This window comes from Lepeophtheirus salmonis, chromosome 5 (assembly GCF_016086655.4).
Source record: "Lepeophtheirus salmonis chromosome 5, UVic_Lsal_1.4, whole genome shotgun sequence".
In the NCBI taxonomy this organism is placed as follows: domain Eukaryota; kingdom Metazoa; phylum Arthropoda; class Copepoda; order Siphonostomatoida; family Caligidae; genus Lepeophtheirus; species Lepeophtheirus salmonis.
The window spans coordinates 70,134,278-70,206,366 of record NC_052135.2 but is presented as its reverse complement, the minus strand read 5'-3'; the positions used below and the strand labels follow the sequence as shown (position 1 = coordinate 70,206,366).

Genomic DNA, 72,089 nt, shown 5'->3' with positions numbered 1-72,089 from the left:
TCAAAACAAGATAATGAGTCAATAAAAATACTATATAATCATAAAAACACTTTTATATAAGTTTTATTAACCCTACTTTTAATTTGGGGATTGTTTTAATGGTAAAAAATGAGTTTGAACGATGATAGTGGCGAATTACTATAATTCCAGATATTTCAGAATTCAAACGACAAAAAGAAAAACTGAGATCAGTTTTAAATTCTGCGCTCATAGATAAATTAAATTAGTATCTTCAATTCATTTTTACAGAGTCCAGCCCCCCCCCCCATTGTACCCCTGTGTAATTATTCACTCTGAATATGTGATTGAAAAAATTATCCAACATAAACATTTATCACGCCTTCAAATTCAAGTTCCTAGAGGTGTGATATTTTGTATTTAATTACATCTACAAATCAACAATTAAGATTAGATTAGATTATTTGTCGAGCTCTCCTTTATTACAACATTTATGCTGATTTCATGATTATTATTCAATAGAAATTTTATTACATGTATATAATATTGTTATTTATAGATAGGCCTACTATGATCAATTCATTCACATTGAATCAGTCAATCGATTTGAAATTATAATAATAATAATTGAAACGTAATTGATTGCAAAGAGTAATTCAAGATATATATACATATGTTACATGTTTTGGTGAAACATGATTTGTACATACATCTATTTTTGATCATTTTGTAACTCATAGGAACTCAATATATGTATATTGTACTATTGTTAGAATCAAACAGAGGTGGGACAAAGCAGGGAATACTCAATTTATGGAACAAGCTTTTTTCCGTTTCTTTTTTTGAAGAGCTTAAGGCTATTTTTTTCTATTAGGATAATATTAAGGATTGAATTGAATTAAAACAATTTGTGTTATAATTGTCATAAGTAATTAACATTATATTTCTTTATTCGGCCCTGACAGGAGTACCAAGTATTGTCCATAAACAGACAAAAAGATAAACAATTTTTACTTTAATAGAATATAAATACATTTAATACATCTAAAGGAAATGCATTTAATAAAATAGAATACATTGATGCTAATCGTGTGTCGAATGGGCATGTAAAAAATAAGAAACCGAAAATCAACCTGGCAACCCTGATAATTTGAAGAATATTTTGTAGGAGAGCTGCTTAGCTGTCATGACATTTCATTAGATCACCTACAAGCAGCTGTGACAAAGGAGGAAGGAGAGAAGGAAATAAGTAAGGACAAAGGGAAAAATTACTCGGATCTGGATCTTCTATTCTACTCTGAATCCAACATGAACCTTTTGATTTTTTAATATCATTTGCTGAGCTTTAGTTACACACGCTCGATGCACGATTATTATTTTTTAGATCAATTAATCAGACAGTTCTTTGATAATAAACCGTTTCAGGAGGATTCGCCATGAACATTTATGCCTTGAACATGTCCATCTTGTAACGGGTGGCCCATTTAGCAGTTGCATTTTGAACTACCCTTTTTTGACGTTAAAACAGCTATTTTAACATTCTCATTGTGTCTAATATTTTGTAAAAGGTCTCCGGCTTACGAAATAGTTAAGTTTACGCTCAAAGACAATTGGGAAATACTGAAGACTTACTTCCAAAATAGAGCGTCTTCAAACGAAACTGCAAGAAAATTACATCGGTCGAAATAAAGCGCCTTCCAGGCAGTTTGTGGATAAATTTGTGAAGCGTTTGCGCGAAACTGGTTCGTTAATGGATAAAACAACGCGTTCCCGTGTTCGTCCAGTGCGCTCAATCGAAAACATTGCTGCTGTTGCCGAAAGCGAAAAAACGAGCAAGGAGCTGCTGTTACGGTCGATGGTGAGCGCTATCGGGCCATGTTGGAAGATTTTTTGTTTCTCCAAACAGAAAAGGAAGACATCGACGACATTTGGTTCCAACAGGATGGCGCTACGTGCCACATAACCAACGTTACAGTGGATCTTTTGCGCACTGTCTTCGACAATCGCATCATAAGCCGAAACGGCAACGTCAACTGGCCACCTCGTAGTTGTAATATGACTCCGTTGGACTATTTTTTGTGGAAACCATAAAGGATAAATGTTACGCCAACCATCCAAAGACGGTTTGAAACACGAAATTGGAGTCGCCATTGCAGCTTTTGAAGCTCACACAATCGAAAATGTATTTAAAAATTGGGTCGACAGAATGGGCTACTGTAAGACCAGTTACGGCGGCCATATGAATAAAATGGTGTTCCGTTATTAACCGGAATGTTGAGCCTTTCAAATAAAATAAAAAAATATTGAAAAATATCCATCCGTCTTTTTTTTATAGCGATATCAAAAAAAAAAAAAAAAGTTTCGTGGGCCACTCTTTACATATTTTCCTTGCGATGTTTTTGCTTTTATCCTAATTTTCATTGGGGCTTTTTCACCTAAGATAATAAAAAAGGGATATGTGTAAAGAAAAAAGTAAGGTTAGTGATTAAAAAAGGAAACACGGTTAATGGGCGTGCTCTTTCTTCTATTTTGTACATTATTTAATAAGTCACGGTGCGTTAACATATCCCTCTAAAGGAAGAATTATCGTCTATTTTTGGTCTCAACTGATTTAAAAATGAATAATACAATATATATCAATCAATTTAAATATAATTATAACATTTTCCCCGAACTAAAGATATTTAAATGTGGAAAAATCGACAGTTGACAGCAAAATATAGTATATACTTTCAGGGCCGGTTTCAATGTTAGTGTATAAATATTTTCACTTTTGTACAAAAATTTAAAAAAAAAAGGCCTTTTTTAATAAAATTTTAAGTCACGTTTATCGAATTCAATTTTTTTTTTTTGTCCTTTGAAAAGGCTAAAAAAGAAGAAGATTTTCCTTTTTATATTATATGGTCTTTTTTGTAAAAACAAAACTCTTGTATACATTTTATTTCTTTCAAAATAATAGGTCACGCGTGGCCGCCAGTTAAGTGTCATATAAAACAGGTCATGTATACTTTATACTTTTATGTTGGTGAGGTAAAGGGACATTCATACACATTGAGAGGGAGGGGTAAGGCCTAAATCCACGTCCCAGATGGTATAAACAACATTATAGGGAACAGGAGACACAAGTTTGAAAAGAAAGAAAGAAACTTTTTCTTTGTTTTATATAAAAAGTCATTTTTGATATATACATAAATATTTGTGTTGTCATTTCAGGAATGTCTTTCAAAAAGGCCATATTAAAAAAGTTCTTTTTCAAAATAAAAAAAATATTTTTTTTATTAAGTCGTTTTTTAAAAATAAATAATAAAATATTTTGTTTACCTTCCAAAAAAAAAAAGTACTCATTGTACAATTGTGCACTGTGCCATAATTTAAAATCTGTTTTAATTGCATAATTAAATCAATTTAATACAGAAAGGAAATCAATACTTTACCAAGGTATGAATATCATTAATTACATAGAAATGTGTATTTTAACTTTTAAAACAACAGAACATATTTCATTACCACTAAAAATAAAACCTTGGCGTCCATTCATTCAAACATTACGGAATGTTTTGCGTATTGTTCCACTCTCTTTTTGCTCTTTTCATGGTTATGTTAATAATTTGTACAATGCGGGGTTTCCATCACATCCCCGGAAATTAGTAGTTGATTGAGATACAGGGCAATAATGGGATCTCGTGAGTATTTAACAAATAAATAAATTTAATTGTTTATTTTTTTCGATGAAATAATAAGTTTTAAGTTAGTTTTACGCATCTATTCTTCATTATCTTTAAGGGTTTGTAGATTCAGTTTTTTAGAGCCCACTGATACTACTATTTGGAATTTCTTGACCTGATTCCACCAGCCACAAACAAACACCCTTAAACAGTAATATACGAGGGTTATTATAAAAGTCCGCGCAAAGTTCAAGAGATGGCAGTACTGGCGTGGTTCAAGGTTATATTTAATTATTATTTTTGGAAGTACACACGCCAAATTTCAGCCAGATCGGTCTATTTCTTCCTGTTTTGCATTTGTTTGAATCGGGGAAGTGGAGTGATTTTGAAAAAAAATGGAGGAAAAAGAATTTCGTGTGTTGATACAACATTAATTTATGAAAGGTATAACCCATCAAGACACTAAAAAGATGCTTGATAAACATTATGGGGACTCTGCAACTTCTATTAGAACAGTTTATAAGTGGTTTTAAAATTTTCGGACAGGTCATATGGGCACAAGTGATGCTGAACGTTCTGGACCCCCTGTTGAGTTTACTACTCCAGAAATCATTGATAAAATGCAATATATGGTCTGGATGACAGAAGAGTGAAGGTGTGTGAGATTGCTAGGGCTGTGATCATCTCGAGTTGCAACCTTTTTCTGTTAATTTTGCAACCCCAACTACTGAGGTCTGAGGTGGTGAATTGTTTTGATGGAAAATAACTTTTTTGTGGACCAATCGTGGGCGTTTGTCTTGCAGCTCGGTTTTCCAACTGTCCAATAACGATAGTTGTACTCTTTTCCAGATAGTCGATACGGATTAATCCTTGTGAATACAAAAGACAGTCGTCATAATCTTTTTGTCCCATTCCTCGATTCAAACAAATGCCAAAGAGAAAGAAAGATACTGCTCTGGCTGAAAGTTGATGTGGGTTCTTCCAAGAGATGCTAATTACTAAATAACATAATCTCGATGTCCGCCATTAGTACCAGCTCTTGGACTTTAAATGTACTTTTCAAACAAATAATATTTTTCCCTTCATTTAATAAGTATTCAAATATTTAATTTACTTTTTTATGCCTAATTACGTGAAGTTTGTGTTTTAAAATAACTAAAACAGAATATACTAAGAATTTCTGTGAGAAATCATGGGAAAGAAACTCTCGTATATGTAACACAAATGGACTATTAAAAATAACTTTACTTGAATCCCTATACATATCACTATTTTCATTGTACCCCTCAAACTTTCCTCCAAAGAAGAGAGGAAAGAAAGCTCAAAATTAAACTTTAAGAAGTATTTCTAGTAATTAATTCGTCCGGATCAAAGCTTTAAATCAAGTTGCAAAACAGACACCATTTGTTCATATTTGTCTTTATATTGTTTGCAATGCGATAACGTTTTTGTCTGCTAGGGGCGTCAAGTAAACATGAACATTACTCTATATCTAAATTCGCAACCTCCATGCAAATTCCCCTTTTAACGAGGCATGAACGTTGATTACTTAGCAGTAGTGTTGAGATTAGGTCCAAGACCGAATATTAAAAAAAATTATAAGATACCAGAGAGAGGAGAATGTGTGGTGGACAGTAGCAATCAGACTGTCCTAAGTGTTGTGCTGGGTCATGTTGTTGTTATTCTTGACGTAGGGCCACCACACCCGGTAGTCAAGGGTGGTCAATATGAGAACTGTACGAAGACAAACGCATTCTCTTTCAACCACTCCTGGGCGGCATTGGCCTTATAGGCTGAGCAGAGTCCTACTGCCATATCTGCAGCCTCTTGCTGGTCACCTGCTGTATCCACAGGAACACTACCTCCTTCAGAGCCTTCACCATCTACACCATCACTGTTAACTCTGAGGCCAACTTTGTCTTGATGACCTGAGACGACGCCTAACACCATCACTGTTACCGGGAACTTTGTCTTCATGACCCGGTTGATCGTGGCTATCCATCTGTTGTTCTGGCTGTTGTGGATCTGGTATTGATAAAAGTTCTTTTCTTCTGAAAAAACCCCAACATTTTGGCATTTTTTAAAATACTTGATCGTGTTGAGATATCTAACAGATTTCACTAACCTGAGGCCCTTGGTCTTCTCAGTGAGCAGCTGGGCAGTCTGACGCCTATAGGACCGGGAATTCAAGTCGTTCTTGACACGCTGGATGTGTGATGTCCCAAATCCGCGGCAATTTACAGCATAGGGGTCGTGCGATCTGCATCAATGACCTCCTGGACCTTGCTCAGGAACTCCTTTATCCTGACCTTCCTGCTGCCCTCCGGGTTGTTCACCTTCCTCTCCCCAACATCTAGGGTGTTGTCACAATCCTTAAGGTTCGCTCTGATGTTTCTAACCGTTCTTTCTGGCATTTTGAGGGAGAAAGAAATCTCCTTGTAGTTAAAAGTTGTATCTTCGATCTCTCTCATTGAAAATATTGTCCTTTTTTCCCATGTTAAAGAGATCTTGTTGTCACTGTGCTTTGTTTGTAAGTAACCAGATACTACGAGAATCCTTTGCAACAGTAAAATCATTGGCAGTACAAAAAATATGGCTTTGTTGGTGCAACAAAGTTGGGGCAGATTTAATCGTTCCACCCGGTATACATAGAACGATTTTTTCAATTTTAATCTACCTTGATTTTCTTCCCTATCCTGAAAAAATTGTACAAATATGTTTTTGCAACACTTTTTAACACTCATGTATAATAGAATCGTTTAGATCGAATTTTAAATACACCTATTCTTTTCTAAGACAAATTCTAACCGAATTTTTCTTTGAGACCGGTCCATACTGAATTAGTTCGGTGCACTAAAAGTAATAACGGTCTCAGACTAGTTTATAATTTTTAGACTGTAACCTGATACTCCTATTTTTCGATCCGATATACTATTTTACAAATGATTAGTTGTTCTCATTAAAGCATTTGCTTTGTTTTGTCACAATTGTAAAAAAAAGTCAAAACTTAATATTTATTAGTAGCATTTCAGTGACAGGACTTTTATTGGGCAATTTCATCTGACAGAATATTTTGTAGCTGAATTAATTTAAGACCATGATGCTTAATCATCTTGTTTTAATCCTTGTTGGTTAATGCTTTACTTGATCGAAAAGCTGAATCGCAAGATACATTTGATTATTATGTATTATTATTCATCACAATGTTTCAGCCATTTTTATAAAAAATATTTAAATATAACAAAAGAAAAAAACCAAATGATTAATGATTAATAGGCCATAAAATAGCTTTAAACTATAAAAGAGGAGTTCACACTTCCTCGTGTGGATGATTCTATGATTCTTCTGTAGTTCTTTGAACCAAATTATTGGTTTTTTAAGAAGCTTTGTAAAAATGGTTTGTCAAGTAGGAACCATATTTCTTCATTAAAATATCCAATTGATATTAGGTATAAAGCCAAACGACATTTCAGCGGCTCCAAAGGCCTCGTGCATGACAAATTTATTTGTATAAAAAATTATTTGAGTCAATATTTTCTCTGCACTAAAGCTCTTTAAAGGTAGAGGTTCTTCTCTTTATAGTAGGCATTCTTTTTCTCCCTCCAAAATCATATAACAGACAGCTTATATTTAAAGGGGTATACATTCAGAAGTACCATATGCCTCACTCCCGCCTTCTCATCGCGCTACAAAGACAACAAGTCTAGGCATTCTTTTTCTCCCTCCAAAATCATATAACAGGCAGCTTATATTTAAAGGGGTATACATTCAGAAGTACCATATGCCTCACTCCCGCCTTCTCATCGCGCTACAAAGACAACAAGTCTAGGCATTCTTTTTCTCCCTCCAAAATCATATAACAGGCAGCTTACATTTAAAGAATTATCATATGCCTCGCTCCCGCCTTCTCATACAATGACATTTAGGCATTCTTTTTCTCCCTCCAAAATCATATAACAGGGTATACATTCAGAAGTACCATATGCCTCGCTCCCGCCTTCTCATCGCGCTACAAAGACATCAAGTCTAGGCATTCTTTTTCTCCCTCCAAAATCATATAACAGGCAGCTTATATTAAAACGAGTATAGATTCAGAAGTATCATATGCCTCGCTCCCGCCTTCTCATCGCGCTACAAAGACATCAAGTCTAGACTCAGAAGAAAAGAAGGGATATGTGTAAAGAAAAAACTAAGTATACCGATTAGAAAACAAACAAAACCTGTTGTTGCTTATGTTCTTTCTTTTTTTTTGCTCAGCATTTAATTATTCTTGGGGGTCTTAACATCTCCCTTTGAAAGTAGTTTTTTGTGTAATTGATTAAATATGAATTAAAATACAATTACATATAATTTTTTCCCTGTACTGATGCTATTTTAAATATGGAAGCAACAATTCATTTTCTCTCTCCAAAATCGTAAAACGTTCAGTGGATATAAACAATGGACTTAATTCGGTAATACCATATGGCTTGCTTTAGCCTTCTCCTCCTGTTCTTACACAAAACCTCTCTTACTGATAAGTTATAGTTACATCAATTTGATGAATGTGTAGTAATTTTAGCAAGATGACTTTACAAAATTAATATCAATTTTAATGCAAGACAAATTTGACAAGTATGAATTGGTACTGAATAAATCTTATCTTGGATTTTTTACGTAACCAGTGTGACTTTTTTTTTTCGTCACACCCTTTTTAAGAAGTACACAAGTCATAGCAGATGCATTCATTTATTTTTCTAAGTGTGAGTATTGCATTGCTTCAAAAATTGATCAACATTTTTTCCCCATTCCCTTCTCTTATTTGATTGCATATATAAAATCAGGGGTTGCGTAGGGTGCGACCTGTAGGGGCTGTAGCTCCCCACCCCCAGAGGAATATTTGCTTTTTACATGAAAATTTAATTTGTCGAATTTTCTTTTCTAAGAATATTATTTTCTTCCAATACACTCTTAAAAGGATACGAAATAAAAGATGAACTTAGCCATGTAAAAAAATCTAAAAATTATCATAATTCAACTGAAAATTTGTTCCCTCTTGATACGTTGGGCGGCTCTTAGAGTTTCTTTGGACCTTCCCTGTTTCAGCACATATTATCTGGTCATTTAATAGTTGGTTATAATTAAAATTGAAATTGTACTATTCTCAAGAAATCAATAACAATTTTTTACTTGGTCTCAATTCCTTGAGGCTTAAAGTCTTGATGTCGTGTTGATTTTCGATACTTCCAATGAGGAAACTAAAAAAACATAAAGATCCACAAGATGGAGCACACAAATCACTAATAAACAATAATGCACACAAGATGATCTTTGCGTATGTAAATAAACTACTAATAAGTTGAGTTATGTATTTTGTAATGAAAAAAAGAAAAAGAAAAAAAAAGCGCGAGGAAAAGGGAGGAGCAATACATATGGTATTAATGAATTTGGACCCTTGTTAAACATTAGCTGCTTGTTATATGACTTTTGGATAAGGAAATGAATTACTCCTATAAAGAGAAGAACTTCTACATTTAAAATAGCAAAAGTGGCGGGAAAATAAGATAATTATATTTAAATTCAGATATATTTATTTTATTGTCCATTTTTAAATCAATTTACCCCAAAGGTATGCGAGAATACCGTTTTTCCTTTTCTAATTTTTAAATGTAGTTTTTTCATTAACAAATACTCAACTTTACTAAAAAGTAAACAACACTCATGCCTTATTAAAATGGATTGTGATTATAATTACATATGACGTCATGAGACATAAACATAGCAATATGACCAATCAGCTTTCAGTACAAATTACAACTGTACACAACTTTAATCTTCCTACATAATTCTATCATATATGAAGAGTATTTTTTTAATCTCTATCTAATTCTTTTATTTGGAAACGATTCATGAAACAACACCTGGTGAAATTATTCGCCCATCCGAGTATGAGATGTAATTATGTATATAAGTATACTATCTACATGACGTATTGTCTATACCAATAAAAGAGTATGTGAAAACATATACATGTTCATTATACTTCCTTTCAATGTTCAATTTGTATTCGTGACATATACTTAACTTTGGATTGTGTAATGTATAAGGTACAGCAAATATCATTTCACATCTATAAAATTTGTAAAACAAAAACAGATTCGACATTTGAAGGTTGTAATATTCAACATAAGCCTATAATAGCTGTTAACTCATAAAGTACCTTAAGCGTAATAACCTAATCTGCATAAAATACTCTTTTAAAATAGAAAATATTTCCCTCTTACCCTCATATATTTACACTATCCAACAAAATCACACTTTTTTTTATACAAAAGAACATCAACTTCGTACAGTTTTATTCCTTAATTCCAAATATGGTCTTATTTTTTCTCTCAGAGCCTCGGGGTCTTCAAAAAAAGGCCATACATTTCTAAGTTATATTTGGATACTTTTAAGATTTAAAGCTGTTTTAAGCCCTCGGTGTTGAAAATATTGATAAATTATATTAATACATTTTAAAGACAAATGTTCACAAATTCTAAAAGCATTTTTTAAATGTATGAATCATACTTATAACTCGAGTTATCTTTGTTTAAAGTGGAAAATAGGTGCTTTTATACAGAGGGTCATAGCTTGAAGACGAATTGATTCAAAAAGTTTAAGATTATCTCACTGGATAGCTGAAAATATGAACTTAAATTTTTAAAAAAGGAGCCTCCCCCAAAACGTTGTATATTGTTGTCATAATGAAAGTCCACATATATTGGTATGCCAGAACTAGAAGAGATAGAAACAAAGAGAGAGAAGAAGAAAAGAGAGAGAAAAAAAAGTAGAGGGATAAATTTAAAAAATGTGAAATGCAATCCATCCTGAGAGTATAATCCCGAATTCGGTATCGGTTTTCATCAATGGAGAAGAGTGCATGTGCAGAATCCCTAGCAACGAAATATCTGCTGAACTGCTTCTGGCCAGTAGGATAATTGCTCCGAGGACTCCCTTGAATGTCTGTTATTATTAGTCCAAATTGTACCTAATAGCAGATATCGTTTTGATTGAAGAAACTTATACAATTATAAAGATCCCTGAGGAAAATCTTTGTGAACAAAATGAAAAATATGATATTATATATAATGGATAATTATGATCTATTAATTATCTATCTATTAACCAATGGGTGCGCTAATCCTTTTTGGGGGCTTGAGCACTCTAAAAACTTATGAAGCTCCCCTCTCCCCACATGTTTAGCATATCTTCACAATATTTATAAGTCTGAAACCCAAGGAACAGTCGCCAGAATGTATGAGAAGTTCGGAAACGAACAGTAAGAACAAAGGCCATGATTTTGCGTGTCAAAAATCGCCTTGCTAGAAATCCAATGAGGACGATTCGCAGTATGGCCAAGAAAATGGATTTGAGCGAGGTTACGCTCCAAAGGGTTATTAAAGATGACTTGAGAGCAAAATCAAGATCAAGGAGGAAGAAACATCTCATTACAACGGCCACCAAGGAGAAGAGGTTGTTTAGAGCCTAGCTTCTTTTGAATGTGTCTAAGAATATGTACCGTCCCATCTCCACCGATCTTAATCCTTTGGACTATTCCATCTAGGTAAAGGTCGACAAGCGAGCTGCCTTCAACAGGCCTCACGGTTCTGTGAGATCTTCGGAGTCCACGATCAAGGCTACATAGTGTGGCATCTCAGCTCTTTATGGCAGTAATTTATTTTCTCTCTCCCCCCCCCCAAAAAAAACAACAACCCAAAAGAACTTCAGTAATATCTCGCTCCCTGGTAACCTCTATCTATAACCTCTTCAACCAGCTAGGTTTCCTACTTTGTATCCATACTAAATTTGAAAACTGAATATAGCTGCTGAATGTAGTGAGGTGATTAAAACAGGAGGTCGTTAGACGAGGTTGGACTGTATATTACCAAGGATGTAGAATAATGTAGACTTGAAGAAGGTTTAATCATTTGAAAAGGTCATGTTTTAAAGTTTGAACATGATATAATGTACTCTTAAATACGGGTTATTTTACTCTGTGAGCATCAAAGTCTTGACTATCTTCCATTCTGCATTATAAATGCATGATTAGATGCATACATTAATAGCTTACGACTAAATGTTAGCTCATCTGCACATATTTACATCTATGGAATGTTAAATGGAAATAATAATTTTTGAGTCATAAACTAGTGATGTAGTTTCACAAATCGGTTTTGATCTTAAGATCCATTTAAAAAAAAAAGATATTTAGTTAGATCCCCGGAAGTATTGATCTCGTTTTCAATTAATAATATATAGAATCGTCAAATATTGGTCACTATTCCTTAAATATTCTATAAATAAAGAAGAATTTATTTTAGAAGTTCATCATGAACAAGCAGAGTTTCTTTTAACGTAATTTCAATTAAATTAAGTGCTGTTCGGGGAGTAAACATGTGCAGATACAGTGTTTAATCGGAATGATCAATGATGGATCTCTAAGACGAACATATAACGGAAGGATATGGTTCACCTATTTTACTATAGGTGAACGGCAAAGTAAAACTAAGCCTCATTTCTCTGGTAGTATGTCAAAACGTCGACAACGACAAAATGTCGAATGGACAAAACGTGGAATGAACAAAACGTCCACCGATAGAAAGTCGACCGTACAAAACGTCGGCCAACAGAGCGTTGACCAGAAAATATTACATTTCAAAATATGAAAAACTGTTTTTACGACATTTCACTCCAGACATTTCCAGCCAGAGATATTTACCCCACCACTCTTAAATAATCTAAGAGTAAGGAACCCTCACAAATCCCATTTATACCTCGAAATTTTGGGACTATTTGGGGTACTGCCGGGCCTCAAAATGAGATGAAACACGAAACAATCAAATTGCAGGGGCCCTTTCGGGGTGTAAACGGAGGTGGGTAAATTTAAATAGTGGCGGTGGGTTTCATCCCATTTTGGACTAGGCCGTACCCGAAAATAGTTCAAACGTTTGGGGGGGGGTACATATGGGTTGTGAGGGGCTCTTAGTAGTTGCTTAAATAGTGGTGGTAGGTTTCATCCCATTTTGGGACACGGTGGTGACGGAAAACAGCCCCAACATGTAAAAGGGGTATTGGGAGGGCCACTTACTGATAGTTAATATAGGAATTGTGCTGTTGGGTTATGTTTCAGGCAGGAAATGTCTGAATGGGATATATTGCAACACCATTTGGAGTAGCCCTTTATTTTATATTCTATGGTCGACTTTCTGTCAGTCGACGTTTTGTCTGGTCGTCGTTTTGTCTGTTCGACGTTTAGTCTATTCGACGTTTTGTCCATTCGACGTTCAGTCGGTTGACTTTTTGACGGTCGACGTTTTGTCCACGCACCCATTTCCTTATGGAAGCTTCCCAATTATTGGTATCGTTTGTCGTTGAGTCTTTAGGTCGTTTTTTGGTAGAGTATAGGGGAAAGAGGCAAAGTAGAACTGTGAAAATAAAACTCCACAAAATCCACGAACAACAACATAAACTATAAGGCAATAAAGCATAGTTCTACTTTATCCGCTGCTCCCTGAAAAATCGACCTATTAATGATAACCAGGGCCAGTGGCGCCAAACCCACTAAAATTTTATAGCTTCCAAAAAAAATTTAACTATAACATTTTTCAAAAAAAGTTTATTGTCCGACTAGGTATTTATAAAAATAGAAAAAAAAATCTTTCAAAAGCCCAACACCCCTTTTCCCTAATCACGGCCCTGCCCCCTTCACCGCCATAACAATACTACAGGCACATCTATCTAATGACATCCCCATTACATAATTAGACGATTTCATTCGGAAAAATGTGTTGCATATAGTTGTAAATCCAAAGCAACTTTTAGCCTGCGAGTGTTTTCGATATTGGCAACCTGAAGAGTGTTTTTTTATTTTTTGAAGCTGTTATTAATATGTTTCAATATAAGGTGTAACCAAGAGTGTGTGTAATCATGAATGGTGATGAGTAATACTGATGATTTGTTGGGAAATTATGAGTCCTTGTTGTCCTCAGAGTAGAATTGAGGATCGACGATTTTTGATTTCTTTTTTTTTTATATTATAACTGCAAATCATTTTATTTTGAACTATTTTCATAATTATCAAAATATTATTTTCTTTTGAGAAAAATAATATCATGAAATTGTGAAATTATCCATCTCATGGTTGCATCAGTGATTTCAATATGTTATTAGAATTATTATTTTTCTATTTCTTCGTCTTTTTTTCAAGTACCCAAGAATATTATTTGATAAATATTTATAATATCTTTACCTTGATACATAAGGGATAAGTTAACAAAAAAAACAATCAAAAACTTAAACATTGAAAACAGCATACGTTTTATAGAGTTTTTTACATCATGTATACATGGGCTGGGATGGTACGGACCGCAGTACAACCTTCACGGTACGGGGTTTGTACGGTATAATAGTAAAGGTATTTTTAATAGAATTGATATAGTTCTTCAAGTTTTTACGTTGTTTTATTCTCTATTAACTTATTTTATGTACAAATAAACTATTCCTAAATATACTTAACTTCTCTAAAAACAAAGGTGATATAAAAATATACGCAGGTTATATAATACTATTATTCATGAATTTATATCTATATATATTTTTTTTGCAATAAGATAAACTTGTCTATATTTTCCAGTAATAAACAAGAGAGATTAGGAGTCACAATATCGCCAGCTGTTGAAAATATCATTTCACTTTGCTTCACGATAGTAAAAGCGAACTTGGAATCATTGGGAAATTTATTTAAGTTACCCCTCCACCATACCACTGGGTTTTCGTCAACTGGGATGTATTTTATCGTTTTATAAGTCATAATCTTTTTTTGTATAAACAAATACAGACATTACTTCTTATAAAAAAATATACTTTTGGATTAAAATCTACCTCACTATCGAAATCTATTAATCTAAAATAAATAAATAATAATATCCAAAAACTTTATAATATTAAAATATTTTATATGTGATTATATACATATTTACCACACCAAGGGTCAAAACGTACCTAAGCATGAAAGTCGTACGGAAACGGACCACGGTACAGTTCCATACTGCACCAGTCCTAATATATACATACAGTCCCAATATTTCACAGATATACATAAGTATATCTGTCCATTAATTATAGGCTTGGTATTCAAATTTACAACATGATTTGAGATACCCAAAAATGTTAACCATAGTTTAGATCAGTGATTCTTAATCTTTTCATCACTGCTAAGCGCCTATACGTAATCTTTTTAGAGGGAGTTTCTAATTTTGGCCGAATATTTGGGTCTAGGTTTAAAAAAAAACTTTTTTTTTTACTTTCTTTTAGAAAATAAACTTCCTGATAACCTTCATAAAACAGTGGAGCCCCGATTGTGCATTACTGGTTTAGAACCTTTATTTGATTTATAAGACTTGATTTGACTCAGACTAAAGATTTTTTTTTTAAAAATATATCACTTTCTAATTAATTCATTGTTTGGATGATATTTTGCTACATTAATTGACATTTGTAGGCGCTTTCAAAGGATTAATTCGAATGATTTATTAATATAATTTGACGATACTTATTCGTTGAAGACTACAAAATATGTAACCCATACTTAATTTTGAGGAAAATTATTATAGCTAATTTTGATGTTGAGGGTTTTTATATATATTACAATATATTCATATATGTATTCCATATAAGGCCGAAACGATTAATGATAATGAAAAGAACGGAAGTCCTATATTTACATAGTCACATACATACATGAAGCAAAGAATCAAAGGCCTACAGTTTATTTTAAAGAAATATGGTATATATTTTATGTAAAAATATCTACCTGACAAAATAATATTTTAAATACTTTTATATTCCGAATTGGATCGAAAGTAAAAATACACTATATTGAGTTAGTTTATTTTTAATTAACTTTGTGATACTTGAATTCCTTTGTTATTTTAACAGATGAAGCAATCGACCATAGAAACCGGTTGCATCATAGGTAGTACATGGTTTGAAATTGAGCAAAAAAAAACAAAAACAAGTAAACAAAATAATCCTTGAATGGTACGAGTACACTTTCAATACCGAAAAGTCTATTTTTCCAAACTTATACTATATATACCTACATTGTCGACCTATAGTGTAACAAAGAAAAGTATTATGTTCTAATTTGAATGTGCACATAACAACAGAGCTCTACAAAAAGTCACTTTTTATTTATTCCAATCAAGTCTTGATTATAGAAGTCGTGTCAAAGTCGAGTCTAATGTTTTTAACTTCGATTCGGAATAGTAAAATTAATATTTTTAATAGTTTAGTTAATATTTTTAATCAATCAAGTAGCATTTGAAATAAAATGGACAAAACGCTGGATTGAATACCTACAGTGTCGTTAGTCCCTTTTTGTTGGAGTGGGGGCTTTAGCTTAGACCTCCAGGGATAGACCATTTCTTTCGTTCTTTTTTGTTATGTCTTAATTTTAGAAATTCTTTAAAAGTATTCTATAGTCATTTAACAATATTTGAAATAAAAATGAAAATAATCCATAATAAGCATACAAGAAAATTGCCCAAAAATATTTTTTAAAAATGACGACCAAAGTGAAAATAAAATTAGAGTAACAAAAAATTTCCAGAGCCTATCTTAACGACGATGATGTTTTTAAAAAGTACTAATAATATACTTTAAATTTTTCAGATGTCGTTTTGATTCAGAGGATATGAACTTCACTATGTTAGAGGCAAAGTCTCATACCTCTCCATAGACTCTCAGTATTTTGATACTAAAAGCAACGTATCTTGCTATGGAATCTATTAAAATGTCTATAAAATCTTCTACTCTGATTGGCTCTCTCAATGTGAGTTTTTTTGGGAATATATGTCTTCGAATTTTTATTTTATTATTCATTCTGTCAAAAAAATACCGGAATTTGTTAAATAAAACACAAATTTCACATTTAATCATCAAAATGTGTCCAAAAAAAAAATGTACAGTCCTTTTCTTTACATTTTCATATGTGGTGATGAGTGTATACGCGTTCGTTGCTAAACCTCATCTAAAGTCAAATTTATTATTTATTATTTGATATAATGTACTTCTCTTTTCTTGCTTCTTTCTTTTCTTTTCTTTATTTGATGGTTGACGGTGTCCTTGAAGTTGTTGATATTTGGGTGACGGACGGTGCAGGCCTTGAACTCAACATGCACCTAAAAAGTGAAGTCTAATGGTCAGGCATCTGGTAAGTAGGGGGCCATATTTTCTCTGGCCAGAAAGGCAAGCTGTCCTCCAACCAATTCTGGGCCTTTTTGGACGTATGTAAAGGCACACCATCCTGTTGAAAAACCAAGTTCATGTCCGAGTAGTTGGTCGGTACCCATGGTAATATTATTTCCTCCGAAACCTGCATGCAGTTGCTCCTGTGAGGCTTTACCCGACCGGAATCCAGATGAGGGGAATTGTCCTAGCATCTGAGGCCACAAAGCCCTAGGACATGACAGATACAGGGTGCTTTGTGGCATTGAGATTCCGGTGAGACTCATCAACCTCCACAAAGGACAAATACCTGTCATTTTGGCGGTTTTGCACAGGGTCCACAGTCCATGTCTTCTCATCACTGAAGATCACAACCCAAGTGGCATTGACCTTCTTGAGGTCATTCAATAGAGCCTTGCAAAGTTGGAGATGTGTCTCTTTCATCTCAGGTGTTATGAGGGGCCTCTCCATCCTCATAAGCCTTTCTGATAGCCCTGTCGAAATTTAGGTCCCAGACACCAAATTCCTTGGCGTGCTCCTTCATCGACTTCAAAGGGTTGGTCTGGGCAGCTTCCTTGACTTCTTTCAGATTCAATTTCATTTCTCTACACGACTAAAGCTTCCTGTCAACCGTCTTCGACTTCATAACGGCATATACGGTTGCTCTGGAGATCCCCAATTTCCTTGCAATCTCTGTTGATTTCTTGCCAGCGTCCAAAATTGCACGGACCGAAATTCGTTGGTGACGTTCAGATTGCATTTTCTCGGCTTCTAAGACACTTAGGAAGATCTCGTTTTTTTTGTTTATTTTTAGTATTTGACGGGAACAATTTTACTGCATTCGCAAAAACCTTGATTTATGTAGCAAAAACGAAGTTTATAGATTTTTTTGCCGCATCTGGTATATTATATTATTAATATTTTTAATTTTACATGCGTGCTTGATAGGATTGTTATTTCTTAGATCAAGTATCTACGTACTCCAAAGATAAACTCAAAAGTGACTGTACGGAATCTAAACATATATACAAACATCGATTCAGACAAACCTGGTTTTATTTTGTATAGATTTCAAACTTGACTGCATACCAGTTGACATGATGTCTCTAAGGGTTACCATACTTTTTTTATGACATTATTTAAGGTGTGGTGTTAACACTCACTTAAAAAAGAATGACTTTTTTTGACATATCTTGTAATGAGTTTCATATTTTTAGAATTCTCTTAATCAAAATCCAGAGTTTTTGTGACTTGAAGTGTATCTTATGTGCAAGGAGGGAAAATACAACGAAAAATAACTGACGTGCTCACAATATTTACATCGAAAATGACGGAAATTACGAATGTATGATGGCACTTTACCGTCTATGAATAAGTAACTCCTTCATTTTCAAAAGAAGAATTTTTGAGATTGTTGTAATTTTATAAAAACGCCGAGTTCTTTAGCAAATTGTTCATTGTTCATTCTATCTTATAAGTAGTGTTGTGGTGTCGTAGTCGTAGAATTTTACATAGGTGGAGTCCGTGTCGGAGTTGGATTTGTAGAACTTTATAAAGTTAGTTAGAGTTGGATCGCATAATTCTATATATTTGGAGTTGGTAGGCCTAAATAAAAGTTTAAAAAGAAAAATAGATTCCATCTACTATTTTAACACGTCACATACACTTTTTACACGCATTTGGTAGATAGATTACCCTGAAAATCTGCTGATTATAAATAGTTTATGATAGTTTAAATAGTTTACTCTCGTCTTTTCATTATAATGTGCCCTGTAATTGATTTTTGTTTTCGCAATGTAAGAGTCGTATAATTTCATAAAGTTGGAGTAAAAAAAAAATCCTCCATTTCCACATACCTGCTTGTAGATATGATAATTTACATTGAATATGAATTGAAGGGCTGAAATTAGATTTAAACCTTGTGATTAATTGTATCTCATATCTATTAAATAAAATAAAAAGTGCCAAGGTTATTTATAATGTTTAAACAAATTTAAAGAGTTAAAACACAATTACCTATATTTGATTAAGCAATTATTTTAATTAGATTAAGTAAGTAAACAAACTTAAGTAGTCTCAACGAATGAAATGATAACAATAATATCACGTTCATAATTTACAAACATAGGTAGATTAGATAGGTATATTGTGTATTTGCAGTTCCAATATTTTCAAAAACGAATTATGAAAATTCAAGGAACTATATTTACGCATTGTATAGATAAATAAAATACGAAAATATTTCAAGAGTTAAATTTCAAAAATCCATGACTATTCACAAATAAAAATAAATTGTTTTTGGATTTTTTTTTATACAAATATTAAATATCCACATCATTATTTTTTAATTCCAATTAAAACTTAATTCAGGCGTAAAAAGTTAAGGTCTTTAAATGTTTTTTAATTGATTAATTTAAGAAAAACCTTAAATTGTAAATTTAAAAAAATAATATATCTTAATTATTTTTATGTTGTTTACATCTTATCTAGGCAGATGAATAATCAGGCAGTATCATGGAAGCAGGCCTGTGAATACAGGGAAGGGATGGTATACACCTCTTGACTAAGATTTTGTTGTCAAATTTAGAAGAAAACGTTTTTTTGTCCATCTTTTTACAAAAAAGAAAGTTTTAATTTTTATTCTCTTTTGAAACTTTTCTAAATTTTTTTATTTTGTCAAATCTGCCATTTATAAGAAAAAATTCTCTCAAATCTAAGAACAGACCTGTATGTAAGATAAGTCGTTCCAGTGGCGTAGGTACCGAAGTTGGGGGGGGGGCGTTGCATGTTTGATATTTACGCAGGCGTCCCAACAGAAGGCCCCTAATATATTATATGAATAATTTATTAAATCATATGTATGTTGGAATTATTCACATAGATATTTATTACCTATATAATTGAGATTTTTCAGGAAAGAAACAAATTTCTTGTTTTACTATAAGTAGTAGAACGTTTTTAGCACATCAACATCTCTCTGGAACGAATTAAGTTCAAGTATTCCACTGCATTGAATCAATGTTTTACCATTACTTAGCCCATGATTGATTTCATGTTGGCTGTGGATTGACAATGATAACGAGCATACTTAGTCACAAATTTTAAATTTCATTAAATTTATTGTAAACTTATTTGTAAAAACACAATTCAAATGTGAGAGATATTCAGAGATAAAATAATATATTTTATGATTTGCAGTTTAATAAGTCAAATCATATTTTATGATTATGTACAATGCATGGATTGAATACTGATTAAGACTTCCTTGTCTATTATTGCAAATGCCTGATTTGACTATGCAATAGGTTAAGAATACAGTTGAAAATTTATAATGAGACTCAAGATTTTTAATTCTTTGACTGACTGGAAAATAATTCTTTACTTAGTAACCCCTTAGGGTTACTAAGTAAAGAATTACTCTAGGGAAGGAGCAGTCAAGGGAAAAATAAACAATTCAATCTAAAAATAAGTATGACTATATTCCTAACCCTGACTTATAATATCGTATTATTATTGTGATGTAAACGCCCTTAGTCTTCTCTTTTCACTAGGGGGAGACGGCCTGTTCAAACTGACTGTGTGACTGGAGGAACATGTTGCAGCTTCTAATTTTAAGCCAATCAGAATTGAGAACTAAAAATATCCTACCTTCCTTGCCTTGAGTGTCCACTCTTTGCCTAGGGTCCTTTAAGTCACTCTATCTTTCAGTATCTGTTCAGTATGAATAAGGAACAAGAGAACACACTCGACAGCTGACAAAAAACAATGCTAAGGCATTTTTGATATTGCACGTAAGAGTATCTTTAATTGTATCTCACAACTTTTCCTCCAGAAAAAATTAAAAAAAGTCCACAATCAGTTGGTAAGAAGCCAAATCTTCCCAACTATGAAATTAGTATTCAATAGCTATGGGCCGGGCAATAGGAAGGGTCAGGGAGCCATGCAACTCCACTTTTTGCAAATTTACAATTATCAGATAGCAACTAAAAGAATAATCATTTATTTAATGTATCTAATCAACGATCAAAACAATGATAAGGGGGAAAAGCTGAAAAATCGACAACTGACAACAAAATACTTATTTTTAGTAATGTTTTGGTTCATAAACACATTACTGAAAAACACTTTTCCGTATGTTATTTTACCGAACATAACTTTGGTAAGAAATATTAAAGTATTTGATGATGATTCATGCTACAATACGATGTAATTATATACTAGAATACACAAATGACATACACATCTTGATAATTATAGATTTCGAGGTATAACCTCGGGATAAAGGAGTATTAGTTAAGACTTTACCAGGTAGATAGAAGCTCCAACAAATTCGATCCAAACGATTTATTCATTCACATTGTTCATTGAGTCTCAATCATTGAATAGATTGACTCCTTCCACGGCGTTACATCGTTAACACAAAAATACCCTATGTCAGCTGTCGATTCCCTCTTTTCCCTTGATACGTCATGGTTATTTCATAATTTATTCTTTCTGATAAATCAACAAAGTAATAAGTTATTCTATTCTTTACATCAAATGAAGAATAAAATAACATTTAGAAATAAATAAAAAAACCAGTACCAACTGATTTTGAGGCTTTTTTTTACATCTTTTTACGAGAAATGTTTGAAAAATACCAGAAATATAACCTCATATTTAGCACAGAATAATCCTACAATTAATTAAGCTATAGTCCAACAGTTGGTGAAGGTAACATAATAAAGCGTGTTTATATGACGCCAGTATTGTTGATGTCGTCTGTCTTGGGGCCCTAAACAACCAATTCTTATAATAAAAGAAAAAAAAATAGAGTGAATAATAAATAAGTTTTTGGTTTGAATTCAAAATTATAGACCTTTATTCACTGATTTCGAAAATGTATAATCCTTGGTATGCATCTCTTCATTGGCATTTAAAGAAAGCCAGTGATCGGTTTATCCTTATTGGCTACAATTGACTGATGTGGGTTTGTTCGTGGTATTATATATAGTTAAATTAAAAATTGAATAATAAATTTGTGACTAAATTAATTTTGGATTCCAAATTATTTGAGGATTTAATTAAAAATGGCGCCACTTATTATCTGCTAGTTATTAATATTAATAAAAAATGAAATCAACTAATAAAAGTACTTGATAATAGTGTATATCAAAAACGTCTCCCGTTAATGGCGAGTTAATAGTTATATTTAGTGATGCAGCTCGTGTGTATTTTTTGCTGGCCCGTTTTTTTGGAATTGGTAATGTAAAGAATGATTTTTTTTCCGAAGCATTTATCATTACCGTTTTATTCCTGAGTAGTGCGCTCCTTTTCCTACTGGTCACTAAAGTCAATTATATTCGAAACCTCATTGTTCAATCGTGTGTGCACATACAAAGACAGAGAGTAACCTTGAAGATTTATAGGGAGGTTGTAATTATAAGTCCTTCTTGGATTCAGAGTAATTCGTGCCATCAATATTGTTGTTTATTTCCTTCTTTCCCTCCTCCCTTGTCGCACACAGCTGATTGTAGCTGCTCTCTTAAAAACGTTCTTCAAATTGTAAGGCTACAATGTTGATTTTCTGTTTTTTTAACATGCCCAAAACACTCACGATTTTCATAACCAGTTATGTTATATATCAGACCCTATATGTATGTATTAAAAATAAGTTATTAGATCGTTCACCAATCTTATTTCCATTGATAGACATTAAAGTAACAATTAAAATTAGAAGAACATGATGTTTTTCTAAAAATATCCTACTTATATTGTCCCTAAACCATTCCCCCTCACCCCAAAAACGAATTTTACTAATCTAGCCATTTAATAGGGATTTTCAGCACCCCTTACTTTGATCTAATTATATTATAAGTGTTTATCATAGACATCAAGCAGTATTAAATAAAATTAGTATGCCTTTTTTTTAATTCTTGAACACATTTGAGGAAGTTTCATCAAGGATTGTTTTATTTAGTAAAAGTATTAATTATGAACCCCCCAGATGGCGCTGCCTTCCATTATGATGCAATGGATGACGTCTGTGAAAACACTCCATTTGCTATTAACTTTATCTATCATTTTGAAGTCTTTTCCCCCCTTATCTTGTTAGACCCCTTGCAATGTGCAGTAAGGAAGAACCAAGAAAATTAAAAATCCATTTGACAAACATGTTTATAATATACCTTATATACCTACTGTTTGAAGTTTGAACAATGACATTACTCAATTAGTTTGTTAATATAAATTCCTGAGTTACATATAAATAAATTAAGAACAGGACTACCTGGCAATAGATCGTCATTATGAATAATGATTAAATGTTTTGATAGTAAAATGACTATAAATAGCATGATAAAAGTTGATTAAATTCATACATATATAGGACTTTGTTTAAGGACAAAGCTTGAGAGAAGGGGGGGGGGCATAATGTTTCTAGTGATCAGTTTTGCTTTTTCAGTTTCCCTTGCCTGGCCACTTAATGCATGCCTTACTGTAGTATTAAACTATACAATAACTCAACGGGTCAGAAAAATAACATAATATATTAAGGGAAACTATAGAATGATATGACAACAAAAATTTCTTTTTTTATAAAAATACATCATCCAGGAATGTCATTTAATGTTCTAGGTAATTTTCTCGCTAACATTTTCAACCCCTAAATTTTTCCTCGAGGAGATTTTGTTCCATGACATCTTCACCGCCTTTTTATTTGTTTTTTCTATTATGGGTTCAAACTTTACTCTTGTATCTTGAGCAGATTAATTATATAGCTATCTAGTAGAAGAAAAAAAAAGAACAATGATCAAAAAGTAATCTTGTAATGTTTACGTATATATATTATTATAACTAAGGAAAAGGAATAATACATCTCGGATCTGAAATCAAAATCCGTGATTCCTGACTCCTTCTACTTAGCTACTTATAATATATAAACAGAACAAGATTATAGATTACAGGGTGTCCACGATAAATTGGAACTACTTTAAACTTCATCCAGATCCATAATGTGGATATTCGGGGTTAAATCATACTAATATAAAAGGTTGCGTGAACAATACACTATAACTTCCACCACAATTGTTTTGACAACAAACAATAGTCATCATGGAACAAGCAAGGAGAGACGCCATCCTCGAATTGTCTCGCGCGGGACACAAGCCCTCTGCTATCTACAAGCTTCTTAACTACCCCAAGACCACGGTGTACCGGATCTTCAATGCCTGGGAGGTTGAGGGGAAGGTCTGCCGCAAGGCCCACAACATGAGAAGTGACCGAATCCGTACTCCCCGCTTCCTTGAAGGCCTCCAGAAGTCCATCAAGGCTTCGCCGGGGACTTCCTTGTCCAGGTTGGCCAAGAACCGTGGAGTGAGCGAGCAGCTGGTCTCCAAGGCTGTGAATGAGGACCTTGGGTACAAATCATACCGAATGGCCAAACAACACATCCTCAAGGCATCCATGAAGGCCACCAGGCTCACCAAAGTGTAAGCATCTCCTCAATGGCCTGAAGAGCCATGGAGGAAGAATCATCTTCTTCTCCGACGAGAAGAACTGGCCTGTCGACAGAAGCTACAAGGTCCAGAATGACAGGTGGCTTGCCAAGGAGAGAGAAGAGGTCCCTGCGGTCCTCACCACAAAGTTCCCGGGCTCCATTATGAGGAAGCGGAATGCTGTCGATTCCGTTGAAGTCATCAGGGCATACAAATCCTTTAGGGGCAGGATGGAGAAGATGGTGGCTGCTGAGGGAGGACATGTTGAATAAATTTATTGTTTAATATCATGTCTAACTTTTTCATATTAACAAATACACTCCAAATTCCATTTTTATCAAGCAGTTTGAATTTTAAGATAGTTCCAATTTATCGTGGACACCCTGTACTTCTTTATCATAAATCATTTTACTTCGGCTCCTATAAAACTACAACCAAAATTACTTTCCCCCCCATGAATACGTATTTTTGAATCTATTTTAAAAATAGTAAAAAGAAAATTGCGAATATCGTTATCATTAAAACCATTTATGCTTAAAACAATATTTATATAACATTTTAAGTATATAAAGTACAGTTTTAAGGTCATACAAAAGGTCAAATGTCACCCTCATCTAAATTTTTATTAAAGCGTGTGTACTAGAGTCTTCAATTTTGAGAATGACATGTTAATTCGATCTTCTGTTGTATTTTAATGAACAAGTAATATTTGTAAAGTTCAAGTCTTCAATAGTTTTTTTTTTACCTCTATAGCAATTTGAAAAATTACATTTTTTATCGACATTCTCTATTTGTGAAGAGATTCAGATGTTTCAATTTTAAAGCTATGTTGATGAATTTCAAAAGTTTCATTAAGGTTCATTTTCTCAAGTGTTATATAAGAATATACTCCTTATTTTTCATTTTGAAGAAAACAAATTGTAGAGCAACGAAGTACTTTGGATACTCAAAAGATCAAAACCACTTTATTGTCCTCCAAACCGAATTAAATGAGCCTCAGGGCTTACTCATAATTTTATTTCTTTGGCTAAAGTAATAGAAATTAATGTTAGATGGACTCCCAAAAACAAGTGTATTTATAGTTAGACAATGGATAATAAGGGGAACTGTTATTGAAGTAAGAGAATAAATAAATAGATCAATTAATCCTTTGTTAATGGCTATTTGTTCAAGTAGGAATGATACAAAAAGTTATTGACATAATGGTGAAGGGGTTTATATAATAATTAATTTAAAGAAGTTGTTGTCCTTCAGAAATTGATATAATGCGTATTGTTAGTTAAGCAAACGTCTTGTAATTGTTAGACTATTAATGAAAGGAATGTTTTCAGTGCTTTGAGATGGGACTCAAGCCCATGTTTTCAAGAGCTAAAAATTGACTTTAAAATCAAAGAATCGTTAAAAAAACATTTCCGTTATTAGTCAAATTTTTTCACAGGATATGTAAAGTAGGGGAAACTAGGGACTTGTTTCCATCAATATTGGCTAAATTTTCCACCGCCGTATTTGACTTAGACTTGCCAAATTTTAACACAAAATACGTACATAAGTCTGCTATTTTCTTAAGTATTTAATAAAATTATACTATTTAGTAGTTTTTCCATAAATTGTATTTGAATGTGACTCGTCGGATGTTGTAACTATCCACATAATCAGGGACGCTTTGTATTTGTTAAAAAAATATCGAGTTTGAGTTAGAAAATAACCTTAGTATTTTTTTTTTTGGTGAATTAACAAGACTTTTATGATGTTGACTTATTAAATTTCAATGTATTATAGTAGATAAGGATATAATAAGGCTAACATTATTGATCAGTGATCAACAGGAGCGTTTCTAGCTTTCGCCATTTGGCTTAGCCACAAAAATTATCAACAGCTTTATATAATTAATTATATAAATAGGTTTGTTTTATATATATATGTTACTGGCAATGTGGAAAATCGGGCAATCTAATAAATGTACGTTAGAGTTGAGAATGTACAGAATGCCCGTTATAGCAGGCGATGTGCAAAATGCCCGTTCAATCTATTTTTGATTGTCAAACAAATTTATTGCAAGCAATTTGATGGTAAGTCATTTTATTACGAGATCTTGAGAAAGTTCCCTAAATGAGTAAAGTTTTCATTGGGATAGTCTGTATCAATTTTGTCGGATGGAAATGGACAAGGCTTTAAGTAGTGCCATTGCACAAACTCCATCGGCAGCCAAACGAATAATCTGCAAAAAAAAAAAAAAAAGGAAAAAAAAGGACACCTGCCTAATAAAAATTGACATAATAGCACCATATGTTACGAAAAGTAGTTTATGTGTAGGATATATGTAAAAATAATTAACATAAAAAAAATCCCATGTTCAAACAGATGATTTTTTGAAATTATTACATTTAATTAATTTTGAAGTTAAGAATATTTTAAATAAGTTTTTTGTTTTTGTTTATTTTGAAGAAACTAATCAAATTTATATAAAGTATATAACTGTGTAGTTCAAATATTATTACTTAAACAAATTATTATTAGATAATTCCTTGTTCCTGGAGTTCTTCCTGAGATACACCAATTTTATCACATTCATTCAAATTGCTCTCCTGTTTGGCATTCATTTTAGCATTAACAAAGACCTGAACCCTCCAGGAGGCATATGAGTGTCATTAACCACCACGAAAACTTTATATTACTTTACAGAGTCCTATAAGTACTTATAATACCAAAAATAGTTGAGTTCTGTAGAATAAGAAGGGCCCTTGATGGTCAGGGAAGAGCTGGTGGTGGGTTTTGACCCAACTTTTGAATCACTTGTACAACCCATGACCAGTGGGTTTTGACACAGGGTTTGGACCAACAGTTCACATGCTCAACCAGTGGGCCAAGGTGTATTATGGAATATCAGGAGGGTCCCTTGATGCTGAGAGAAATGGTGGACAAACAGTTCAATTGAATAACCCGTAGGCCGGAGTTTATTATAGTATATTAGAAATTATCCTTGATACTTAGGTTAGTGGTGGAGGTGAGTTTTGACCTTCTTGGACAGTATTGTAATTTAAAATTCGTAATCAAAAATGTCGGTCTCAAAGGAAGAAATTGGCCATATTTTATATCACAAGGCTCTTTCTACCCTCTTTTATGATAGCTCTCTGGGCAGTCTGGTGTGAAAGCCCTAGATTTCTTGCATGGGGCTCAGGGATTTGAGGGGATTGGCCTGGGGTGTTTTTTTTAACTCCTTCGGATCCACTTTGGTCTTTTTGAAAGAACCCTAAAAGACTTACTGACGAAAGTTTTACGGTGGGCCTGGAGACCCCAACTGCTTTTAGTCTAAAAATTCGGATCAATCAAAAAGCTTTTTAATTATTGAATTAGTAAGTGTTCGGATTTCGAAAAAAATATAATTAATCTAAAAAAATTTAAAAATTGGCAAAAAAAATTTTTGTAAAAATTTTTTCAAATGATTAAAAACATTAAAAAAACATTTTCAAAAAATTTCAAATGTTTTCTCAAAAAAATTAAACTTTTTGTATAAAAATTTTTAAAATTAAATTTCAAGTATTATATTTTAAGGAAAAAAATCCATAGCTATTCAGAAACGATTAAATTTTTTGGAAAAAAATATTCAAATACTAAATTTTCTAGTAAGAACCACGTCCCTGATATACTATTTTAGGTTGAATTAAACTAAAAATTTAATATTTTTCTCAATTCAGTAATAAATATAATAGATAAAGCCTAATTTATATTTCTTTTAATTACATCAGAAATAAGGGAAAGTCACTAATTAGTGAATAACAAGTCTTTAATTCCATGTCAAAGTCTTTAAATCCAGTAATTAGTTCTGAAGGAGAACGTTTGACAGAAAAAAATAACTCTTGATTTTTAAAAAAGGGGATAAATTTAATATTAGCCTTATTTTAGAAGTAAATGGCTCTACCCCTTTGTTATACTGGGATTGAACAATCCAAGTATACTATTCAAATTTGGAATTGATGGGAGTAAATAATGACCTATTTTTAACGTCCATTATTGGTGATAGGAAAATTATTTAAAAAAAGGAAAATAATTTTTAACAATTGACATACATATTTAGCATATATATATGAATCCGGCCTCTTAGTGTGGTGACTAGTGTTGGATCGTTAAAAAAAACTGTAGTACTATCAGTGGGGTCCTAATAAAATTGGTCAGTCTTAGGACCGGTGCTTATCGGTCTTATGTAAAAACTACAACAGTTGAAATGACGTGGTTAGTACTAACCGAAAAATTTAATATTTGATTTTGTTTTCCAAAAAAATTAATTTTTTGAAATTTTTCTCCGAAAAATTTAATATTTGAATTTTTTTCCCAAAAAACTTAATTGTTTGAGAATAACTATGGATTTTTGGATTTATTTTTACCAAAAATTTAATTTTTTGTGAATAACTGTGTTTTTGAGATTTTTTTCCCAAAAAATTTTAATTTTTTGATCATCAAAAACCAAGCCCCCCCAAAAAAATATATATATAAATATAAACCTGCACACGCTACTGAAATTATTTTAAATAAAATTCCAAGTGAACAGACATGTTAATTCACGTTTAATTTTGAACTTAATTTGAACCCTTAGAGCCTTAAAATGCATTTTCATAAAATCTTAGACTCAATGTATGACCTCAAACCCTATATTACTTTCCAAAAATTATAACCATATCGTTAATTCAAATATTGAGCAAAATCATCCATTTTGTGAAATGTTTTTATAAGTTTACTACTCAAATTTTGCCTTTTTCTAGAAAAAGTTATTGTCAATTTTTGAGTAGGAGAACTCTTGGTTCTCCTAGTTGGAGGAAGAACACATTTTTTTCCAGTATATACAATAATATATTTCACTCCTTCATGAGAGCCTTTATGATCGTAACTGATTTTAACAAATACAAATAAAAAACACACAATCTGGCTATTAATTTTTTTGAACACGAAACTGGGAAACAGTAGTGGACGTTGTTTCCTCATGATTTCAAATTTAGTCCTGCTCCCATTCTGTTGAATTTCCAAATCCACTCTCCATTTCTCGTCGATCTCAGAACTTTTTTTCATAAAAAAAAGGTTACTTGGAATTTTTGACTTTTTATAAAAAAGTCATTGAAAAACATACTATCAAAATTTTCGAAGATTTGTCAAAAAAATGAAATAAAAAACCCCAAAACTCTCCCAAAGGAAATTCCTAGTGACAGGCCTGAAGTTATTGTGCGCCATATGTGGTACACATCACGATCCACTTGTTAATTTTAACCAAACTTTCCACGGACCCTACCATTTATACAATTGACAGTTGTAATATTGAATTATAGGAAGAAAATATGATTGATAAATAAACACCAACGTCAGTTTTATGTCTCGAATTTACGAATTAATTATTACTAAAGAATGGAAGAAGTATACATATTTTGTCTTAATACAAAAAAAGTAAAAATACAACTTTTAACAATGAAAAAAAATATCGAACATAACGAGTAAAATGACAATAAATTTATTATTGCAATCAGAAATTAGATGGCTAGTAGTACCTAGGTGACAATACAATGGGAAAAATCATATATGTAAATTCAAACACATTTTGTACTTTAATTATTAATTAAATTTCCTATCTGCAATTAAAAATGGATGGTACTTTAACCCTTGAAGGTATGATAAAAATAATTATTGATTTATTACACTTACACATAATACAAAAATGATTCAATAGCAATGAAAAGCCATTTACAAAATTATGATAAGAATTGAAAATGAATTCTGTTAAAAAATAAAACAGTTTTTTATAGAATGCAATTTGCGTATACTCATTCATTATATATCAAACATATACTTTCTGAAAATTATAATTACAGCTCTTTTAATATATTTTAAACAGATAAACAACTGAGCACGATAGAATCAAACCTTGAGCCCACTATCCGTGAACAAAGTTTCATCATAATATAATTGGATTAATAACTAAAAAAATTGTTTGTTTCTATGCTCTTCATAACTCACAATGGTAATAATCATTTGGCAGAGATTGGATTCCCATTTTTATTGGATACACTGTCACCTAAAGAGGAATTATTTGAAGGGGAGCCAGGAGCAGATTCTGAAACAACTTCTGTCGCGCTAGATGATCTTTCAAGCTCCATTTTCAACACTTCATCATCCTCTGGAAGAGGACCATTCTCCGCCTCATATTCTTTGAGAGCTGCGTCAAGGTTATATCTACGTCTATAATTAACGAAGAAACTACGAACGTTCGACTCAGTTTTGGTTCCGATAGCTTCAGCTATTATTTTAAAATTTTTACCATATTTTCTGACACCTACAAATAATAAGAGACAAATAAGGGAATAAGATTCTAATAGAGCCTTGCTAATAATAATTAATTTACCTTGAACACCTAAAAGTAATTCGTCATCTTTCCATCGTGCGTTGAATTTATTCTCTGGAGTAGGAATGCGATATGGCTCAATGTCTTTTTCCCGTGATCTTCTTTGTAATGAAGACAGCAACTGCTTGTTATTTTGAACCTTAAAGCAGATGATACATCAGTATTTGCATATTTTGTAATAAATATATCCAGGATCGGCTCACTTAAATCAAGATTAAAGTCATATTTTGAAAATAATGTACCAATGAAATTGTAAAAAGAAAAGATACATTATATAAATAAGTGCTGTGACTGACGTTTATTTGTATGAGACAAATACATTATTGCTTATTTGACGTAATTAATAAATGGAGAAAGAAAAATCTTTCATAGGTAAATATCTGTGATATACGAATGTATTTAGACCAATATTCAAACCTGGGAGGATGATCTCCTATTTGGCACATCATTTATTTGATCAATACAGGACTTTAACAAACGAATTTTCACCCATTCAGACATCACTTATTGTATATTGGTTACGGATTTAAATAGTTGGAAAAACTTTTATTGCAATAAGACATTGATCACAACCTTTGTCAAGCTTGAGCTCCCTCATAATTGAGTCAGAACTACAGTATACAGCCCCCTTTTAGAATTAATATATAAAAGATCTCAAAGTAATGTTTTGGATATCTCATTATTTTTACTTCCAATTTCCACAATGAACTAACTTTAAAATCCGATCACCAACCCTGAATGAAGCATGCGTATGTTTTAACTTACGACTCTCTTATAAGAAATAATTTCTCTGTCCATAGCTTTCAAAAGTGTCTCGCCTTGTCCGTTAGGCCCAGTAGCTAAAGAGACCAAGTCATCATGATTGACGTACATCCCCTTAGGCGGTTTACTATTGTTCTTAAATAAAGAATGTTTGGAGTTCTTTGTTCCATCTTTACGTATAGGACCTGTCGTAGGTCTGATGTTTCCCGTGCGTGTAAAGTACTGATGACAAGTTCCACACATTTGCCCTTTAGGTGTAGAATGAGTAACATGACAAAGAATTCCACAATTGAAACAATTGGGTTTAGGAGTGGTGCTATTTGCCTGCAAAGATTGCTTCTGAGTAGTAGAAGAACATTTAATAAGACTAATCAAAAAGTGTATGTACAACACTTACATCTTTATCATCGTCATCAGATTGTTCCTTCATCTCCACTTCTTCTCCTCCTTGATCCTCCTTACCAGACTGTAACTTTCGAGCTTGTCTATCCATGAGAGATGTTCGTGTCCTTGTCTTTTTCCATGAGTAATAATATTTCACTAATTGAGCTATGGACTTGTCTGGAAGCATTTGCCTAATACGATGAAAACTTTTACCGTGGAACTGAAAGGCCTGTTCAAACAAAACTTTATCTTCCACGGTCCATTCGTCTGGGAAGGGTGTGAAATTTGCTAAATCTTGCATTGCCTTATCTAAGTCATGCTTATGCCAGAAAAGCATTCCCAGTGCTTGCTCCGCGTTATAGCCGTATTTCTCCTTGGATACTTGAATATACTCGTCAACTAATTACATACAAATATAATCAAATAAGTATAGAGCTAACAACAAAAACAGAGAGGTGATATTTAAAAAATTAAATAAACTTATTTAAAGTATTAATTCTCAGAAGGTATAACTAAATATCTTGGACTTCAGAGTAATATTACAAAGAGTACAAAATCATAGCTTTGAAATATCTACGAATAAAATTATCAGAATTGAATATTTCCTTATACAGTATTTGATTAATATGGATAATTTTAATTACATATTAATGTGAACTATTAATTACATGTTTTACAAAAAGCAACATGAGAGCAATTATGCTCAAGGTCCACAATATGTAACATCTAATTACTTCAAAAACACATATTAGCATTTTCAGAGAGGTTAATAGGCATTATGATGCATAAATAACAGTACAAAAATAACTTATATTCTTGAAAAAGAACCACCCCTGGAGTGAAAAATTGATAGAAATTAATATGCTTTCTCTGCATTTAAAAAATTAGTTGGTAAAAGTTTCGAAACAGGGCATTTTAAGAGCTAATAAAAAAGTTAGTTGGATGTAAAAAAAGGGCATGTTTCATCTGGTTTTAGAACAAAAAAAAACCTCGTACCAATTAAAAATACTATCGGAGTAAACCTTTTATTCAAAAATTTAGCACACAATGCATAGAATCATTCTCATTTGTTGGTCCATAAGAGCTTTTTTAATATATGTATTCCTGCTTCGAATTTTGGAAGGTAAAAACTATTACTAAAATATATAAATGCATAGCTTTGGACTTGCTTGATTGTATGGAATTATTTCCTAAGTGTATCTAAATAGAAATGACTAATTATAAATGACGTATTCGAGGCTAACATTTGTAAAGCTGATCCGGAAAAGGAACATAGCTCTTCCAAATTTGACTTGAGTGGGGTCTTTTGATTAAATAATGATAAGCTAATACTAGAGTGTATGTTATCCATTGGATATTAGGCCTTTTTGATGCTCTAGGGGTTGCTTTATCGATAATTTTGTACGTCTATTTAAAAAACTGGGCAAGTGGCCTTAACCCAGTGAATACGGGGACTTTTTTTTTTTTTTGGGGGAAAGATGGGACATGAATGAGAAGGCTTATTAATGATTGAGTAATGCAGAAGGGATGGATCATTACGTTTGGTGTTGGATATATTAATACTCGGGGACCAGACGAGGAGAGCTCTCTCCGGACATTGATCGGGCTTCCGTTCTGAAAGAGAAGAATAAAAGAGTCGTCAAATAGTTACACAACCAATACAAAAATTATGATCTCCGAGTCCGGAACTTACGTTCAATGGTGATATAAGCGGGGGGTTGTGCCTGGAAATCCCTCCCAACACGAATCCGTCCCTCTCGTTCTCCAGTAGAGTGATCATCCTCTTCTCCAGCACTCGAGTCTACCCCTGAATTATTCCCATTTTCGGTAGACTTCCCATTCGTTCCCAAAAAAACCATCTTCATTTATTAATAGTTCTTCGAGACTTCGAATGAGAAAACGGACGCTTTTCAGTTGATTTTAAAACACCGTAGCAATCCTCAAGAGGTTTCTTACAGAGATGCTATTTTTTTGTGCGTGATTCTCAAAGAAATAAATTCACTAAAACGTACGTGAAATTCTATATATAAAACCTTTCACTAGAGGGCGACAAAGATGTATTTGAAGTTAAAAAAATACAATGTAGACGGCGCTGTAAACCACCTCCTCAATTAAATTAAATTAATGATTTCGTCGTAAATGTCCGCATATTCATAGGATAAAAGCATATACTTTGATATAATTAAGATTCTATTTTCTCTACAAGATACAACTGGAGCCCTTTATTATTGTGTTTTTGAATAGAAACAAAATGCTCCTTCTACGGTGTTTTTGTACTATGCTACTCAAGAAAAGAATACACCAAACATAAGATGCATCCTTATTTTCTATTCATAGAGGACATATCCTTTGCTACACTTCAAAGTCATACCAACTTGAAACATGCATTATTAATATTACTCAAATTGAAGATCCAATCTATGAATAAAAACTCTTTACTAATTTAGAATAAGTAGCTTGAGGACTAGATAGTAGCATTAGTAGGTGAAAGTATTTTCAACTCCCCATGGTTTAATAGTGCTAATACAAAGTGCTGCCATCTAGCGAATGCGAATTTAAATTTGAATAATAAGAAAATGTCAAATGATGTCCACATGAGATTCGAATTCGTAGCGATTTTTTCATAATATTAATTTCAATGTATTCATTGAAATTGATATCAATAGCATATTGAAAGAAGATCAGTCTAACCCGTAAGGTATTCTAAATTCTACGTTTTTCATTTATTTGAACTTTTTCGCACCATTCATCATTTCAGTAAATCAAAATGAAGGTTGTAGCTTTGGTGAGTGGAGGAAAAGATAGTTGCTACAACATAGTCCAGGCAATTAAGGATGGACATGAAATCGTTGCGCTAGGGAATTTATACCCGGAGAACAAAGAAGGTTATTCTTAAAATAGATGTATTATGATTTGTTCGGTTGTAGAAGAGTTTGCCGAAAGCATTACTAAGAAATTGATTACTTCCATTCATTATAAGAGCAAATGTTAGTTCAATTTGCGACGCATTAAGTTTATCAAATGGTCTTATTTGATGCATTTCATGATGCTTCGAGTAAATGAAGAATAAACGCATATTTAATTTTATTTTTTGGTCAGCGCTGTTAATGGCTTCTTATTCAAAAAGGATTCATTCCTTTCCATTCAACAATGTTCACAATTTGTACTATATGTGAATACCTTTAAATAACTCCTTGATGATATGATTTAGTTTATTAATGATTTCATATCAATATTGAGATGCTTAATGAAGATTTATCATCGTTTTTAGTTGATTGTTGCATATGACCGAATGTAATGCTCCATGAATGCTTCCGGCAAATTCTCTACGTACGATTTTTTTCATCCAGATGGATGTTAAAATGCTTCTTCATTATCAGTTAATGAATGAAATGGGATTTTTTGCTATCTAAATATTTAATGATGTACTTATTAATTATCACTTAGTTGAGGAATTGGACAGTTATATGTATCAAACTGTTGGTCATGGTGCCATTGACTTATATGCTGAAGCCTTTGAACTACCTCTTTATCGGGAACCCATTACGGGCTCTCCACTATGTCTGGACTCTGTGTATCAAAAGAACGAAAAGGATGAAGTCGAAGATTTGTTTCGACTTCTCACAAAAATTAAAAAGGACATTCCCTTTGATGCCGTTGCTAGTGGTGCAATTTTCTCCAATTATCAACGTGTTCGTATTGAAGATATGTAAGTGTCATTGTCATTTCAGTATAAATAAAAATAAACCGTTATTTGGTATTAATATATCATGAGTCTGTAGCAAAGTGTAGCAAGTGTAATATTATATTGTGAGAACATATCGGCGATTTAACTATTCAAAATCAAAATGTTCATATCTATGTATGTTATATTTTTGTAATGTGTATTTTACAAAAAAATATGTAATATTTCCTTGGGCAGTATTTGTAAATTATGAATACATTCAAAAGCATATAAATGCTAGCTAGATATCTCACTTTTTCAATGACAAATATTCTTATTAGACTTGTGCTCTTGAGCCACAATATGTAAGATAATAATTCGACCTCTGCAGTCAATTTAGAAAAGATAATCATCATTAATTTGATGATTTTATCTCAAATAACGCTTGTCATGGATACTAGGTAATCTTGCCGGAAACATTTTTAATGAAATACATTTAGCCGAATGTTATTTGGAAATACCTAGGATTTAAATATCATCTACATGATGATTTCTAATTCATATAATGGCTTTTTGAACTTGATAATGATCTTAATTCCGAATTTTTGGTGGTGTATAAATTATAAAACATTGCTTTCTCTATGAGGATTTTGCTACATAGTTTCAATACTTATTAAAGTGTATTATTGATCACAAGGAGTTCCTACTTTTTCATCCTTAGAATAAATTATTTTCAGAGGTGAATTTCAACAACCACATCTTCTATTTGAACAATTTCCCTTGTGTTGTATATATTCCTTTCTTCCCTCATTTTCATTTCTCAAAAGCTAAGATCACAACAAAGAAGTCATTGTGAGCAATATACTTACTTAAAAAAGTATTGAAATTATGAGATGAAGTTCTAATAGAAAAAAAAATTGAAAAAAAGAAAATAATTTTAAGTACATAATATAATCAAATATAAGTTAAACAAGCTTTAATAAAGCCAATGCACCCCAATATTAAAAGTACAAAGTAATTTTCTATCATAATTTTTTCAAACTTAACTCATAGTTTATTTTTATTTATAATAAAGAATTGAACAAAGCAATCATAATAGTAATAATGTAATTTTTAAAGTGAATACTTCATTTCGTATTTAGCTCTATTTGATCATGTACAGTATAGTACATTGTTGATCGGTATAGTTAAATACTTAAAAAAAAACAACACCATGATTGTGAGGTATTGTTACCTCCGCAACGAAGTTGAATGGAAGTTATGCTTTTGCCTCTGTTTATTTGTTTGTTAGTCCACCTGATTATGGCAAAAGTTACTGATCGATATGATTAGGAAGATTATATATGGTCAAAGGAAGAGGTCATTAAATTTTGAGAGCTCAAGGTAACACAAAGCTTAAAAAATGCATAATCGACCATGCCTTTGGAACACATTGAGATACGATACTCAATTTGATTTGAGGCGGAGGATTTGTGTTCCACCGGGTGCCCTTTCTAGTTCAAAATGTAATCATCTATCTAAAAATTACATTTTCTGGTATGGGATTACAATTGAAATTTTTTCCGTCATTTTTATAAGCGTAAAAATACACATAATTATCAAAAATTTGTATTTTAATATTTATTTGGCTGTTTCAATTAGAACTCTTTACTTTCTTAGATTCACAAAACAGACTCAATTTATTCTAGTAAAATCTATAAACAACATTATTAAACGTGTAAGTCTTCGCGGGAAGACCTTTCATATTTACCGGTGTAGCTAATCGATATATACTTATATACAACACCTACTGGGAAAAAATGAGTCTTGTAAATGCAAAAAATATTTTGCGTGGCTTATATTTTATACGAAATTTTCATTCACATATAATTTAGAAAACCAATTTTGTTTTTTAGAGTATTATCAAATGATTTGATGGGGTTTGAGTTATTCTACAGGGGAAAGAAAAAAAAAATCATTCACAACTGGTCTAACGAACACATTTTTAAGTGTTTCACCGGACTAAGTATCCATTTCCAATTTTAAAATTAAGAATGGTTAAAAAATAGGGGAAAATGTTTTAAGAGGTTACTTGCAATAAGCGGTCGCTTTTTTGAGTTTCCCTTGCCCGACTGCTTAAATCAGGTTTCAGGAAAATAAACATATTTACTCCAGGTATATTTAATGTTAAGATATCTTTGTGTTGATATTTTATCTGGGAAAAAATCAATGTGGCTATATATAGTCATCTTGGAGAAAATTGCCCAATTAGTATAAAAATTCATAAAATTCAATTCAATTTAAAAAACAATAGTAACTCATTTTAAAGGTAAATAATTTCATTTTCAAAATAGTATTTTTTTCAAGAGGGCCTATAGTTTACTTGTAATATAGATTTGATTTTAATTTTATTGAAGCTAAAATCAATGTTATATTTTTTTAACCCAAAAGGTAGCTTCATCCATACTAAATGTAAAGATAATTTTAAAATCAGAATATCAGGGCGAGCGCAAAATTCCTCCTAAAATATTTTAAGAATACAAAATAATAACCCACATAAACATTATTTAATTCTTTGCTAATTTTATGGTTATTTCAAATATCTGTTTATATTTTATATACGATCGTCCAATCATGAGGAAATGGTATTTTAATGCGAAAAAACCACTCTATTTTATGGGCTTAGTAAAAAAAAAAAAGAATAACCCCTCGTTTTTAATTTGTTTTCCCTCATAAGTTTTTCATTTGAAGCACAAATAATACGGATTATATTAACAAAGGCACGTTTGGTTCTGGAAGGTCTAGTTCAGCTACAATATTGATTAGTTTTCAAATAATAAATAAGAAGTTGATAAAATGATATAAAAAAACTCAATTGCTTACCTATTTTTATCTGAATTAATTTTTTTATACAATATAATTAATTATCACGGGATTTTAGTAATTTCCTCACATAACCTCGATAAATTTCCGCTTATAAAAAAAATCAAATCAATATTGTTGCTGTCAAACAGATATTATTTTCAACTTGTGTAATTCATCAACTTTAAAGGTCTATATAGTTATTTATTTCCTTGATCAATATTATTTATTTAAGTTTTCTTAGTTTCTAACTCAAAATCTATTTGTCTAAACTCTTTCAACCGTCCCTTGCAACTCAGATAGTTGCACCATTTGAAGAGTCGGTTGCAATTTTTGAAGAAACTATTGACGGGTATTATTCCTATTATTTTTTCGATTCCGAGGTTTCTCGGGGTTTTACATCTACGATAAATTCCAGAGAAGAAAGTATTTCCTGGGAAATGTCGCATTTAATGATTTCAAGATATAAGGTTCCTTTATGTAATTCATTGCATGTAAAGTTGAATAAAAATTATATTTAAGAGTCACTACAGATAAAGTTTTTAACGATGCATGCTATTGTGCAAGTGATGTGCTTTGTCCATTGTGGGTTGCGTATGAACAAAAATGATGCCCAGTAACAAACCTACAAATGAATATTAATTAGTATAACTTCTAATATGCAGTTAACATAGATTAATTGATTAATTCTTTTACATACATATTTACCAAATCATCTCTTATTGGGAATTATTGGAAAAAGTTGTACCCCACGAATATGAAAGTGTAACAGAAATACTACTACCCATATCTTCTGTTATTCATAAAGCAAAGTGTATCTGTATCTATGTACAGAGTGGTGCGACAGGGAAATTTTCCGTAATCAAGAATCAAAACCAAAATCTTAATGACTTTTTATTAGAAAAGTATAATGAAAAATGTTATTGAAAAACTGTTAGCAATCAATCTTTGAAAAATTATTCAATATGGCTGCTTGCAGCCTCTATCACAGCCTCCACACGAGATCCGGACTCGGTGCAGGTTGCTACAATATAATCGGCAGACATGTTGGCCCATTCCCTCTTGATTCTGATCTTGAGCTCCTGCAAATTTCTTTGTTATATCTTCCCAACCTTGCTCTCTAAGACATTCCACACACTGAAGTCGAGGGGATTGAGGTCAGGAAGAGGAAGAGGGCTAGAAGGTCTTGTCGCAGAAGTTAGCAAAATGCTCCTTGCAGAAGTTCAGTGTCTTCAAGGCCGCATGGATGGGGGCACCGTCTTAGGTCCACACATTGTTGTTATCAGAATAGTTACCCTTCAGACAGGGCAAGATTTTCAACCCCAGGACCTTATAGTAGGCTTTAGTCCCGATTTTCTCATTGAGCTTGAAGAAGAAGGGATCCATTTTCTTCCCATCAGAGGTCACAACTCCCAAGCACATTGTTTGGGCCGGATATTTTGTCCTGAAAGTGCTCTCTTGATGGTGATCTCGTCCACGCTGAACTCGTCAGCCAAGCGGCGCATTGATGCTGTTGTATCTTCCTTGATCTTGGCCTCCAGGGACTTGAGAAATGTTTCATTTCGCTTCAAACCATTTCCTCCACTTCCTGCCTTCCTTTTTCATTCTTCTTGGCCACTTGAATGTTCTGGACTGTCCTTGCAGTCATGCCGACAATGTCTGAAATTCTTTTTGGGTCAATATCTGCGCCGAGAAGATCCGAAACCCTTTGCCTTTTTGATTCCTGTTCATTTATTAGCTCCAAAAAATTAATTTTAATGACGCAAAAAATTTTAATGACGCAGAAAATTTCCCCGTCGCACTCTCTATGAAAAAAGGTCACAGTGTGCACTGTATATAGTGCTTCCTGATGTATATCATAAACATATTTTGATCTAAGGAGTAATAATGTAGTCGTTTTAATAAAATATTGCAGGCGTATACAAAGAGAATTGTTTCTGATGGTGTTTGTTATTGGCCTCTCATGTATATCATCATTCATATGCATTTAAAGTAGTATTTGTTAAGATTTGACTAAAATATAGTCGCTGGTATGTAAAAATGAATTAACTATTGCAGGAGTTTAGTGGTTTGTTTGTTTTTGTTAGTTATTGCTCTAGAGACTAAAGTATGCATCAGTCATCCCATCATATCAATATTTTGTACCGAAACTCTTATTATTGTTCTTTCATTCATGAGGAGATAACTCCTCATTTGAGTTGATATAAGTATTGATCTGTTACGTGTGAGGGGTCTCTTGAAAAACGGAGAGTAGCTCTGAGGATTGGTTGCAGAGTTATCTTCTACATATATTATAAATTGGTCTTTGAAAATGAGAGTATTTAATTGAAAAAATTTTTTACTTTATATACTAATATATCATGGATTACTTAACATCTAAACAATTCTCTCTTAAAATCACACAACCTCCTATTATAAACATGAATGTTTTGATTCAATAAGTAATATTATTTTATTGTCAATATGTTAAAAATAAATATATAATTAGCAAAGAAAGTGATTATTCTTCCTAGACATGAAATATGCCTTCAACTTGCTTGTTTCCACACTGGTAAGGCATCTGGTCAAAAGCTCAAATACAACTTGACTCAGTTATTATGTCTTGCCTTACTCTTGCCAAACATTTTCGATGTCCTGTAGATCAGACTAAAGTACTCTAGGGAAAGAGCGGTGAAGGGAAAAATAAACAATTCAATCTAAAACACAGGGAAGAATAAGTTCCTAAAGTAGTCCCCTTATTACTTCTACCTTTCAAAAATGGGCGGGAGGGATGGCTTGATATTTGTGGAAAAATATCCATTCCCCCATCCACTGTTTAGGTGCCTAGCTGGAGGAACATATAGCAGCTTCTAATTTTAAGCCAATCAGAATTGAGAACTACTTAACCATACCTTCCTTGCCTTGAGTGTCCACTCTTTGCCTAGAGTCCATTAAATCAGACCATTTCTTTTCTTCTTTTTTGTCCATAACGTCCAATAAACTTCTCAATATTATGATAAAAACTTTGTAGTAGCACAAAATGAAAAAAATGAGATAAATGTTTGTAAAAACTTAAAACATCCCAGGGAAAAATATTGAAGTTTAAATCTTATGTACTAGTTTACCCTTAGTTATCAATATTTATGATAAATATGATCATGGAGACTACTACTCAACACTGATTTTAAGTCATCTATGATGGGATTTCTAAAGAAACATAATAATTATAGAATTGAAAAAATAAATTATAAGTTTATTCTATCATGTTATTTCATAGGTTAATTAATCTACATCGAGGGATCATTGATCAATGTTATTATGAGTTATTCCAAATGAAATTGATTCATTGCAGTCTAAATGTAATGTAATAAATAAACATCAGGAAGTAAGAGTTGATCTTGCTGTCGCAATAAATTGTCAAAAATCAATTTAAAATAAAAGAAATATCAACGCAACTTCTTATGTGATGTATTTTCAGTTTGAGTAGTGACAATAATAACGATTTGTTGCATTAAAATAGGAAAAATATGGACTAATTCATACTAATCATGTTGAGTAATCCCCACTTAGGTTCGTAATCCATAATATAAGTTCAAAACTCCTAAGGTTAAGGGTACATAGTCAAGCAGATATTCTCCCTCTATATATGTACAGGGAGGATGAAGAATCCTTGATAATAAATTCTTCAAAAATGAACCACAAATAAAGGGAGCCTTGATAATAAATTCTTCAGAAATGAACCACAAATATATAGTCATCTCAGGAAATCAATTCAGAAACACTATTTAAAATAATTATAATCATTTGGAAATCAATTTGACAAGAGTTGGGACATTAATTACTTAATGTGAAGTCATCTATAGATGAAAACAGGTTTGCGGGGAAAACTGTATTTGTTTGTTCCATACTCGAAGGGAGTAGTAACTTCAAGTGTGAGAAATATTATTGCAATAGCAGGATGGGGGGACTAAATAGGCTTAGGGCCTCCTTAAAATATGGTTGAATAATCTCCGCCCTTTAGTATTAGGGGATTCTTTGGATGTATTTGATGCTTTAGCGGTGGCTTTTAAGGATCCAGGGGTCACCCAAATACCCGCGCAATCCGAGACCTTGGAACTATTTTTTGGTATTAGAGGGATTCCTTTGATGTATTGGTTGAATTGGCCTTGGTTTTTAGCAATCCCACTATACCACCGGGCTAATCCGAGGATGGACGGTATTCAACCATATTTTAAGAGGCTCTAAGATATTTATTCCTCCTTCCAATCCTCTCGATCCATTTCTTAGAAGATTTGATGTAATTTTGAAAAAATGCAAGGAAATGTTATTGCAATAATATTTCTCACTCTTGAAGGTACTCCCTTGAAGGATGGAACAAACAAATATGCTTGGATATTTGTCAAATAATATTAAGTGTATTTATGATGTGTTATCATATGTCATGAAGTTTGAAGAAAATACGGGCAATTTTCCTATCTGCCAAATTTCCTCCATGGCAATCTTCTACGGGCAATTTTCCACAGGGCAGTTTTCCTAGTACCGAAACATTCACATCAAGAGACGCTTTTTTCCTGTACAAGAGAAATATGATTAACTATGAAGGAACTGACAATCTCATTATTATATCCTGGTCCATAGAAATTCCCTAAAAAAACCAAAATGTCTTCCTTCGATAAAGTTTAATACGAAGTACTTCCATACTGACTAATAAAGACAATCTGTCATTAGAAGTTAGATCTAAAGGAATATAAAGTAATCCTTTATAAAAAATTATCTCTTACTTCGACAGAATTCAATCATATTTGATAATTGCCTTTGGAGCACTCTTTCAAGTTTCAAGTCTCCGAAAAATGAAATTTTCCCTCAAAATCTTTCACTATACGATCCAAAATTCCATAATCCATTACTTAGATTACAAATGAGGATTTTCAATTGAGGATGAATAAGAATTTGTCTCCCACTTCATGATTCATCACTTCCTTTTTATAATATTCAGAAATTATCCCTGAGCCTTTAAAAAATTGAAAGCAAATCAATATCTTGCTGAATCAATATTTCTCTAGTAATAGAGATAAAATATCTTCTCTTGAAAATGAAATATTCATTATTTACACTTGAGTTCTTTTTGCTTTTAAAAATGTATTAGTGTTGGGCTTTGGTTTGAAAATTATAGACCGGTCTAAAACCGTTATGTTTTTTAGTCGAACGAACTAATTTGCTCTTTTAAAGAAGTAAAGAAGTCTGGACCGACCTCAAAGGAAAAAAATCGTTTTAAATAGATCCCCATATCGTATACTTTTGTTGTATCACGCAACCTTTCCCGAAAAGAAACAGAAAAGGTCTCAAAATCCGTTGGAATTTCTCGCACAAGTTGCGTGCGAGGTTTCCTTATAAACATTGGACCCTTGATGCTTGAGATTGATTAGTGAAAGTTGTAAATCCTGAAAATGTTTTAATGTAGGAGTTTTTGTATTTTTAACTTTGATTATAATTTCTAAAGCTGTTATAATGATTAAATTAAGTATAAAGTCTAACCATGATTGTGTGTGCTCAAGAATAACGAAAATAAACTCTTTGCTTTTCTAATTTACTAAATCTACTTTAATATAATACCGGGTGCGACGAAAAAATCTTTACACTTTAATCTAGAACTTTATCATTAATTATTTCAGCAACAAGGCGTAAAAGGGTATTTCAATAAAATAAAAATAACTAATTTGATGTCTTGGCTACCCTAATCATCGATTTAGCGGTCACAGAAGGCTTGCACCCATTGCGGATGTAGTCTTTAGACATGGCATCCCAGTGTTGGTTGACAGTGCCCATTAGATTGTTGATATTTAGCTTACGAACGATACAGCCCTTTGACTCAACATGCAACCAAAAAGTGAATTCCAATGGGTTGGCATCTGGTGGGTAGGGGGACCACATTTTCTTTGGCCAGAAAGGCAAGATGTCCTCCAAACACTTCTGGGCCTTTTTGGACGTGTGTGCAGGCATACAATCTCGCAGAAACACCACGTTCAGGTCTGGGTAGTTAGTCTGGACCCATGGTAACAACCTTTGCCTTGTTGGTTTCTTGCGAGCCTCCAAAAATGCACGGACCAAAATTCGTTGGTCACGTTCAGATGGCATTTTCTCGACCTCTAAGATACTTGGGAAGATCTAGTTTTTTTGTTTATTTTTGATGTTTTGTTTATTTTTAGTATTTGACAGGAACAATTTTACTGCATTCACAAAACCTTGATTTATGTAGCAAAAATGTAGCGGTTTTTTTCACCGCACCCACTATTATAGTATGTGTATGTTTGTATGTCCCTCTGCTAATAAAAACCCATAACCAGGCTATTTAGTTCACAAACGGAGACAAATACAGACTTTATACATGAAATAAAAGTTGTTCAAAATTCTGAATTATGTCCTTGAGCCCATCTTTAATTTGCTGGGCAAGATAGGCAGATTTTGACAAAACACGCAACCACTCATAGTCTATGACGTCTTTATTTCTAGAATTTTCAATTTGATGTATCGTACAGACTACTTTGCAAGAAAAAGAGATTATGACAAAACACGCAACCACTCATCTACTATGACGTCGATATTTAAAGCGTGATGGAAGTCAAACACCAGTACTACACGCGTTACCTTGTATTTCTATTAACCTTGTAATACGGGTGCATCTTATTAACTATATAATATTATTCTTGACATATAGGTAAATTAATGAGAGTAATATATTGTTAATTATTATCATTATCTAGAATGACATGATAATTATGTGCTTTCATATAATGCAGAAGCGTATAGTTTGCATACTATTGTGACTTAATTTACTTTTTTGGTAGATCCGAGAAAAAAGGTGTTTCTTTGTAAAGGGTTATCTCTGTACTGAAAGGTGTCAAGTCGCCATCCATAGATTAAAACGTCTGGGTTAATTTACAAATGCTTATGAGCTATGACGATATTGCATCAATTGTAAACAGAGTATTACTTTACTATTATAAAAATTTACTACATATTTTTGTTGTCAACTGTTAATTCTTATTTGGTCATTAGACGAATGATTCCTAAAGAGGCTTTGCGAGGTTATTAAGGCTATAAAGAAATGTCTTTTGTAATGAAAAAATGTAATTAATAAATGTATTTTCTTTAAAAATGTCATCAAAAATTTCTAAGCTTCTCTGATACCAAATATTCGGCCAAAATCAGAGCTCTCCTCAAAAACGAAATAGGGGTTCCACAATGATGAAAAGGTTAAGAATCACGGGTTTAAACTATAATGTACTGCAATCTTGATCAAGATCCAATGTTTGTGATTTTTCTCTTTCGTGTTTATTAATTTTTTATTTTATAACTTCCTTCGCTATTACTAAGAGAGTATCAACATTACGTATCGTAATATCATTATAAGTAGTATTAAAATATTATTGATGTACCGCAAACTGAATTTTGCTGCTCGAGTATTTTCGAGTTTATACAAAAATTACTCGAGGATGTACGATCTATAATCGTTATTCGTTTGAATAATCGTTACTCGTTTGAAAACTCTTTCAATACTCATGGGTATAAAACTTACAGTTTTTGCCTTTCTGATATTTTTGGAGTGATAAAAATAAAATCTTATTTATTGAGGCAACTTCAGCCCCTTCAATCCACCCCCTGTGAACGCCCCTGACACTACCTAACACTTTTTGAACGCTAACAAATTCGTTGGTCAAAAAATCAATTTTTTTTATAGAATTATTGAAAATTAGACATTTAAAAATTGTTTTTCCCTTCTCTAATTATTAATAATAAGATTCACATCCTCCGATGATGCAATGCTCTTCCTTTTTTGAACTCGAAACTGTTTGAATCCGAATAATAAAAAAATACATTTTGAGGATTTACATGCTTTAATATACTCAAAAAAGAAAAAGAAAGAAGTTTAGTTTTTGACGAGTTACGAGAAAATACTCGAGTTTTAGGCACACGAGCCGAGTTTTTTTATATTTTTTTTTGCTTACTTCATAAAACTCGAGTACCAATTTACGAGCTTAGCTTCTGCCACATCACTATAAAATATGCATATCACAAGAAACGTTACTTTTATTTTATTTTGCAACCTTTTCACCTGAAAGAAACAGAAAGAGACCCTAAAATTAGGCCATTTCCTCATAAATATAGAATTATTATTCGATAATTGTTGATAATTTTTCCTAGCTTAACAACAACAGCTAATTATAATTTTACCAATCAGAGATCAAAACACTGTTTCGGGGAAAATAAAGAGAAACATTTACAGCTGATTAAAAAATACTGTGTAACTTTATGTGTTGGTAACATAAATCTGTGCTATCTAATAATTTAATATTATAGCATGCGTCTGTCCGTTGTCCGTGGATTAGCAAGTTTGTTTTAGTATATTTAGTACGCGCATAATAAAATAATTCGTAAGGAAGGGAAAGACGAGGAAATAGGGAGTTAGTCTTAGTATTCTTAAATTGTTCTTAATAAAATAATTCGTAATAAAATATATAAATCCTAGTATATATATATTATATAATATTTTTCTGCAAATTGTCCTAGAACCTTTTATACCTACTGATCCTTATCTTATATTTTTTAATAATATTCATATTTTACTTTTATGTCTATAAAGCTGCTCTCGAATGGGACTCAAATCTTTGACTTATCTATGGGAACGAAATCAGAGAGAACTTCTACAAGAAATGATATCTTGTCCTATTGAAGCCATTGTGGTCAAGGTCGCAACCTTGGGTCTGGATGAATCCCATCTTGGCAAAACGATAGCTGAGCTTCAACCTCATCTCTTGAAAATGGTAAGCAGATCTATATAATTGCGATGTGGGCTTAGATATGTATCTATGTCCTTTTTAGAATTAGTCACTAAAAAAACAAACTTGGATTCAATTTTAAAAATATTCATAAAACATTAAATATCTTGGATATACATACAGTACACACGTGTTTACGTATATATATATATATACTCTTTTTAGTTGACTAAAAGGAAGTTTCCTTGAGATCATCTCTTCTCCCGATATACTCGTATACGTCTACGCACACGATACAATTCGTAACTCGAATTAAGGTCTGAAGGCATTGGTTAGCAATAGCAAAGGCCTGCCCTGAAAAGTCAGGTTGAAAGAATGAAATATATAATTCAGAAAATAGCTTCGCTTTGTTCAATGCATATATGTATATCACACTCTTTTTTCTTTTAAATGACATTTATTGCTTCTAATAGTAATATATTGATTAAATAAAATTTGTTTTCTGATAACAAAAGAAATATTAGATAGGATGGTTTGATGCTGTGTTTTAAATTAGTTCAATATTTTACGCTTTTATTTGATGGAGTGATCAATTTATATGAATACCTTTTATAAGAAGTAAAATACATTTAAATACTCCTTTATATATTATCCAGTGTCTGTCTGTATGTTTATTAGGGAAACTGCAATTTACAATGTACATGGGTACAATAAAAGCTATTAGGAAAGGAATGTTCATGATTCTTCTTTAGCAATAAAACACAAAGTAGAAAAAAAAGGCCCTTCTAATATGTACTACCCCAAATGGAATGTCATTGTCAAAAATACTTCATCACACAACGATAAGGTATGGGAAAATTGTCAACATTAAATTGGTTTATGAGTGGCAAGGAGTCAATGACGTAAGGGAAAGAATCGAGACATGTTCACTGGCTGAACAAGTTCTATTTTTGTCTCTTCTAATTGAGTTACATGAAATTGTCAGCAGATATGTATTGTATCTCGCTTTGTAAGGAATTTTTTAGCGGGGAAACAAATTTGTAGGTGTTTTTCTCTGCAAAATAATTGTTTACAAGACAATTATTGTTTTTGGCTCAATTACTTCGAATTGGATTGACTTAGACGCGTCAAAATTTGAATGCAACAAGCCTACATATATATATCTACTATTGTTTGAATCTATTTAAAAATTACAATTTAAAAAATATATATATATTTATTGAGAGCTCGATACTTGATTTTGTTTATTTTGACCAAAACACACATCAACTCACTCAAACGACTGTAACGTAATAACTGCGCGTCCAAAATGGCTGAAACTTTGATGAATATCTGTCAATAGATGCTATATACGAGTATATATTACTAACTTTTATTTACAAGTGCTGTCCGTTGAAGTCGTAAACTTTTCAGGCCACCCTCGTATGTATAATTCAATTGAAAATGATAGTATGATTAATATGTACTGTTCATATTATATATATGTCATATAGGTAAATTAATGAGTGTCCTTTTGCAGAATAATATATTTTTACTTATTATATTAATTAATGATCATCAAATGATCACAAAACCATATCATGTGGTTCGACAATAAATAAAATAATAAACAAACACGACAGAGATGGGAATGGAAGAAGCACTATGCACTTCTTCGTTATCAATTAATTATTATTTGTTATGTTGAATTATTTATATTGGAAAGGACTCATGGATTTCCTTATTGTTATGATCCAGGATGTTTCAGAAAAATCTTTTTGGCTGTAGTGAGACACACTACTGAGAGGATTCGGGGGTTGCTCTCAGAGGCTGGGTCGTAGGAGAGCATGAGGAAAGGAGAGACGTAAACAAAGAAAACTCTAAGGCTTCTTACAGTTGGAATCAGAAACGAAAGATGAGCACGAGGGTATTTGTCCATTCGTGAACCTTCTTTCTTTTTATCCAAAGAGTACGATACGGGTTGCATTACGTAGTTACACAAGTGGCTCGAATCCTCGGAGTGGTATATCTAGAACTGTGAATTCATACCTCTAATGGATCTCAAGCCAAGTCATGAGAATCATAACAAGTGACTTATAGGCTCCTTCAACGAATTTTTAATTGTAGGATGGCAACTTATTATATTACTTATTTTGTAATAAAAGTCTTGCAAAAAAACATCCATTATTTTTTCTTTAATTTAAATGTTTTACTTAGCATAGTAAGAATTATCCGATTTTTGGTAAAATACACACCATTTTGTTTTATAAGTGGCTGCCATTTTGAAGGTAATTTCATAATACCTCTTTCATAGAAACCCTCGTCCCTATTGGTAAAAAACTGAGAGAGTCGATTTTCAAAAGCTTCTTTTGAGGCGAATTTTTCACCAACAAAGTCATTCGCCATAGAGAGGAACAGGTCTTAATCACTTGGTGCCAGATCGGGACTATAAGGTGGATGCATAAAAACCTGGCAATTAAGCTCCTGGAGCTTCCGGCGAGTCAATGTCGAAGTATGTTTGCTGGTCTTGTCCTGTAGGAGCACAATTCCTGGGGCAAAAATGGGCTCTTTTGGGTGATGGCTTCCTTCAAACAGTCCAATTTAAAACGGTACAACTCCAAAATTATGAGTTTGGCTGTAGGGAAATAGCTGATGGTAGATGATTCCCTGCCAATCCCACCAAACAGGCAGCAAAATCTTCCTGGCCATTAATCCTGGCTTGGCCACCGTTTGTGCTAAATCACTGCGATTGGACCACTACCGTTTCGGTTGATGTTTTCGTAAGTGACTCACATTTCATAACGAGTAACCATCCGCTTCAGAAATGGCTCAATTTGGTTGCAATTAAGCAGGGATTCGCAGATGGAAATTTGGTCCATTAGGGTTTTTTGAGTTAACTTATGAGGCACCGATATAACGAGGTTCTTTTTTAATCCAGTTTTATTCTAGTGGGTCCAAATGTTTTTTTGTGCAAAGTTTAGCTCTTGGGCAATTAAAACAATGCTTACATGAAAGGTCGGCTTCGACTATTTTCATAATTTTATCGAAGTTTATGATAATTTGTCTTCAGAGCTTGGTGAATCTGTGACATCTAAATTACCGAAACAAAATTGACGAAACCAAAATGGCGCATGATTGGCTGTTACAGTATACGAAACATACACAAATATTTTACATTTTTAGCCGTATGTTTTCGCCTTAATCTAAGAAAAACTATAAAATATAGTGGATTTCTCTTTGCTTGTGTCCATCTTCGATGCTCGATTAAACAATACTGAGTCAAGCAACAAAAACATTTTTTTAGAAACACTTTTAATACGAAATCTTATATATTATTAACACTATAATTTCATTAATTTGTAAAACTAATATTAATATAAATTCCTTTGGACAAATACTATGTAGTGATGAGACGATTAATTGGAATTGGAGAATCGGGTGCTTTTTCAGGAATCTGCATTGGTATTGGGAAAAGAATCAGTAATTTCTATTCTACTATTCAAATTCTTATTTATTACTTCCCTGAGTTATGAAATATTTCTGTCAAGATACAGGAGCCGACCATGTTTATGACTTTATATTTTATTTATTTATGTTGAATTTTTTCATCAAAAAATGCTCGAAAAACATAAAAAAACAATAAGAAATTGAACACAAACTGAGCTTAAACAAACGTGTTCTGAACACACGGGCTCCATGCAGCTATTGCTATGTTAGTGCAATAAGTTTTTTTAAATGTAATGCACGTGTAACATCTATAATCAAAAATTTTACATCCGTAACGGCAATGTTTCGTGATTTTTTCTTTAACAGCAAAAAAAAAAAAAAAGTTTTTCTAAATATGATTTTTGGGTACCTCAAACCCTTCCCTACAAGATGATATTTAACATTGTTGGTATTTGAAGGATAAATTCATAGAGTTAGCATCATGTGTTGAGTGAGTCCAAAAAGCTTGTCCATTTCCGTAACATCCGTAACACTGGGTATTTTTTCACTTCTCTCAAACTCCAAATGTTCAAAACATTTCATATTGCAAGCTTATTTTTATACCAAAATGTGCTCTATAATATGTATTTTCAATTTTCTAATTCAAATAAATAGCTTGTTAATGTTAATTTCTCTCCAAATGTAACGTCCATAACCTCCGGGATCATTTTTCTAAAATATTGAATACTAATTTTGGTCGAATATATTTTTAATTGAAAATTTAACTATATTTTTTTTTCTCGAAAAAGATCATTTAGGTAAAGTTTCAAAAAAATCATCACTTTTTTGTTTATCTGTATAAAAAATAAACGTCTTTGGTCCATTGAAATCTGAACACTTACTAATTCAATAATTAATTAAGGTTGAGTAATTGAAGTTATAAACAATTAGTTACATAACAAAACAAATCTGAGCTCTAGCTTAGATACAAATCGAGAAAATGGCACTTGAAAGTAATCAGCGAATTTCCATTCTCGCACTCCAAGCAGTTGGGACTCTCCAGGAGCATCATCTACGCCGTCAGCAAGTCTGAAACATTGGAGAGGAAAAAGGACTCTGTTAAAAAGGCGAAACTGGACCTAGAGAAAAACAGCACTGTCCAGATAACTATCACAAAAGTGTTTGAAAAGAGCCTTGTGAGGATGGAGTGGTTATTTTTGACATCACCTTCGAAAAAAAACCCATCTCCTCCGTTGAAAGAGCCTTTTGAACTCGTTTTGACACTTTTGTCCGCATACAGCCCTGATTTCAACATAATTGACTACATCTTTTGGATGGATATTCAGGGCAAGACCTGCAGTGCTCTTCATCCAAACACGGAGGCCCTCAAAGCCACTGTCAGCCAGCACTGGGACGTCATGACAGAAAACTACATCTGCAGATTTTAATGGACCACTCGGTATATCAGTCAAATTGTTTGGCAGAATGTTACTTTTCATTTAAATACTAACCAAGGTAAAAAAAAAATATAAGGTAACACTTATATAAATGGCTTTGAATAATTAAAAAAAAAAAAAATTTACGCCAGTGTTAACAAGGTTGAGTGATTTATAAAGTAGAACCGGTCATATTTGTTTATTTTTCACTTTGAAAAAAAATATTCTGAGCAATACGGACGTGAAACGCCAAATTGTGGTCGATATGTCATTGCGTGGAATGACGGGTAATGAGATTTCTAAGGCTGTGGGGTTGAGCCGAAAGGCAATCTATGCAATCAAAAAACGATTTGAGGAGTGTAGGACAGTCGAAAGGAAGAAAGGATCTCGGAGGAAGAGGTTAGTTCTGACAAAGGCTAAAGTTTTAGCTGTCAAAGCTCGGATCAAGAGAAATACAATCAAGACCATTCGTGGTATGGCAAAGGCCATCTCCTTGACCTCCAGTACAGTCCATAGGATCGTTTATGAGGACCTGGGGATGAAGTCAAGGGCCAGATGAAAGAATCACCTCATCAATGACTCAACAAATGCAAAGAGGCTTACGTGATCAAGAGTACTCCTTAAAAAGCTCAAGGCTGGAACGGCAACAATTTTGTTTTCTGATGATTTTTTTTAACGATAGATCGGGTTTCAAACTCCCGTACGGATCGATACATTAGTGACCAATAACCTGCAAATCACACAGCTCAACAACATCCCTGGAGACATCCATCATGTCAGCCTGAAATACATTAGCGGAAGAATATATGATCAAGGTCTGTCAGGGTTTCAGAAGGAGGCTGTAGACCGATATTAATGCTGAAGGTAGCCATATTGTATTATCCAATTATTTGTAGCAAAATATTTCTTGTTATAGTTCCGGTGAGAAGTATGTTATTATTAATAAGTGTTACCTGTTTTTTGGGGTATTTCTTTCTTTTAGAAAGGTAAATACTGAGTGTCGTAAAATTATATAAAACACGTTTGATAGCAATTTTATTTAACACTAAATTTGTTAATTAAACTAAACAAACTTTATTGTGTAGATACTTCTAAATATTAATAAAAATGGTTGAAGTTTGTCAATTTAAATATTTTTGATAAAAAAACAAAAAACAAAAAACACTTAAACCTTCAAATCTTAACTTTTCCCCGAAAATAGAAACAATTAACACCCGAATGCTCATTTTCGGTTTCTTTTTTTTATATAGTGAAAATGCATACTATTTACACAGAGTGCGACAGGGAAATATTCCAGCGTCATTAAAATTAATTATTTTGTACTAATTAAGGTTTCAGGTGACATTTTAAACAATGATCCGATACATTTGTTGTTTTTCTTGCCCATTGTTTTAATTTGTTCAAAATTGGACTAAATATGATGAGTGAACAGGAATCAAAAAGACAAAGAGGCAGAAAAAAATTTCAGATATTGTCAGCGTGACCGTGAGGACAGTCCGGAACATCAGGATGGCCAAGGAGAATGGGAAAGGAGTCAAAAGGAAGGCAGGAAGTGGATGAAATGGTTCGAAGTGAGATGAAACATTTTTCAAGTCCCTGGAGGCCAAGATCAAGGAAGATCCAACAGCATCAATGCACGACTTCAATGCGGACGAGATCACCATGAGGAGGGTATTTCATGATGACCTAGGCCATAAGAGCTTTGTAAGGACTCTACGACATCTCTTCACCGACTAAATGAATACCTTCAGGCTTGAGATATGCAAAAAAGTACTTAATTACTTGAAGAGTCATTCGTCGACTGTGAAGATTCTCCCTCAAGAATATCTTCACAGTCGACCAGGTTTTGATCCGCAGAAACGACAATTTATAGCAGTATGTGCTTGGGAGTTGTGGCCTCTGATGGGAAGAAAATTGATCCCTTCTTCTTCAAGCCCAATGAGAAAATGGGGGCGATGCCTACTGAAAGGTACTGAGGTAAAAAAATGTTGCTCTGGCTGAAGGTTATCTATCCTAAGCACAACGATGTGTAGACCCAAAACGGTGCCCCCCAGCAATACGGCCTTGAAGATACATAACTTCTGCTAGGAGCATTTTGCTGAATTCTGTGACAAGATCTTCTGGCCATTTTCCGTTCCTGATATCAATCCCCTCGACTCCAGTGCGCGGAAGGTCTTAGAGAACAAAGTTGGGAAGACATCACCCAGATATGTGCAGGAGCTCATGGCCAGCATGAAGAAGCGATGGGGAACATTTCGCCGATTATATTGTTACAACCTGTGCCAAGTTTTTTAGTTTTCTATTAAAAAGTCAATAAGGTTTTGGTATTGCTTCTTGATTGCAGAAGATTTCCCTGTGGCACTCTGTATTTTGTATCTGATTTTTTAAAAATATTTACTTTAAAAAATAGTAAACCCTTGTTTTACAATTAGTATATGGTAGATATGAAGTAACTAATCATTGTTATGTACGTAGATTATACATTAATTATTAAGTGTAGTTTTTATATATTACAGGCTGATAAGTTTGGTATTAATGTTTGTGGAGAAGGTGGAGAGTATGAGACCTTCACTTTGAACTGTCCCTTGTTTAAGAAAAAGCTGGTGCTGTAAGTTTTACTTATTATTTATACTATTGATTTATTTGGTTTGCATTGACTCATTGTTTCAACAAGATAAATGCATTAGGTATATTCCTACCTTTGATAACACACTTGGCAAACAGAAGAGAGAGAGAGAGAGTAAACACTACTACAAAGGGTTGTTCGAGTACGTGTATAATTGTTGAGTGTCAACAGGAAAGTAATAATCTTTATCATAAATCAAGAAAATGAGAAATTACCCATTGCTTCCCTGGACTTTATCATAAATAGATAGGTAGCGGGGGCGTTCACAGGAATATAATTTTGTGGGGGGGAGGGTAAATCAAAAAGGTAATATTTTTTTGAAGAAACTTGAAAAGTTATATTTTTCTCAAAATATATTTGAAAAAGTAAATTTCAAATATTAACAGAAAATTAAATTTTTTTAAAAACAATTTTCATATATTGATTTTTTTGAAAAAAAATTTAAGAATACGCAGCTATTCACAAAAAAAGTAATTTTTTGTGAAAAAATTTTAATTTTCAAGTATTAATTTTTTGAAAATATTTCAAAAATATACAGCTTCTCACAAAAAAAAAATCAAATATGATTTTTTTTTTTGGAAAAAATTTCAAAAACATGTTCACAAAAAAAAAATTTTTGAAAAAACAAAAACATATTAAATTTTTGTTGACAAATTTCAAAAAATATTTAGTTTCTGTGAGAAAATTAATTTTTTGGAAAAAAAATTGAAAAATTAAAAAAAAATTTAAAATTTTTTGAAAAAAATAATTCAAGTATTAAATTTTTTAGTAAAAAAAGCAAAAATTCCTTAATTGGGGGGGGGTACATCCCACCAGACCCTGTCCCCGTACGCCCCTGGGTACCTTACACAAGTTACAATTATCCACACAAATTATCAAAAGTAAGCTAAGCATTGAAAAGGTAGTTTATTGATAGAGCTGTAAAATATATGAACTACCAGTATGCGATAAAATCATAATTCGAAAATTAACGTGTTAAAGTTTTGAATTTGAAGAATGTTTAGGAGGCGATCCGGTTGGCTGTGATGACTTTTTATTAGACTTGCTGCAAGCAGCTATGAGTGGAAGGCCTATTTAAGCAAATCCTTCTCTCTACCAAGCAAGGATATAAGCAGGAATGACTCTGTTTTCGATCCCCAATTCTACTTAGAGCACAAGAAGGATTTGCACTTATTAGTACTTAGCATCACTCTCAGTTATTCAGCACAAAAACTAAGACGTTATAGGATTTACAATCCTAAAGGCGGGTTACGACATCTATCATACGTGTACATGTCTAAGTGTATATATTTATAAATGGGTACTAGGAAAACTGCCTTGGGGAAAATTGCCAGTGGAAGATTCCCCTGGAAGAAATCCCCCCCCGAAAAACACATTATAAATTCATTAATAAATATGACAAATATCTAAACATATTTGTTTGTTCCATCCCCCCAAAAAAAAAGGTATACCTTAACGCGTGTACGTCTGATGTTTGACTTCAACTACGCTTTTATTAGTGACGTATTAGTGCCTGTATGTTTTCTCAAAATTTGCTTTTCTGGCCCAGCAATCGGTATGATACATCAAACTGTAAATTCTAGCAATAGTGACGTCATAGACTATGAGTGGTTGCGTGTTTTGTCAAATCTGCCTATTTTCCCAGGTCAGGAGAGGGGGGAGGGATAAATAGCTTAGGTCCTCTTAAAATATGATTGAATACTCTCCCCCTCGGATTGGATCGGGGGTAGTGTGGGATTGCTAAAAACCACCACCAATTCCTCAATACATCCTTGAATGTATTGGAGGAATTGGCGGTGGTTTTTAACAATTTAATTAAATTTAATTTTAGGGAAAAACTTTTGCCCAACCTTTTATAGCTTATAAAAATGTCTATCAAAGTTATTGAATATAAAATAACTAAAAATAGGTTCTTAGTATCGATATTCATTAAGTGAAGAGTCTTTGCCTTTTTTAAATATTTGTTCCTGATATTTTTGCATTTATAATTTTGCATAGTTAATTTTCATACCATATGACAACTTTTTTGTTTTCTGTTTTTCTTTTCAACTACCCGTTATCCAAATTCGAAAAAAGCTAAAAACCCAACCACTCTAATATACAAATTTGTTGAAAAATCCAGGAGGCAGTTGTTCTTTTGCATTTGCAAAAATATATTCTACTTTCCTGTTGCTGTGCTGTTTTCAAGACAATGAATAGTTATTTGATTTATGTCCCCATCTCATTCTCTCTCAAGCCTATTTCAATACATAAAATCCTATTCAATATACGTTTCTATTGAACGGTTATATAATATCAAATTCAATAACACAATGATGTATAATATGTAGATATGTGTAGCCTATTGTAATCAAGAATGACAGGGGAAGGGATAGCAATAAATATTAATCATATCTATGTATATTTATTTTTGCCTTCAATGAGCTTTCTTACAACAATATGTTTAATATACTTAAGAGACGTTGTTATAGACTACATTCCCCTGGTACGTGTGAAATAAGAATACTTGAAGGGCTTGCAACAAGGGGGACAATGACCACTCCACTTTTATAGAATCTACAATTATCATATAGCTAGAGTTTGCACATATACAGGGTGTCCACGATAAATTGGAACTATCTCCAAATTCAACCTGCTTGATAAAAATGGAATTTGGAGTGTATTTGTTAATATGAAAAAGTTAGACATGATATTAAACAATACATTTATTCAACATGTCCTCCCTCAGAGGCCACCATCTTCCCCATCCTGCCCTTAAAGGATTTGCATGCCCTGATGACTTCCACGGAATCGACAGCATTCCACTCCCTCGTAATGGAGCCCTTGTGGCTGACCTTGCACACCTCCCTCTCCAACTTCCCCTACTAGTAGTAATCACACGGGTTGAGGTCGGGTGAGTTGGAGGGCCAGGTGTTGCGATCCCAGAAAGTGATGTCGTGGGAGTTGAAGAGGTTAGTGGTCCTCATGGCGATGTGTGCGCGCGCTGAGTCTTGTTGGAATATGAAATCCCTCCCAGCGGCCGTATCCTTCATCCAGGGGATGACGAACTCCTCCATGACTTTGCAGTACCTTAACAAGTTAACCCTTTCCTTGGGATTGAAGAAGAAAGGAGGCATCACCTCACCGGTGCTGCAGATGATACCCAGGGTCATCACATAGCCCGGGAACTTTGTGACCGTAGGGACCTCTTCTCTCTCCTTGGCAAGCCACCTGTCATTCTGGACGTTGTAGCTTCTGTCGACAGTCCAGTTCTTCTCGTCGGGGAAGAAGGTGATTCTTCCTCCATGGCTCTTCAGGTCATTAAGAAGACACTTACAGTTGGTGATCCTGGTGGCCTTCATGGATGCCGTGAGGATGTGTTGCTTGGCCATTTGGTATGACCTGTACCCGAGGTCCTCATTCATAGCCTTGGAGACCAGCTGCTTGCTCACTCCACGGTTCTTGGCCAACCTGGACAAGGAAGTCCCCGGCGAAGCCTTGATGGACTTCTAGAGGCCTTCAAGGAAGCGGGAAGGGTGGATTCAGTCACTTCTCATGTTGTGGGCCTTGCGGCAGACCTTCCCCTCAACCTCCCAGGCATTGAAGACCCGGTACACCGTGGTCTTGGGGTAGTTAAGAAGTTTGTAGATAGCAGAGGACTTGTATCCCGCACAAGCCAATTCGAGGATGGCGTCTCTCCTTGCTTGTTCCATGAAGACTATTGTTTGTTGTCAAAACAATTGTGGTGGAAGTTATAGTGTATTGTTCACGCAACCTTTTATATTAGTATGATTTAACCCCGAATATCCACATAATGGATCTGGATGAAGTTTAAAGTAGTTCCAATTTATCGTGGACACCCTGTAGTTGGCCAATTAAAGGGAATGTGGGCTAATTACATATATATTTTCGAAAATTTGTCAAATTGAAGGTTAAATTTTGATTCTTGTTTATTTTCTTAGATTTTTTAAAATATGAAAATACGGATTTTGATCCTTCTACATTTTTAAATTGAATTTTATCTTAAAAAATAAATAAATATATATTACAGAAAAACCCTATTGTATATTCAATTAGAGAGACTAACAGTCCTTTTTTGAAATTTGCAACCTTAGTTATATATATAGAACCTTAAAAAGTACATAATGATTCACTAGCATAGCTTAGTTACATATGAGCAAAGCATTAGTGAGTGAATATCGACACTCTTCTTTAGACCCTTATAACTTATTCTACATACATATTGATGAGGAATATCATAGCTTATATTATAAAAAAATATTCAATGTATGATTTAAAAAAAAAATATTTTAAAATGAGCATCTCCAAGGATTTTTGTTCCGTTTTGTTTATTTAAGGAATCCCATTTTGAAATTATCTACTCATCGTTTTATTGCTTCGATCCTGAGATTTCATTCCCAAGGAAGGAGTCCACTTATGAGGTCTGGTAGTTTTCCTCAGATGAATTCTCCTCCACTCGTCCCTAGTATAATTTGGAATCTTCCATGACAGGCCTTAGTCTTGTACGACTAACAATAAAGTACACATAAACTTCTTTGTTCACGCCACAAACTCTAAGATATGCAATAACACCATATCCTTTATTTGACACATTGCAGAAGATACAAATATCAAGCTTAGGGTTTTTATCTATGTGTGTACTCACATTTCCGAGCATAGGACAATTTTTAAGTTTTTTTCAAATTGTCTTTCCAAACATTCCATTTTTTTTTATATCTCTAAAGGAACTTCTTCATGCCAATCATTATTGTTACACGACTAATACCCTGTCAAGGAAGTTACTATTCCTAGGCTCGAACTTGAAGCGGCAGTTTTGTCTGCCAAAATTATTGATCACTTTTTACAATTCATTCCATATAAGGTTGATAAAGTTCATACTTGGACTGCCTCTACTATTGTCTGGCACTAGCTGCAATCTGAGCCGGTCAGATGGAAGACGTATGTGACCAACAGAGTCTGCTGATGATAACTAACTAAAGAGTTGCTCATCCGGGGTGTATGTTCACTCGTAAACGAGTGACTGTTTAGTAGGGCAGCGTTTATGTACATACATATACATGTGTGTGTGTATGGGAGCACTGGTTTGTGATTGGAGGAACATTAAAAGGTATTATCTCCACTCTTTTTCTTTTATTGAGTATATTTATCAATGTGCAATTCGACTCCAGTGTTCTAACAGTAGAATATAATTTATATAAATAAAATATTACAGTCCACATATGATTAATTAATCAACGTTCTGCCCAAACGAGAATGAAGGGAAGTAGAGCCGTCCAAGGTGCTCTAACATATGGTATTCCTCATCACTATGTATTATGAACAAGTTATAAGGCTCTAAAGAAGAGTGTTGTTTTTCACCATTTTTCAGCCTAAAAAGCGAAATATATCCAGTTCAGAACAAGATACAGAATCAATAAAAACACTTTTACAGAAGTTTTATTAATCTGACTTTTAATTTGGGGATTGTTTTAAGGGTAAAAATTGACTCTGAACGATAATAGTTCGAATTACTACAATCCCAGATATTTCAGACTTTACATAACTGAGAAAAAACCTGAGATCAGCTTTGGATTCTGCGCTTCCCCCCCTAATTGTTCCACTGTGTAATTGACTTAATTTTATTGATTTCGAAACATTTCCACGCAACCTTATATTGCTTAGTTACTAAACATTTCCACGCAACCTTATATTGCTTAGTTACTAATATTCTATGAGATAACAAAAAGTTGAAAGGAAAAATAAAATATAAAAATCGAACTTTGTTTTGACGAGAAATCTTGTCAAGTTGTAATATAAGGTTTACTCCTTAATTTTAGGTATACTACCTCTAAAGCAATTGAAAAAAATATGATCCCTCATGTTACTTGATTTTTGTAAAATTAGACATATTTTGTAAGAACTTCATTCAAGATAACTTAATAAATATTTTATCTTATAAATGTTTCTATCAAAAAAACTTTCTTTTTCCTCATTTAATTTTTTGTAAATAAAGTCAAGTTTGTGATGTCCTCAAAGAAACGTAGAGGGCTAGATTTTCTCCACGGAAGGAGTTCCTATTAGTGAGGTGGTCAAGATTGTGGAAGTGAACATGTCCACTGTTTTGAGGATCTGGAAGGCGTTTGAGGCTGATAGCAGCTATGACTTGAAGCCTGATAGTTGGGGGGCAACATAAAGCGATCAGGGAGTTTCATGAGTGCTTCGATGTGTTTAGGCTCGCACAAAAGCACAACATTAGTGAAGGGACAATTAGGAGTGTCGTAAAAGACATGGGCCTCAATTATGTGTCAACTAGTCAAAGGAAAACCAAGTATGGTGCAGGGAGAATTTACCAATTTCTGCCCCTGTACATTGTGGCCTCATTCCTCACCAGATCTGAACACAATGGACTATGGAATTTGGGACTTCATTGAAGCCAATACCTGTGCTGTCTCCCACAGAAATACTGTTGAGGTGAAGGCCTCTATTGTGTAGAAGTGGATGCCCATGTCTGATGAGTAAGTCATCATTGTGTGCAAGGCCTTCCGACTACGTGTTGAGGCTGCAATGGAGACTAAAGGTGGACATTTTGAATTTGAAGGAAGGAGGATGTGTTTTTCACTGGTTTATAAATGTCAAGGTACTAACTTTAATCAAGTTTGAGCCCTTGATATTTTTGTTAATCTTGTCCTATGCACACTGTATGTAGTTATTTAACTTTAAAATATGGTTTAGAATCGAAATAATACTCTAAAAATATGGTTTAGAATCGAAATGATACTCTAAAATATGGTTTCTTTTAAAAAGGCTTTAAAGGCTAAACCTATTTAGAAGTACCATTTTAATTGTCATTTCTGTGTTCTATGGATTACATAAAAAAAAAAAAAAAAAATGTAGGTTTTAGCCGCCGGATCTGTTGCAAATTGTCATTATCCCCAAGATACTCCTTTTAGAATTAATATGCGGGTACCTTTTATATTGATGTTCTAGTTCTAGAACACTTAGCCCTTGAACGACTATGCCCCGACATTTTACCTCCGAAAAAGGAACCCTTGGCCATTGACCAAGTATTTTATAAACAGTGTAGCCATTTATCGTTCATCTCTTATGATTTGCTCTTTATAATTAAATAAAAGTAACTGCTTAAATAATAATTGTAAAAAATGATTAATAATTTTGAATCTGGAAGATAATTAAAATGGGTAATTAATTGAATTATACACACAGATGACATAGAATAGTAAATAATACGGGCAAATACATCGGCAGATTCTTATCAACATTCAATTCCAAAATCATCCATAAAATTTTTCATTTATATTATAAATATCTCATAGTTTACAAAAATTGATAATTTATCAAACATATTGAGTTTACTCATATCTCATATTAAGATCTTAACGATTACATATACAATATATATGTTTATATTCTTATGCATACAATACATCATTTGATAGCTATTTATGCCACATTATACCTTAATCATTTTTTTTTATTCTGTTATAAAAATGTATACTTGATCTTGACCATATTTTTCAACTTAAATATATCAAACATCATATACTCAAATATCTAAAAGCTTTCAAATGATGAATGGTTTACAAACTAAAATCCAAAATGCAAGGGTCTTCAAGACGTTTTTTGATCAAATTCATTATGAAAAGGTGCTCAAAACTCAGAGTTGGACTATGTTAGAGATCTGAAATTTCATTCTCGAGTTTTCCAATGATAGGTTAATTGCCAAATCAAATTTTATTCAAATCCGATGAAAAAAAAAACTGTAAATTGTTCATGGAATGATCCACCTATATATACATATGTATAAATCAGTGACTCTTAGCCTTTTTTAAAAATAAGTTATCAATTTAATTGAACTTAAATTGTATATTGATATACCTATTTGCTATTATAAAGAATGAAATTGCAATGGTTCTGAATAGTATTTGCGCTGAATTGTCCTTGAACAGAATAGTTGGTACAACAAATTTTATGCTTATAAAATAACGTAAAGTTTGAGATTTAAAAAAAAAAAAAAAACTTCTACTAACATTTACCAAATACAAATAACTTGTCCATACCATGATTAAGTGAGCCTATGACGATTATTACAAGAGTTGTAAAAAATATGTCCTTCCCGTAGATAAAAAAATAAGCTGAAAATTGACATTTTAACTATGACTGTTTGAAATTTTTGTAGCAAAAGAACATCTTAGTTGTCAAGACGTTTTATTAGATCAGCTTCAAGCAACTATGCAGTGAAATAGAAGAAGAAAATAACCACAAAATTTGTACCGAATCCGGCTACAAAAATAACTATAATTTATATAAACAAAACTTATTTGTAATCTAATGCTTAAAAATATTAGTTATAAATTACTATTAATTTATGAAACTTATTTAGTTAACTAATTTAGAAGTTTACTTCACAAATTTCAAACGTTCTCTATAGTCCATGCAATCAAAATTCCTAAACACTTTTAAAGTCTAAATTATTATATTGGGTAGAACATAGCCACTAGCCGTGCTAGTTCATTAATTAGACTTGTAACTAGTCAATGTAATCAGAGAAAAGTGTACCATTTGAGTGAAATGTTGTATGTATGTATTGCCGTTTCTCGGTTACGAGTACATAAATTATTTTCCTTAACTTATGAATGTATTAGCAAATGATAGATTTTGCTCCATTTCATTTCTTGTTCATCTATTTAAATATCTTATATTCCAAATATTTTAAGGATATATAGCACAATTATTTACTACATAGAACTATGCTATAAATTAAAATTAAATTGTTAATATAAAGAAGGAATTTTCTTTTCTTTAACAGTTGTCATTATTATTTAATTCCTGAGTAATCAATATCCTTTCCTAAATAAATTCAATTATATTCAAAACCTGATTGAACATTTGAGGATTTGTTGTGGAGTTATAATTGTAAATCCTTGTTCAACTCCGACTAGAAATGGGGATCGACGTGACAGCTGATTGTAGCTGATGTTCTCAAAAACATTCCTCAAAATTTTCGGTTTCTTTTTTTTTTAACATGCCCATTCTACACACGATTTTCATCACTACACATCATGGTCGTACATTATTAAAGATTGTGTTTGCAATTTCAAACTTTATAGTATCTTTGTTATTTTCCCATAAATTAGAAAAAAATGATGAGCTTTAGGGAAAAAATAAGGAACTATTTAATTTCATAATTACAAAAAATCTACCACGTAAGAAACTGTTAAGAATTGACGACTCGGATGTTAAAGTTGTTTTATGTGATATACATAAAGACCTTTCTTTTTTTGATTAAATATAATACATATAAAAATATTTAATTCTTTATAAAAATCAGGGAAATTTATTTTTCCACTTATATCGATTACGTATTAATATTTCTTGGAGGGAAATGTGACACTATTATTTTTTATATAATGTCTTTGTCTTTCAATAGATCAATAGATTTTCTCTCTACATCTCTTTTCTCTTACAGGAAGGAAACTGAGGTTGTCCCCAATGGAGCTGATGTCTATCATCTACTATTAAAATCTCTTGTACTCCAGGACAAAAAAGATGGAAATTAAATATGTTTATATAAACATTTTATAATACATACATTCAGCCTAAAGGTGAACTCGTACATCTAACATCCTTCACGTATCAACTTTGGAAGGAACACATGGACAATATTTTGAGACGTCGATTTCAGTTTAAAAATTAGACTGACCATGCATTTATTTACTAATAATTGATGTATGTATTTTCATCAAAAAGGTCTTTATTCAATTTAACTATTATAAATTATAATTTGTTAAATAGATCAAATAAAGAAAGTTTGTTTTATGTATATATTCCTTAATAGTAAAAACCGTGTATGCATACGAGGGTGGTCTAAAAAGTTTTCGACCTAACAAAGATACAAGAATTTTTTATTTATTTTTATTTTCAACATTTCTCCTAAGGATTCTTCCATCTCTGTAAACCGTCTAAATAGTACTTTTTTTAGTAATATTTGTTTTTGGCTCAATTACTCCGAGATGGATTGACTTAAATGTGTCAAATTTGAAGGGAACAAACATTTATGTCTGCTATTGTTTGATTATACTAAAAGATTACAATTTCAAAAAAAATATTAAATGATAGTAAGATACTCAATTTTGTCAATTTTAACAAAAAAAAACTTACATCAACTCACTCAAACGACTATTACATGACAACTACGCATCCAAAATGGCTGAAACTTTGGTGAATAACAGTCAACTGATGCTAAATATATGTGACTAGCTTTTATTTACGAGTGCTGAGATGTTCCCGTTGAGGTCGGAAACTTTTCAGACCTCCCTTGTATATCTTAGTTTCGTTATTTGGGGTAAACTTGTAAACAGGAAAATCGATCAGTCTAAAATTTGATAAGTAAACAGTCGGCTGCTTTCTTGGTAACCTGATCAAATAAAAGTTGCCATCTTTTTTTTTTTTTTTTGCAAAACAACCTTAAAATAAGCAATATATGTTTCTTTCTCACCTATTTTTTAGAAGTGAATCAAATTTTTTATTAAATTAAGAATGAAAGAGTGAACCCCCCTTTATATACCCGAATAACCCTAGAGAGGGCGGAATAGGCTAAAATATTTTAATTATGAAAATATCATAATTTTATTAAAATAAAAAATAGTTGTGAAAATTTCAAGTAACTTTTGCTTATTCAATATCTAAATTTGAGTACCTTTATGGCCTCAAAATCGGCAAATAATTTGAACTTGAAGGGTCTATTCTTAGGGGTACAAGGCATGGGTTCTACCTTCTTTATGGAAGAAGGCGGGAATTTATTTAAACTCTAGAGCAGTGGCTCCCAATCTTTCAAATATAGCGATCCTAAGTCTTGAAATATCTTATAAATACATTCATTTTTTATGTACAAGAAACTGCATATATTAAGATTATTTATTCGTGAAGTAACTATACAGGACCGATAGGATTCGTCATAAGACTGGACTGGACCGAATAAATAGAGAACAAAAGTACACTAAATGGTAGTAATTATACAATTATTCTCAACTTTAGAGTTATTATTCAATATTGATTAATGTAATTGTGAACAGTTTCTTAGCAAGAGCTAAAACGTATTCAACAAATCAACGTTCAGACAACTGATAACGGGAAAATGAAGTAGAAACTGATAACTAGAGATCCGATGTTTGTAAGAGAGCGTGAGGAGATGCAGGAGGGGTGGCAAGACTTATGGTACCATTGATTAAAATTTGAATGTTCTGAAAATCAGCTCCCTGCTTCCTCGTCTCGTTGGGTCCTGGTATAAATATAATTATTTAATAAATATAAATAGAATTATTTAATAAATATCTTTAATATTTTTAAATGAGGTACAAAATACGCTATGCTCTTTAAAATTAATATTAAACTATATTCCGATGGTATTACTAAATTATGGCTCACTTTCAAATGCGTGGTAATATCATCGTGTATATTTTGATTGTGAAACAAAATCATTGTAAATAGGATAATTGTGAGCAATATTATTGCAAGACAATATTATCGTGTGCAATTTGATTGCAATTTATATTATATTCAGACAATGAAACAATTGAATTATGAATGTGAACGACTGGGCTTTAAGGTAGTTTAAATTCAACCCCGCTGCTTCCCTGAGCATCAATAATCATAACGAATGCCCTATAATACACCTCGGCCCAAGGGCTCATTCAAGTGCTTACTTTATATATACATTCCTCTTTTCTTTAGTAATATGATGTACTGAGCTACACGTACTTGTTCTTAAAATAAGTCCTACACAGAAAAACATACAAACTTTTTGTGGACTAATGTAATGTAGTTATAAGTGTTGAGACTCGGCCCCGCACCATGGAGAAATGGTCTCAATTTATGGAGCGATATTTTTCGGTCTCACTTTATGGATCGATTTTTTTCAATCACTGACTATGAACCCATTTTTTTAGATCGACCGTCATTCATCTTTTCATTATATTAAACAAGGATCTTATATAGATTATAAATATCTGGAGTACTTTGAAAATCATAGTTCTAGAAGAAATACTCTATACATATAACATTCAGAATCCATCCATCTATTTGTTATAATATGAAATTATAATGCTGAAACTAAAATATATAACGATTTAAAATATATATATGGTTTTCATTTGACAATTGCTAAAGCCTATGATCCTTCTTAATTAATTCGGACCGGACAGAGGGAATCAAAGGAATATACTTTGAACTTGAGATCTAAAATCTTTTTTGACCGAATTTTAGATAAGATAGATTTTTTTGAGAGTTATCTGAACCTTTTTTTCCCCTTTGGAACGGTCTATTTTTTCTTTGGAGCGATTTAAGCCGAATTTTACTTTTGAACCCATCCAGACCGAGCTTTTTTTGTGACTTAATTAGTTCAGAGTGTCCCAGGATTTACGGACCGAGACCCAACTCTACTAAGCTATATAAAAACCCATGTGTGTACAATAAAGTCAGAATTAAACAAACTTCTGTGTCATACGCTTTGTTTTATTAATATAAATAACTATCAGAGGGTGTCTGCATTGCACAAATGAATAGAAACAAAGAATGAAGGTAGAAGATAAGAGACAAAAAGAGGGATGTAGAAAGATACAAAGGGAGATGGGAGGAGGGGAGAGACAGAGAGAAGGAAAGATATATAGAAAGAGAGAAGGGAAAAGTGGTTTTATTTCAGTGAAAAACAGCCTCTTACACGGTGTTAACTCCCTAACACAAAAATACCCATTTTATTTTGTTTTTAGCTGTCGATTTCCTCCTCTGACTGGACACATCATGGCTATTTCATACTTTATTCTTTTTGATAATTAAACGAAGAAATAAGTTGTTTTATTGTTATGCTCTGTTTCCAAAAGAACAGGAACATAATTTTATATATTAATTGTATATCCCACGTCATATGTATATTGACCATCTTATTAGCTCTATGAAGAAATTTAGGGCTATTACAAATGTATAGCTACGCTCTTTATTTCGAGCAATATCGAATAAGATACCATGTATGATTTCAATATTATGAAGTACATATATCTAATTCATTTTATATATTTAATCTGAGAATGATAGTCTGTGAGTTCTTAAGGTATAAGTAGCTGTTGGTATGATTGAATTATTTGAAAAACTCCCAGATGATATTGGGATTTCCCCCCGGTTTAATTTTGTTATGAAAGGTTACCTAATGACCTCGGAGTTCCAAGATATGATCGGATCATGCTTGATTATTTTATAGGCCTACTTGTTACATTTCAGACGGATCTGTTCGACCGTTCTGGATCCATGTGTGATACCACTAAAAAACAGACTTATACATACATATATATAAGATGTTGTGAGACTGGATTTTTATCCAATGTAATAAAATTATATTATTATTTTTCTTGAAGCGTAGGGATTCAATTGCTTTCTAAATTTCCTTTTTCTTTCTTCCTTTTTCTCAATAACTTGAGTTGCATATATGTATGTAAGGATAAGACTTGAAAGGCAAAAAAAAGAAAGAAAAAATACATAATTAAATTAACCATGCATTTAAAACAAAGAGGTATACCAAAATGCATGCATAAATATATAATGTTTGTTATCAAATAAAATTTATTATATCATTGATAGGCAAACATATTTGTAAAGAAAGATTGTATCGTCATCCATAACTCATGATGTCAAATAAAAAGTATGAATATATTATGTACATTAGACATAATGACAAAAGTTTGGAATTAGTAGCCTCATGGTATGAGTATTTTAGATCCAAGCTGCCAATAACTAAATATTCTCTTTTGGTATTATGTACATTTATTTTGAAGTTTATCTTCACTTTTACTAATCAAATCGCATTTTTTGATACCAAGTGTATAATATATTATTATCCATTTTACTCAACTGGTGCAGCGAAAAAATCTTAACACTTTGTGCGTGCGTAAAATTGTTCCGTCATATACTAAAAAAAAAGCAAGATCTTCCTAAGTGTCTTAGAAGCCGAGAAAATGCCCATTTGAACCTAACCAACAAATTTTGGTCTGTATATTTTTGGAAGAAACCTTGGAGAAGTAGTTGTTACCACGTGTCCTACCCGGACCTAACATGGTGTTCCAATAGGAAGGTGCACTTGCACAAAAGTCGAAAAAGGCCCCGAAGTGGTTGGAGGAGAACTTGCCCTTCTGGCCAGAGAAAACATGCCAAGCCCAATTACATGATGGTCTAACCTTGTATTTCAATTAATCTTGGTTCATATGAGTAATAAATATTGCAATTCAATGATATAATATTATTAGATTGAATATAAAAATCAATCTTCACTCAAAGTGCCCTCTAGATGCATCTATAGGAACTATAGGGACGCTGGAGTTGGCGATAATAGATATACCCTTATCTTCATCCCTACAAAATCTTAAAGGTCAAAATTAAAAAAAAAAAAATTAATTAAAAAGTTTCAAATATAGTCTTTTTCAAAAATAAAAAAAATAGTTTTTAAAAAAGTTATTTATCAAATTGGGTCATTTTTACAAAAAAACATTTCGTAAAAATTTAAAAAAAAAATAAGAACGCACCTTTGATAATGTCATCATTATAGAATTTCCCCAATACCCCTTTTGTAGATGCTTTCCAGCACCAATGACTAGTTTATACCTTTTGCACACACCAACTCAAATTTCATGATCTTTAATATGTATGTATTGTATAATCATAACTCCAGCAAAAAAAAAATATATATATACTTTGTTCAATATTTGCTAATGGGGTTTTCATTATTTTTTCTTTTCATTTCATGATTGATTATTGTTACACAAGTTTACATTATAATGTAATATATAATATTTATCAAACTATAACTTTATTTATGATTAACCAATAAAATAGTATATAGTTTTCCCACAAAAATTGTATAACCTACGGATCAACAAATGCAGTTTACTATGTACAATTACTAATCTATTATGTACATCGATAATCAGAGGTGTTGCTTGCTTTCATCGTTTTTTTTTTTTTTTGTTGGGGGGGAGCAAAAGTTATCAACAGCGTTAAAGAATTTCTTATATAAATAGGTTAATTTTATATAGCACTAGCACAGACTATGCGCGTTGCAGGGCTGGATAAAGGGCAATAGAAACAAAGGATGAATGTAGAAGCTTCCCCCTACACTTATACATCTCAAAACTTAGGGCTCCTTTATACCAGTTTTCGGGGTCCCTGTTGGTACTTAAGGCACTATGTACTCTATGTATAAGGTAGCTACGATCCTGTTTGTATCTAATATCAATTCCTGGGCCCGAATTTTCTAGCAACACCCCTTGTTTTAAGTGTCGGTTACCAAACTGAGCATGCATAAAAAAGAACTGATACCGATAAAGCTGAACTGAGACCTTTGAAATAAAAGAACCGAGACTGATAGAACCTCTGAACCTGAACCAGGAACAACCTTGTCCATATGTGATAATACCGAAAACCGACTTATTAGTATTTAATATTGACCTTATCCAGTGGTACACATTTTACTATTTTTAATTTTTCAAGAGTACATTTAAAGAAGAATTTTTGTGAGGACATTTATTTAACAAAATCATCTGAAAATAGTGCTTGGCATAACTTTTATTCAATATGTGAGTCCTCAGCTCTTATAATTGCCTCAATACAAGGCCTAAATCCTTTTCAAATTTTGACTCTGTAGTCAGAGTCGAGCTTGGTCCACTCCTTCTTGATGGAAGCATCTAGAGACTGGATACTCCTGTGAGGAGTAGTAGGGACCCTCTCCTCCAGATGCGCTTAGATAGAGTAGTCCAAGGGTTTCGCATATGGAGAGGATGTTGGGCACATTTTGAGATCCTAAAAGTCTGGAAAGTTGTTTTTGAGAAAGTCCTGGATCTTAGCGGTATGATTACATGGAGCTCTATCTTAAGTGGAAACAAAGGTTTTCCACAAATTTTTCTTTGGATCAAGGTAACACTTTCTTATCCCGAAGTTCAATGTAAACATTTGCATTCCGCCACTCTTTCTTCTCCACAAAAAAGGGGAGACCAGACTCCACAGCACCCAAGACCATGGTTCCGGCTGGATTTTTTGTTCTGAAGACAGGTCTCACTGTAGCTAAGATATTATCTGAATGTTTGGTTATGATATAGGAGCTGTTCTGATTAATCCCTGTGGCATCAACGATAAATAAGTTTCACCAGAAAAGAGCTAAATTTTGTCTGAATTTTTGTTGGCCTTGAGAAAATTTAGAATATTCTTTGTTCTTTCTAACCGTCTCTGCTTGATCTGTGCAGAGATAAGATGTCTTATTTCATTCCGGATTGAAAATAATGAAATGTGTATCACTAGATAAGATTAACCCTGAATATTAGATATGTTATAAATTTTGTGGGCACTCCTAAAAAGTGGGTAGCGACGCCACTGACACTATTGATAAATTTAGAATATATCTCAATAAATTTAAAATAAAGGAAGTATTCATCGTCTAATTTAATATTAAATTTCCAATCCATTAAATTACTAAAGAAATAAATTAATGGAAAGAACGGATTTATTGTCGATTTTTAAAAGTTTAAATTGAAGGCATATTTATTCAAATTTCTAAAAATCGTTGGTACCACTGAATTTCTTAGGCTCTCAGCTTTCAAACGATCTAACACATTCTCTAATTAAAGTAAAAATATCTATGCAAACTTATCAAATTGGAATCTGCATACAAGGTTGGTATGGCGTGAGTGGGATCAAGAGTAAAAAAAATTGTGTCAGACCCATTTCCTTCTCTTTTTAAATTAAAATTTTATTTTTATTTTTCTAAGAAAACAATCTCCAAAATAATAAAATGACCTTCTTATATTTTCTGATAAATATATTTTTTTTAGAAAAAGCAATTTCCTTTTAAAATCTTCCCTGTGCCTGACGCCATTTGTATATATTACATCTTGGCTGGAGCTAATAACCCTTCATAAAACCGCCTTGTCTCTATATACGTCACGAACAGGTAGACGGACGTCTACAAATAATTTATTTTTGAGCATGACTATATCTTGAGTTTTTTCTAAAATGGGATATCATGAAGCTTAATTAAGTATTTAAATATTCATATAACTAAAGTTGTATAAGATACGACATTAACTGGGATTATATTTTTTTTCGTGTTGGAAATCTAAACAATATTTTCAATTTTTCAAAGCTTTTATAATTATTCTGGAAACAATAACATCTGAGTATAAAACAATCAGTAGTCTGTGCACTCATCAAAGATGGAGAGGGACACTAACGATTTTTTGGCAGTAATAGATATATGTCCTTGTTAGACTAAGAGTAGAATTGAAATTGACATGGGATTAATTCCTGTTTATGTATTTGCTAGATACAGAATTGGATTTGTCTTTATTTCCTAGCTTGCATCTAACCGAATAACGCCTCAAGACTGCTATAAACAAGTGGCGAAACAAAGTCCACGTGATCAATATTTGTACAAGCTAGTGGTTGTAGAGATACCTT

At 32.6% G+C, this 72,089-nt stretch overlaps 2 protein-coding genes across 4 annotated transcripts; one reads left to right on the top strand and one right to left on the bottom strand.

The window, feature by feature from the left end:
* Positions 1 to 29,698: 29,698 nt before the first annotated feature.
* Positions 29,699 to 33,978, bottom strand: LOC121118119 (REST corepressor 1). 2 transcript variants are annotated; one of them, XM_040712663.2, is made up of 6 exons: positions 33,568 to 33,978; positions 33,414 to 33,488; positions 31,888 to 32,273; positions 31,494 to 31,829; positions 30,729 to 30,867; positions 29,699 to 30,659 (listed from the first exon to the last, which is right to left on the bottom strand). In XM_040712663.2, exons 1-6 carry the CDS (start codon positions 33,737 to 33,739, stop codon positions 30,355 to 30,357), a joined length of 1,413 nt encoding a protein of 470 aa, XP_040568597.1. In that variant the 5' UTR covers positions 33,740 to 33,978; the 3' UTR covers positions 29,699 to 30,354. The 2 variants fall into 2 exon arrangements, with proteins under 2 accessions (XP_040568597.1, XP_040568598.1); XM_040712664.2 differs by having other exon boundaries at positions 31,494 to 31,814; positions 33,568 to 33,884.
* A 438-nt stretch (positions 33,979 to 34,416) lies between these two features.
* Positions 34,417 to 64,418, top strand: LOC121118120 (diphthine--ammonia ligase). Of its 2 annotated transcripts, none has more exons than XM_040712666.2 (6): positions 34,417 to 34,572; positions 34,633 to 34,759; positions 35,322 to 35,583; positions 47,000 to 47,180; positions 54,493 to 54,584; positions 64,069 to 64,418. In XM_040712666.2, the coding sequence occupies exons 2-6, from the start codon at positions 34,642 to 34,644 to the stop codon at positions 64,157 to 64,159; spliced, it is 744 nt and encodes a 247-aa protein (XP_040568600.1). In that variant the 5' UTR covers positions 34,417 to 34,572; positions 34,633 to 34,641; the 3' UTR covers positions 64,160 to 64,418. The 2 variants fall into 2 exon arrangements, with proteins under 2 accessions (XP_040568600.1, XP_040568599.1); XM_040712665.2 differs by having other exon boundaries at positions 34,420 to 34,567.
* The last annotated feature ends 7,671 nt before the right edge of the window (positions 64,419 to 72,089 follow it).

Coding starts and splice junctions, on each gene's coding strand:
- LOC121118119 (XM_040712663.2), bottom strand. CDS start 33,739: ATGAAGATGGTTTTTTTGGGAACGAATGGGAAGTCTACCGAAAATGGG. Junction 33,489..33,567: donor CGCTTATATCACCATTGAAC/GTAAGTTCCGGA, acceptor CTTCTCTTTCAG/AACGGAAGCCCGATCAATGT. Junction 32,274..33,413: donor TAATATATCCAACACCAAAC/GTAATGATCCAT, acceptor GTATGTAATTAG/TTGACGAGTATATTCAAGTA.
- LOC121118120 (XM_040712666.2), top strand. CDS start 34,642: ATGAAGGTTGTAGCTTTGGTGAGTGGAGGAAAAGATAGTTGCTACAAC. Junction 47,181..54,492: donor AACCTCATCTCTTGAAAATG/GTAAGCAGATCT, acceptor TATATATTACAG/GCTGATAAGTTTGGTATTAA. Junction 54,585..64,068: donor TTTAAGAAAAAGCTGGTGCT/GTAAGTTTTACT, acceptor TTTCTCTTACAG/GAAGGAAACTGAGGTTGTCC.